Genomic DNA, 72,089 nt, shown 5'->3' on the forward strand with positions numbered 1-72,089 from the left:
GAATATAAGTTTTCCGAATACACATTTTGATAGATTTTTTGAAAGATGACTTCTTGAAATAAACATGTGGAAGTTTTTCAGGAAATTTCTTCAAAATGAGCCATAGGCAAAATCTATGTCGTGTATTTGGGAAAACCTTCGCAACAGCCGCCGTCATAGCTCTGTCTTGATCTGTGATGATTGAAGATGGGGCATGCCCGCCCATGGCTGCAAGCCAAGTCTGAAAAACCCACTCAAAAGATTCTTCTGTCTCATCCAATAGGAGTACACAACCAAACTGGATTGACTGCATGTGGTGGTTTACTCTAGTAAATGGCGCAAATGGCATTTCATATATGTTCTTGCGATATGTGGTGTCAAAGAAAAGAACCTCACCAAAATACTGAAACTGCATACGTGAACGACCATCTACCAAGAAAAAATTAATTGCCTGTGCTTCGCTATCCATATGTATTGCGTAGAAGAAATTAGGATCTTCTATACTCTTCTTCTTAAAAAAAATTTAGCACTGCAGTAGCATCACCTTTGATAGGTTTCTTATACTCTTTCGACAGACCTAAGTGGTTCCAACAATCTCTGTAAAAAAAACCATTTTGTGGTCTGTCAAGTATATCAGCAACTTTATTCACAGGTAACCCTTCATCACGAAACGAGTCAATCAACATCTTAGCTGCAACAGGCAAATTTTTGCAAACAGGCATGAACATCCTTTTCGCTAGACTAACAAGGTTGTCATTGTGCACACCAACATACTTCACCACTTTCCATAATCCACTGACTTGTTTTGTCACTTTCATTGTTCCTAAACACCGGCATTTCACCGTATTCGTGTTTCTGCTCTTGTTTATTACTTCTTTCTCAGACCACTCATATGTTCTTTTTTTCACTCGTTCTATGTAAGTCCCAAAATGCTCGCAAGTTATTTGACAAGTAGTCACTTCGTTTGAATGTGGAATTCATTTTTGGGTACTTTAAGTAACGACATTAAATCCCAATGCTTTTCCGTAGTCTATATAAAATTGTTTCGCATTTTCCAGACTTGTAAAATTCATCCCAAAATACGGAATCTTTTCTCTATCAACTATGTCTATGTCGTCTCGAGTTGGACGAGAAGACGAAGCTAGCGGCCTCATTTTCATTTCCTTCAGATACTCCAGTATGAAAAAAGATGTCGTCAATTGATTCTACAGAAAACACAATAGATAATCAGTTGAAAGCTACATAAGTTTAAAAAAAAAAAAAAAAAAAAACCAATAATCTTTGAGGATTATAATCTAGTTTGAAATCAACATCAAATAATTTTGAAATATAACTTGGCAATATAAGTAGGATGCAAATAACTCTGTCTGTTCAATATAAGTATGAAAAAATCAATGTTTGCTCACCTGAATCATTCAATGTTGCCGTCGATTCCATCTTTCTTTCTGGTTGGTGGGAAACTGGACAGAGTTTAAGGTTTGCTGGAGAAGACAGTTAGTAAGAATTGGTTTGTTGATTTAGTGGAGAGAGTTAATTCTTAGTTTTTAGTTAAGGGTTAAGGGTTTGATGAATACAATAGGGTTTGGGGTTTGGCGCTGGTTTTGAACTTGCAAAGGTGTTCTTTTTGTTTTAATTTAGTTTTGTTTTATTTTTTGTTTTGTTTTTAGATCTTGAGATGATCTCGCGAGGTGATGGGGTCGTCTAAGGAAAATGTATACGACATGGCGGGGTCGCTTGATTGCATACCTAAACGATCTGATATGGTCGTTTAGGTCTAAAAAGCGGTCTGCGTGGGTCGTCAAGGGCAAATATATCTGGAAACGATTTCTTCAGATCATTTTGAACACTTCTATGCGACCTGACTGGGTCGTTTGGAGCAAAAACTTGCAATTTTCAACTTCAACTCAAATGAATATGGATTGATGTATATGAATATGAATTTGAATGTGGTTTGATGTATATGAATATGAAACCATATTCATATACATCAAACCATATTCAAATTCAAATTCACGTTCAAATTTATAACCAAATTCCAAATTCATATGGGGCCCCAATTCATATACATAACTTCAAATTCCAAATTTTTATTAAAATAACTTCAAATTCCATACATTCGAATACATCAAATTTACACCCATACATTCCTATACATCAAAACCAAAACCCTAATCCATATACAAATAGGAGCATTCATTTCTTTTCCCATTCTTCTTTTATTTTTCTCTACTATCTCTAAATCATCTAAACCTACTACATTACTCTAATCGACATAATCCGCTTGTCGTGTCGATCCCCTCTATGGACAGATGCCGAGGTTCCCCTTCCTTTTTTTTTCTCAGGCGGGTCACCTCGACCCGAGCTACTACTCCCGCCAATAAACAATTTCTTCGCACCTGTGTCGATGGTTTTCGCTACAAAAAAAAATCATAAACAAGTATTAGTAACCAAAAGTTTCAATCTAATAATATGAAAACAAGTTTCATTGATAGACAAAGGGAAGAGCTCCAATTCTTTAATTTGTAACATTTGGATGGCGGCTATACTAGGGGGTATGGTGGCGTTGTGGAAAAACAGAAACAAAATTTTTCATGAGAACTCTCAAAGTAGTCTCAGTTTTTGCAAGAGTTTTGTAAGAAGGCAGATTCTCACAAACCGCCTCTTTTCCAATAGCTACAAAGACAAGCCACAAGACAAGGGCGTTCTTCATAATCGGGAATTGATGGTAAAACCAGAAATGCTCCACGATTATGCCATGTAGATGGATTTTGCCTAATGCAAATGTGACTAAGGTCAATACTGAGATGGAGCTGCAAAGAACAATCTCGAGAAGCCGGTGTTGGTGTTTGTTGGTAGAAACTCAAATGGTGAGTTTATCTTTGTCTACAAGAGAAACATTGGCATTGCAACAAACTACATGGGCGAAAGTGTACTTTGCTATACTTGAAGGCATGGAGATTGCAACGAAGAAAGGTCGAAAGCATCCATTTGGGTCGAATCCGATTCAAGGGCAGCGATAACAACATTCAACTCTAGTAAAATTCCATGGCGGTTGAAGCAAAGATGGAGAGAATTGCAAACCAAATTGACCTTTTGTACTATCACTAGTACTTGGCGAGAGGTGAATTTTACTGGCGATAAAGCCGCAAAATTTGGAGTAGAATTAGGTACCGATGCTTGATTACATATGTGATGGTAGACCCCATGGGTCTATAAATGGGAGGTACCGATCGAAATCTACTATAGATTTACTTGAGTGTGCACTGGTGATGTAGGAGTTTAGCACCCCTTACTCTCCAACACTGTATAGTTTTTTCTTTTCTGTTTTTCTCATTAATGAATTTCAATCCTATTTAGCAAAAAAAAAAAAAAAAATAAAAACGAATACGAAAATGAAACATAATCAATTAGAGAGAGTTTCAAATATTAACAGGGACGACGAAACAAAACAAGACGGGTTTCAATGGAACTTTCAAATATTAAGAGAGCATCACCAATGGGATTGTGTAAAGCATTTTTAGTGTAAATCTAAGATCCTACACTTTTAGTTTAAAAATGTGTAAACATTGCCTTGTAAGACGAATCCAACTTTGATTGAATGGCATCAGCCAAAAGTTGAATTCCAAATTTGCATGTCAAAGTTCGTGGCAGTTTGAAAACTATTACAATGAAGAATCATACCTTTCGCCACCAATTCCGACCATTACAATCACCTATCACTAAGTTCAAAGCAAAGCCTTCAAGACCACTAGTATCCCAGTTCCTACTTCTCTATCTCTATGCTCATTAGACTTCATAAATGATGCAGCTCTCCCTTTCCATTGCTCAACAAAAGGACTTGGCTCTCCTCCAATTACATTATCCACCTCATCATTCTTAGATCCATCTTTAATTTCCTTCAATTCAATATTATCAACTGAACCGAAAGGTATCAGCTCTACATTTTCAGCAGTCTTATTCCAATGACAAACCAACTCAAAACTACCGCCATTTGGCAACTTTAAAACTTGATTATCACCTCTTTCCGAATTCAAACTCTTGTCACTCTTCCCAACAACAAATTTAAACTCAACATGCTCACCTCCTCTTGATTCCACTTCACAAACCCACCCATTCCTAGTCCAATTAATCTTAAAACTTTTCTTCCATGATCCCAACTCCTTGAAAGACCCAAACATTGCCACAGTCTCACCAAACTTAACTTGTTGATTCAAATGAACCTTAATCTTAACTTTCCCACTTCCTTGTTTTGACATATTTTCTCTATTAACATATTTTAGTCATTTGTCATTACTTATACACAAAACTATCAAAAGGGGTTAGGCAAAATTGAGGAAAGGAATGAAATATATACTTTGAAGTACCTTTTAGCGAAGGAAACACCAATGCAAGTTGATAAAATGAAATGAAAATTTGGTTTGATAAAATTTGGTTTGAAGAACTTTCCCAAGACTCATTGCTTTCAATCATACTCCTCATAATAAAACCATGCACAGACTTTACAAGTTTATGATCACACAACAAATAACAAGCTTCACTCACACTAAGCAATATTACCGAATCGACTTCAACCCCTTGAAAAACCATCTTTCTAAACAAACCCAACCCATCGTAAACCCGTCCATTACGAACATAACTCGATACACCATTGAGCTCCAAGCTACAACATCCCTTACAGACATTCCATCAAACACATTTTTAACTGCATCTAAACTATGAAACTCACTATACATACAAAGTAATGAAGTCTTAATAACTCTATCAAACTGAAGTCCACTTTTAATTACCCTACCATGAAACTTACAACCACTATTTACATCACTAAGACCTGAACAAGCTTTAAGTACAGATGGATATATAAATTTTTTACAAATATAAGGTTGGGAATAAACCATTTGATGATATAATGAAACAACTTCTTTAAAAGAGCAATTCCAAACATAATTCTTAATGAGTACACCTTTAATTGTAAGAAATGATAACTAGAAAATCACTTTGAATAACCACACACTTCAATACATAATGAAACATGCCACAAGAACAATTGGGATAAACACAAGTGTAGGGGATTTTCTGAGTATCCCATAATCTTCTGCTGATGTCTTCACACTGTGTTCTAGTTCAAAGCGTATCTATCGAAACCAATAGAAGTGTTTGATAATATGGACTGAACCACAAAGTGGCTGCCTACGTATCCTCTTTCAGGAATCAAGTCTGTCGTAAGTCTTTATGGGGCTAAATAGCATACTGAATGGGGAAGAAGAGATGACCAGAAGTCGGCCTTTAGAGAGCCGCCTCTATATCTTGGCCATTAGGGATCAATCCCCTATTCCCATATTGCTGCCTCCTATATATAGTGACTTATGAAATGCCTTAAAATAAGGTTTCCTTGGCTACCAAGAAACCATCCTCTCACTAGCGAACTACCTTGAGCCTTTGTATATATAGTAGCACATTGCACCAATTTGTCGCCGTTGACAAGTCACCATTCGCACAAAATTGCAGGTGATATAGATATACCATCTGGGTGTGGCTGGACTTCAGGCGTCCCCCAAAAGAAACGACTTCTTACTTATGACCTTGATCGCCATGTGATTTCAAAGATTCGTGATCGTCTTTGATACAAACACACGATGTAGCAGAGAAATTTTCAAATCGTAGATCATAGATTATTAAATTCAAGCAAATATAAAGCAACACCATATATAACCATAAGGTAAAACTTCATCCAGTAAGATTAGGAATATCCGATCACAACCATTTTTCTTTTGCGTTGGGATCAGACAAAGAAAATTTAAATCAAGCATACAAATTTCTAACTTCTCACATCAAGAATTTAAATCTCATGCTCAGCTATAACAACTAATAGTAAGAAGATGTGGCTAGACAATTAGTGTCCACCACCAAACTACCGCCTAAAGAAAGCGAATAAGCTTACCTCCAGTACGTGTTTTCTCTGTCAAGTGAAACACCGACAGGTACAGAGCAAGCAAAAGCCTTACTGCGAACAAAGAGCGTGGCCATGGCTGCCTAAAAACTTGCCGCCACACTTAGTGTAAACACAACTATAACCAAAAACTCTTCATTAAGAGTGTTTCGGCGTGGCCTAGCGTCCACAACGCAGAACCCGAAATAGAAATAGTGAAAGCAAAAAATAGTGGCTGTGATGCAAATATCAAATCTTAACAAATCTATTTTCTTAAGCATATGATGCACACCACTACTTAATACTTGAATAACAATATTTTCAGCGAAAACATTCACCAAAAATTGTCGATTAACGCTTCAAACAAGAAAATCACAAATATCTTCTCGTCCCCACAGACGACGCCATAAGATGTAGGGGATTTTCTGAGTATCCCACAATCTTCTGATGATGTCTTCACACCGTGTTCTAGTTCAAAGTGTATCTACCAAAACCAATAGAAGTGTTTGATAATATGGACTGAACCACAAAGTGGCTGCCTACGTATCCTCTTTCAGGAATCAAGTCTGTCGTAGTTCTTTATGGGGCTGAATAGCATACTGAGTGGGGAAGAAGAGATGACCAGAAGTTGGCCTCCAGAGAGCCACCTCTATATCTTGGCCATTAGGGATCCGTCCCCTATTCCTAAACTGCTACCTCCTATATATAGTGACTTATGGAATGCCCTAGAATAAGGTTTCCTTGGCTACCAAGAAACTATCCTCTCGCTAGGGTTTTCTCTTTTCTTGTCAAGATAGGATCAACATCATAATAGAAGTTATTACATAGAAGGAGACAGAGTTGGACTAGGTTTCCATAATAAACCTTTAGACCTAGAAGTCTGCTATAAATGGAACATCTATTCTAAACATGTCAAAGAGTCCTTCTAATACTGAAATACAGCTGTACAAGGTTATCATCCAGTTCGACCAATTCGAACTGACCTGCTCAGTTCCCGAACTACTTCGCAGAACTGACTAGTCAAACCAGAGAAAATGTTTTGAACTAGTAGGAATTGACCAGAACTGACCGAATCAGTTCTAGAGTCATTATCTTATGCTCCATTCTCTTTCTAATAATGATCCTTCGGTGTAATATCACTCTACCACGTGTCTTTAGGACACTGACAGAATATTACCCCTACACCTGCTATCACAATAGTAAGAGTTTTTAAACTGAATCAATCGTTCAAAATGAATGTTTACCTGCTATCGTAGGGGAATTTTTTAGTATCCCCTGATCTTCCTTTATGCCTTGTGATTCGGAACCTTTTTCTTGATAGAGAAGGGATGAGATGATTTAGAGTTCAGGGTTGAACCACCTGGCAGCTGCCTACGTATCTCCTTGTTTATTTAGAAGAATCAAACCCTATTTTGCGTAGTTCCTTAGAGCGAATCCTTATAGTTTATATAGGAAGAGCTTTGAGAGTCCTAGGGTTAGAGTTAACCTCACTGCTTGTAAGTTCCCTTCCATCTTTGGACTCTGCCTTCCTATTAGGAATCCTCTCTTTATGAAAGTCTGAATCTAGACCATATCTTATTAGATGTATGTTTCCTTGTTGATCATAATATCCCATCGTATATGACAAGATTATATCTAAAAGGTAACTCTTAAAGACATATCATTACGATTCCTTCTTTATCATCAAAGATCACCCTCTTCAGTTTCCTTCTGTTCAGGAACTGTCCATATCAGTTCCTAACGACTTGGAGAACTGTTATGCTTAGAAGCGGTTAGTCACGTGTCTGGCACATGCTTACTAAACACTCGTGATAAAACACGAGATTACTTATTCATAGAACTAATCCGATGGCTCTCGTCTCATTTTGGACATCTATAGTCCTGGGTCATTTCCCTCCCACATGTAATTTAGTTAGTGACGGGAAATCTCCCTACACGAATGACGTTTGATTGATTTCTCTAAATCTACGGCTTCTTAATAAAATCCTACTACTATAAAGCCGTTGTTCATCTCCTCTAAATCCATATTAGTTTGTCTATGTTTTTTTGTGCATATGTAATGGCAGGCAAAGTATTGAGCAAATGTAATTCAACAGGCAAATTGAATTAACTTCAAATAAATAATATGAATCAGGTAAGGTTTTCTATTCCACACATTAAACCTTAAATCCTTAAACCTTGGCAGTTGATTATTTGATTAGCTAACATAAATGGAGTTCATGAGGTATAGAAAGTTAAAATTAAATAATTTTTGTCCACCATCCTTTCTCTGTGTCGACTAATAAACCTTAAAAGTTGGGAGTGCTCCTAGGAGGTCTTGCAGTCTGGCACAACGAAACCACCATCAAGGCCTAAGATAAAATATCATTGGTTAGCTAGATCTCAGCAACTGAATGTAGAACACAACGTACTGCAGTTACAAATCATTGATATTTCGAGGTATGTTCGACACTACATGTAGTGGGGGTAAGTTCAACCTTATATGTACGGTGGGCTGAACCGATTTCTCGCATAACTTTTTTTTTTTGGTAACTATCCACTTTAAACTTTAATACCTCATGTAAATGAGAAATTAATTGCAAAAGCAAAGAAAAAAGGGTGAAAGTGAATACCTTTGACATAGTTAGTTCGGTCCAAAACTAGCTTTGAATTCTTGGTATGGACCTTCAACAACCTACATCCATTAATTTCAATGTTGATGGCACTCAAATAATTTATGCTAAATATTAAAATGAGGTTATTTGGCGTAGGATGTTTTCAAATAGCAAGAATAGTTTGTAAAACACACACATACATTAACCTCAGTTCTCTCCAAATCTAACCAAAGTAATGACACCAACTGCCATGCTCTTAGTTTGGATAGATAACAATTTCTGATCATTGCTTTGTGTATTCAACGAAAGAAACAACATTATTTCAAGCAAATTAAACCTTTGATGTTTAAAACAACCATGACAGAAAAATAAAATTCTTAACCTTTGATGTTTAGAACAACCATGACAGAAAAGTAAAATTTCGAATTTTACTGATGTTGCATTGAGCTTTGGAATATAAAGAGAACATCCTCTGAGTGCAAAAGAATGCTCATCTTCTTTCTAATAATCTTTTCTCACTCACCCCAAAATGACTTTTATAGACTGACACAGTGACACGTTGGCAGTAACTCTCCCTCGCTCTTCTACAAATTTCGGTTGCTGAAAAGATCAGTATGTTTCGATATTAAATATCGTGACAGGTTTTGAAATATTTTAACGCGATGTATTCCGATATTTTGTTGCGGAAAAGGTCGGAAAAAGTGGAGAATGTGGTCTGAGTCTGTGTTAGATATTTACACCAATAAATTAGTTTTAGAGCTTATGTAACAGTTCGTACGGCTATGGCACCACAAAAACACCTGCCTCCTTTACAAGTTGCTCAGTTAGAGCTGAGAGCTGGGCGACTTGTCTTTGAGCTTCCACAAAAGACTCATCTCCCCTAAACCAGCTTTGGAAGATGATATTTTCAGCTTTGGAATCAGTGCCTAAACCAGCTTGTTTCCAAAGTTCCCCAATCATGTTGCCAATGGTACGGAGTGCACTAGTTGCAGTTTCAGCTTCCAGTTGCACAGACTCAAGTGCCAAATCTCCTACACTCTTACTTCCGACCTTTTCCTGTGCAAGTGCATATATTTTGTTGAGACCATTAGGGTCGTCCAGTGTCTCTTGCTTCATCTTCACGAGTTGCATCTCCTTTTCATCCAATTTACTAACAACTGTTTTCATTTCCTCATCTCTTACCGTAAGGGCCCTCTGCGCTGCCAGAACTTCCATCTCTTTTAGTCTTAAACTGTCCCTAGTCATCTCCACCTCCGTTCCCAACTGTTTTTTCTGCAACTCAAACGTAGCTGTTGGCTTCTTGTGTTCCTGCTGCAGTAGCTCATGCTCCATCTTGGGCAATTGGATTTCTTCTCTCAAAAAGCTCAAGGCATTATCCTCTTCGTCCTTCAGAGAATCAACCAGCTGGTCTGTGAGCTTTGTGAGCCTTTCCACTACCGTTGCAGCTTCTGAGAACTTCAGCTTTGTATCATCCAGCTCGTGTTGTATCCTATGAACATGTTCGTCTTTCTCCTGTAGCAGTTTAGAGGATTTAGTAAGCTGCTCTTCTCTGCTGCTTAACAGTTCCTCCAGCTGTTCAGTTTCGCCACTTAAGTCTGATAATTTTTTCTGTGCATCAAAGAGATCAGAATCCTTTTCTTCCAATAGAAGCTTAATGGATGCTAGCTCAGAATGCAGATGCTGGATTTGAAGCCTTGCCTCTACTAGTTCCGACTCTTTAACCTGGAGGAGATTTTGAGCTTCCTTAAATTCATAAGTTCTCTGATCTAATTCATTCTGAAACAAGGTTAGTTCTTGAGTTGTCTGTTTTAGAGAAGACTTTTCTTTGTTCAGTTCCTCCTGTAACTGCTCAATCAACTCCTTCTCCAGGGACAAATCTTGTTCAAGTTCAATGTTTTGGGCCTCTGCAACCCGAACCTTAGCATGCTCATTCTTTAGTTCACTCTCTGCATCTCTTAAACGTTCGGTGTAAGCTATCATCACAAGCTTCTGCACTTCAAGTTCCCCCAGTTGCTTTTCAAGTTGGTGCTCATGTTCTTCCATTTTCCTCCAAGAAAAAGCTAGAGATTTCTGAGAAGAAACCAACTCAGACCTCACATCAGTGAGAAGCATTTTCACTCTTTTAAAATCCTCAAGAGCTTCACTACTTGCACCCATGTGTCTGTGTGCTTCTTCTGTCAAACATTTCAGTTCTTCTTGTGCCGATAACCACTCCACAGTCTGATTTTTTAACTTTGCCTCTGCAACTTGAAGTTTGTCCTTTTCAATCTTCCTCAGATTTGCCAATTCTTTTAGCTCTTGTTTCTTCTCGACGACTGCCTTCTTGAGCTCTTGTACCTCAGTTGCCTGTTTCTTGATGACGTCATTGGCCTTGTTTAGGATCTGGTCATTGGATATTATTTGGGATTCCATCCTTGAAGTCTCCTCGGTTTTCTTAATAAATTTGTTCCTCATTTCAATGAGTTCTGCCTCTTTCAAAGATAACGCAGAATGAGCGAAAACTATATCCCGGTCCCTCTCTTCGATCACAAATTTAAGATTTTCTATCATCCTCGCTTGAGAGGCAAAATCATGGTTAGCCTGTTTCAGGTCTTCTTTGATTTTTTCCTGTTTGACATGAGCAGCAGCAATTTCTTTCTCTCTCTGCTCCAACTCCTGCTTTGCACGGCTTATTTCTGCACGCTCCAACAACACCCGACTCTCTGCATCTTTCAAATCTTCCTCTTTTTCCCTCAATGTTGCCAAGGCTGCTTGAAGGCCCGACTCAAAGGTTTCATATTCAAACCCAATTTGCATGCCCTCTGAAGTACTTAGCTCTTCCAGTTTCTGTGTTTGTGCAAAGAACCTATCCAGAAGAATCCTCAATGAATCTGTCGCTACATTTTCACTGTTGTCAACGCTAAAATTCCTGTTACCCAAGACTGACCTGGTCACATTAATAGAATGCCTTTCCCTATTTCTTGATCCTATAACAGTAACATATTTGTGTTCCCTGTTGACCCTCAACCCAGACAACTGCAAAAACAAATGCACCATTTAGACTTACTTTCAGTCACCGACTACCAATCAATCCAGTTCAGCATGACATATAAGATTCAATCAAGTGTTATTGAAAATGGATGGCAAGGAAATAAGAAGCTATATGCTATTAGTTGATATTTTGCTCAATGAGTTTTAAATGGGCATGTAAGATACACTTGGAAGGTTGAGATATGCAACGTCTTGGAGAAGTAAATAGTAAAATGTTGAAAGAAGGTATGATATTTTTTGAAAACTAATTGAGGATGATATCGACACATAAACCAGTATCAGTAACAGCCGAGCAGATGTCAGATATGCCTGACATGTTACATGGCATATTCCTAGAGTATTTCGTGTGCCGGCTACCTTCAACTTTCAAGTGTAAAAGCACTACTCTACCTTAAACTAATAAATAGCATTTCTAATTTCCATTTTCATGACCGATCCGTTGACATGTCAAACACATGCGCATGTATTGGGAAACCCACTTCTAATTGCAATTATATATTCATTGCCCTGCAATATCTATGTGATTTCAACCTGATGCATAGGATACTTATTAAGGATAGTACAATGATATCTCCTACTTTCCCATTTTAGACTTTGCTAGTGAGCATCAACAATTTCTAACAATCCCACCCAAGATAAGACCTTAAACAACCAAAATAATCTCAAATATGGCCAGAAGAAAGAAAAAATTGTCTGATCTGTAGATATAATATTTTAAATACCAAATTGTCAGAGCCTGAACTATTGGCGAGAGATGTAACAATGTGTCGAAAGGATTGTGGGTCTTAACATCTGGAAGCATGTGCTTAGGAACACCCTCGAGGCAGGGTATACGACCAACACCACAATCCCCTCCCTCCAGCAGTACTGGTGGACTGTTGAGTCCAATCTGCCAACACACATGACGTAATGCTTTCCTTCCATGCACCATGTTAATATATGCCTTATTCTAGAAGCCCAACTATGGAGAAAAACACAATAATGAATATAAACAGGCCACTAATCTAGACTAGGCAAGCAAACACCTACTACCACTGCAAAGGGGTATGAACATTCCCAACAACAAAAGACTTGTTGATAAAGAATATGGACTGGCACAATGAACAAACAAAAAGCAGTTTGCTCATATCCTCTTCATTATACTTCACCAGTTTAATACAAAATATAATCTCATTTCTTTTCTATTTGTGAACTCCATTAAGAGAGAGATACTAATGAATAATTCACAAACTATACTCTTGAGCCATTGGCTCAACTGTTGGGTTTGAATTTCCCCTGAATCTCCTGGAATCATGTTATAATTCAAATCCTACGGGACTTGATGATAGACCATTGCTTGGTTTCTCTAGAGCTGGTTATGTCTCCACGTTGATTACCTTCCGGGGTTGGTAAGCTTCGGGCCAGGCATACAGTAAAGTGGGTGCTTAGGTTTCTCTTGTGTGATGTGGAGGCAACGGGACTACTTAGGTGATGACGATGATATGTCATGTTGCATTGTTTAACAAACATTTGCTCGGGTTTTTAGCATCATGCTGACTATACAAAGAGTGTAATTTTTTTATACGTCTTTTAATCTGCAAATCAAAGAAGTTACGACCTAAATGCAAGATTGATATAGACCAACCATGTATATAAGTGACATCATAAATAAAATCCCTACCATAATAAGACTGGACTTTGTGATTCATTCCGACACTTCAGTTCCCACTGCCTACGACTACTACCATTAGTGGCTCATCTCCATAGCTGAAAGAGGCCGATAGCCTCTATGACTTTTTAGACAACGTATACTTAGGCTCAACCTTGGACTACCCCTCCTAGTTAAACCAAGATTTCCTACTCACCCCTCCCAGAATGTGAGAATCCATAGCGTTCCAAACCCTCTAACACTAAACAGATATCATTTAGGCAAGAGCCTCGGTCTCTCTACTAGCAAATGACAGACCCACTACAGAAACTAAATCCTTCATATGCTTCACTGCCATTTGACAGTTAACTCAAACCTCGTCACTTCCAATGGGGTATCCAACCCCACAAGTTCTACTAAGATGGGGCTCTAATGCTCTATGCAGATCTATCACGACAACACTGTTTAACCTCAGTTACTCAGTACCTGTAAAATCAGTTGCATTGTTACCAAATTGCAGGGTTAGTTGATCCTAATTAAGGAACCGTTTGGCACCTCTTGGTGACGACTAGGGACTTGAGTCACTATCGGCAACAAAGCGTTATAATGTGCACAATTTACTAAATTCTTTTACTGATCATTTTCAGAAGGAAAACAAGCAGTTTGACCGTTGGACAGACAACAATGTATAACCAATCGTTGCAAGAGTATCTTCACCTATGTGTAGTTCACTTTCAATTAGCCAAAGTTTCCAAACAATTCCATAAAATCATTGACTTAAGTAGAAACAATCGAAATAAATAAGAAATTTCAAAGGGTCAATCAAGAAAGAGCAAAACAAAAAAATGTTACAGAAGAAAGAGAGGTATTATACCTGTGAGAAGGAGGAGGAAAATGGATGAGAAGAAAAGGAAGACACTGGATTTATAATGCCAAGAGGAGCAGCATCACACCACGCCATTTTCATTGTCATCTCATTTGTTGAGACAAGAAAAATATTTGTTCAATAATGCTTCTCAAGTCTCAAGTCTCAAGTCTCAAGTCACTACTAAATTCTCTTCTTGTTAATATTGTTGTACTTGTATTTTTAGTTTAGTTTGCTTTATTGTTGTGTCATTGTACTAATGGTCTAAGTAGTGGCAAGGACAGAAGCAACGGTTTCTCTCACTGAACCATTCGTTTTAAAATGGAAATGTCAAAAAAAATACGAAATGGATAAGAAGTGGATAAACACGCGTTGAGTGAGTAATTCGCTAGTACGATGATTCTGCTGTTTGCCTTTTCGTTGTTTTGCTCTACTAGATTCTGGGGTGGCTAATAACATGTACAGACCCCATCTCAAGGCAGACCCCCAAACCTAAAATTGTCCTTGGGCACCCCTACCATTTTGCAAATATAAAAAGGAAATGGAGAGCACGGATAAAAACAAGTTGATGCAACTAATGCAGAAAATGTTAGTATGGTTAGAACGTCTTTTAGTTCAATTGAACCGTTCTTAATGTGGGACCGAGACATCTCATCTATGTGTTAAACTGTCCGGTCTAAGCAACTTGGGCAAAAAATAATAGCCTAACCAGAACGTCTTTTTGTTTTAAGTTAGTTAAATTAAACCAATCTTAATGCATGACCAACACGATCTATGTGTAAGACGATCTATTCTGATCAGCTAACTAGCTAAGGCAGAAAATAATAGTCTAATCAGAACGTCTTTTTTTCTAACTTAGTTCAGTTAAACCGATCTTAATGCATGACCAACATAATCTATGTGTAAGATGGTCCATTCCGACCAACTAAGGTAGAAAATGTTAGCATATATGGAACGTCTTTTTATTTTATTTTAGTTCAGTTTAACAGTTTGAAATTTGAAAAGTTCAATTTCAAACTTATATTTAAAATTTTGACAAAATATTTCGGACCAACTTACTTAAGGTCATAATATTAGCTCTATTGGGCCAACATGGACGTCGAATGTTAGCCAATTTCAAAATTGATCTAAATTCGTCTTTTTTGAATTTCAATTTCAAAATTGAAAATCAAATAAATTATGTTATTTCACCAAAAATTAAAATCCAATTTCAAATTTGAAATTTGAATTTGAATTTGAATTTTATCTTTCTCTCCAAAGGATTTATTTGATTCAAATTCAAATTCAAATTCAACTCGGCGAAAATCAAGAAAAAAGAACATAAACTTGTATTAATACAAAATAAACAATTAGTTTTGAATTACCAAAATATTGTTTTTGAAATTTTATTTTTGATTGGAAATTTCAATTTAAATATAAATGCTAACTATAAATTGAAAACCAAAAAAAAAATTAACTTTAAACCCTAAACCGAAATGAGTATTTAAAATAACTTCAACAAGATTTTCTAATTATTATCTTAAAATCAAGATTTTGTCACCCAATGTTAATCAATTTTTTAGTGAATTATTAAAAGTTGACCAATTTTGACCAACTAAACGGTATCTTTTTTTTAATTAGCGAAATTTAATAATAAAATTTGAAATAAAGAAAAAAATGTTATTCTTCAATTTTATTTGCATCTATACAAAGACAAAACCTTAAACTCCGAACTCTACACCTTTGGGCCTATTTTAAGTCAAAACGACCGGCTCAAAAAGAGCTTTTTAATGGTCTAGACCTGGACCCAATCAGAGTAGTATAAGTAGATTAAATGAGTATTGAAGTAAATTCCAATAGTTAGGACCCTTTTGGACTTAAGTATTTAGGTTTTGGGCAAGTGGGCCAAAACACAGCTCCCAAGCACATGCACGAGAAATGCTGATGAAAATTGTAACCTAAACCTATATTATAAGGAGGTTAAGGCAAAGACAGTTGAATAATCTCTCCCCCATTAGTTTAATATAATTTAGATTTTCCTTTGCAGCATCCCTCTCCATTAAAATACTTTCAAGTTATTATTCAATTCAATTTCTTCTTTACACTATGTCTTGTTATTATTTTATTACTTATGATAGTCCAATGAATCAAAGTTAAACTCCCATTAGAGAGAGTTTGAAAGAAGCTTTAAGAGGACTTGATTTGTTAGTATAAAATTGTTGGTTAGAACTTTAAGTTTAGATTTTTCTTGACTTAGAGATAAGGAGAGTTTAATTTAAACTAGAGAATTGTGAGTTTTTCCATGAGAATGGAAAACAAGCTTTCTCTCATGCTAACTAGTTTATGACTAGAGATAGTATTGTATCTCAATTCCTTCTACACTCTTTTCTCTCCTTTTTCCTCTGTTTTAGGTTGGGCTCTCTCTCAAATATGAAACCCCCTCACTTCTATCTCTCACTGTTATCTTTATACCCCATTTCCTTCCATCTTAGTCGTCCACCTGTCCCTCCATCGTTCGCTCTCTCTTCTTCCAATTTCAAAACAGGGTTTTACAAACTGGGCCTTTTAAGATTCAGGGCTCTGGACCGATCTTATACTCAACGAAGTTCACCCCACGTATCTTACATCAGGCCAATCCTACCCCTAATCCTCTATACCCTAGACCCTACCACCATAGATGCCCCTTCTCGATTCCGCAGCCATATATTGGCCTGGGTTCGAGAATTCCCCACACATCTTTGCTTTAGCACCCGACCTTCCTCTTCTGACTCTTCATCAGTATGTGTGTGCTATAGAGAGTACTCATCACGCCCATCTTTTCAGTAACCCTTCGTATTCTAAGCCTCTACGTGTCATCTTTCTATTAGAACATCCAACGACTCTTCGATTTCTTCACCCCAGGGATTTTACTCTTTTGCCCTTCCTTTATTTAAAGTCCTGCTCGTTTCTTCTTCCTTCCTCTTTTCATTTCGCCCTCTCTCATCATTCTCCTTTCTTTCTAACAGCTTCTCCTCCTCTACCACACTCTGATCCACTTATCCCCTTGGCAATTGCTCTGGTACAACTCTTTTTTGATGGAAATCCGATTCAGGTTCGTTATTTTCCTTTCCCTTTTGTCTTAGTGCATTTTTGTTCCTTCCGTTCCTTTTACTTAGCAACTGTTTGAGTCTTCCCCTTTCTTCGAGTCTATTCATCTCCCCTTTTCGATATCGGCATCGGACTCCGATGACTCTTTCCTTCCCCGGCCTTTCTTGAGGGTGGCGTCCCCACCTCCGATGGTCGATGTGGCCAGATCCCACATCCGGCGCTTCATCCCACCATTGCCCCCCCTTTCCCAATATTGTAGACCTAATTTGGATGCAATTAAGGCTGCTTATGGAATTCCAGCTGACATCATTCTAGAACATGTGCCCTCTATCACCCACTACCCTCATTTGGTTCATAGGCGGCCGGGGTCTCTTGTAGTCTCCGTAGGTCAAATTGTTGCCTGGTTGCGGCTTCCCCTTACATTATTAGACGTCGAGGTATGCAATCACTTCAACATCCCTCCTTGTTAAGGCATTGGGATCTTTTGGAAGATAATGTATACTGCGAACTACTAGAATAGATCGGGTGATCCCAAGATATCATACTGCGATATTATCTCTCAATATTTCATAAAGAGGAGTACCAAGGACATCAGCGTGGGGTACTAGTCTTTTTGTGTCTGCCCTAAAAAGAAATCCTTTATCCTTCGCATTACCACCTCTAACAAACTGTGGTATCACTACCCACTATATGTATCTGGGAATTTTTTGCTTGCGGATGATAAGAGCCCAAAACTGTAGTTTTAACCCTTTAACAGTCATACTTTTAGACCAATTATGTGAGTAATAATTAAGAGTTAACACTGATTACGTGTTTTATGCATTTCGGGCTTCAAAGTCCATTATGTGCGAAAATGTGCCACTTTAGCGAGATAAAGGAGCAAAAAGTCGGTTACTAAAGAGTTCCGTGATTAAAGGCCAAGTTTCGAGAAGACAAAGCTTCTCTAAAAGCCCTGTCCAAAAGCTGAAAAGTCGACGCGCGCGTAAAACGACACACAAAGTCGTAGAACTTCCGAAGGACATATCTTTGGACTCGGACCTCGAATGGGGCCTACCTTATGTCAAAACGACCGCTCGGAAAGAGCTTTCCAATGGTCTAAGCCTTGACCCAATCAGAGGAGCAAAAAGTGGACGGAAAGTCTATTAAATCCAACTACACCAAGAGGCCTTTTCTCGGACTAAAAAGAATTTGGTTTTGGGCCTGATTCTCTGGCCCAAAACATGGCTCCAAGCCCATGCACGATTTTTGGATCTGAAAGTATAAAAACAAAAGCTTAATTCTTTGTTAAGGGAGATTTTTAGGTTAGAAAATAAAAGTAGCTTAGAATAGAAAGTAGCCATTAAAATAGCTTCTAAATCTAGTTTTATTTAATTCTTTTGATTAAGTGTAGTTTCAAATCCAATTATTGTATTAGATTAAACCTTGGAATCTTGTTCTTCATTTTGATTAGGTCAATAAAGTAGTATTTCTATCAACTTCGATTTTTGTCATTTCCATTTCTAGATCCAATTTCAATTCCTGTCTTTATTGCATTTTAGTCATTAAATTAGATTTCATTATTGTTTAATTAAGTAAATTTCAATTCTTTATATCATGTTTAGTTTAAATTTAATCGGAAATGATTGCGTAATGATTCTCAGCTAAACCTCCATTAGGGGGGTTGAGAAGCCTTGATGAAAGCTTGATTCGATTAACGTAGATTCGTCGTAATTTCCTTTCCACTCTAGAAATGTTTAGTTCACCATGAGAATGGGTTTAATCGTTCACATGCTAGTTATTAATTGGTAGAAATGCCATGTGTAATTAGGGATTCAATTCGGATTCAATTCGGATTACGATTTGTAGTTAATAGGATTAAGTCGAAGTTAAGGTGGAATCAATTCCCCTCTAACTCCTTATCATCGAATCAAAGTAGCATTCCCTTAGTTATTCCCATCGTCGACTAGTTGCATTTCGTGGGTAGTTGCATCGTAGTCTAGTTGCCTTTTTCGTAAATCTCTCATTAGACTTTAAGTTTAGATTACTTACACGTGAGAACACAGCATGCGGAAGGACTAGGAGTGGAACAAATCACTCTACTCCACTATATCTCATAGACTTGAGAGTAGAATCTTTGATAAACATAGACCCATAAGATCAAGTTTAGTTTTACTTGCGTTTAGAGTTCATCGCTTTATTTCGTAGGTAAGACTATTCAATTTTATCTTTTACCAAATGGCGCCGCTGCCATCTTAGTTTCACTTTTGTATTGTTTTCATAGTGTTAGTACTGTTCTTAAAGTCCCATTTCACCCACCCACCCTTGTTTGATTCATACCGTGGTTTGTCCATTTCGAGTTGAAAAATTATGGGTCGAAATTACACCGATGGCTCCTTTCCATGGCGACCATGCTACTCATCGAACCCACGAGCCACCAGCCCCATGTGGAGCGACCATCCCTTAAACTCTGGAATTCTAAGATACACCGAGCGATCAAGCTTCTGCGAGCGACTTCGCCACCAGCAAATTTTTTTTTTTTTCGGATTTCGGCGGTTTTGATTCAACTTTGATCTTTCATATTTTTCGGTGTTCTAACTTTGTATATACACCGAACAAAGCGTAAACAAGGCGCTATTCATAAAGCGAAGCAAGGACCTTGTCGGGTATTCCTTTCTTCCACACCTCGGATCTCCTCGTTAGAGGTTTATACTAGTATATTAGAATTGTTTGGAGTGTTGGCGTGTTTATCTAAGTTGGTCTTAGCCTTGTATGAGGTTAAGGTCCGGGCGAACAAAAACACCGAATGTAAATACACAAAAACATCAACAATCAAGTCTATCTAGTATACCACCCACTACACCTCTAGCTACTATTTCACACACACCACCGATATAATGGCGGAAGAAAGAGAGACTCCTCCTCTCGACTTCTACAAAGCCTCGGCGATAGCCCCAAATCTTGCATCGTTCTAGCGGACCCGATTGGGGGATTTCGAATCCCTCCAAATATTTTTAATTTGTTACCCGTTTTTCATGGATTAGACCATGAAAAACCTTATCAGCTACATCGCATAGGATTGAACAAGTTCTAACAACATTCCACCATCCTACGGTTGGTGCGGAACAAATTAAATTAAGGGTATTCCCTTTCACCTTAGCCCGATAAAGCGTCTCTTGGTTAAATATGGCGCCTAATTCTCGTGGACTCGTGGGCTAAACTTGTTCAGTTTGTTTTATGGAACATTTTTACCCACCCTTTAAAGGCGGATGAGATGCTTTCCAAGATCCATTTCTTTTCGACAAAATCCTCATGAATCATTTTGAGGGCTTGGAATCGTTCACCGATCTCCTTATAGAGTGTCCACATCATAACTTAGCGAAAGACACGTTAGTTCGTGCCTTTTCAAAGGACTTCTACACCACCATAAAGAAGTCCTTGACATAATGAATGGGGGTAGTTTCTTAAGCAAAGGAGCTTCGGAGGCTTATAAATTTTTAGAGGACCAAACTAAGCGAAATAACAACTGGGGTAGTGACGATTACTCCCACTCCGCTAGTTCTTCTTCAACAGTTAAGGCTACCAGTATGTTTGAGGTTAAATCAGATCCTGAGCTTAAAACTCTAATTGAATCCCTCACAAAAAAGGTAGATGTCATTTCTATACAACAAAAGCCAATCCCCGTCATGAATGTAAATTCAAATCCATGTAGTTTCTGTTGGAGCCCTGAGCATCCCGACTCCACCGTCCTAGCCCTATGAACAGGCTTGTTCCATTAATAGTGAACCTAACACCCCTTGGAGACAAAATCCCAACTTCGGTTGGAGAAATAACCAAAACGCGTCATACCTCAAGGGTACAATAACCAATATGTTAGGCCTACGCATAGGCTTTAACCAAGCCCCACTACGACAAGGGCGAGGTCGGGGAATTTTAATAATTATAACAACCAAGTGCAACCTCGACAAGGTCAAGCACAAGGTCAAAGTAGTTATAATAATTATAATGCTAATAGAGGTATCCTTCCTAAAATAATAACTACCAAAATCCACCCATAAATAATTCACGTGAAATAGTTCCAAATCCACACCACCCGTGACTACTACACCCACACAACCGATCGTCTTGACACCTTCATACAAGTGAGCCAAAAACTTTTCCAAACCATGGCTCAATCTAACCAACAAACTTCTACAATCCATTAATAATTTAACCAAACAAATGGCTCAAGATAAAGCCCAACCCAAAGGCGTGTTTCCGTGTCACGAAATACCTAATCCTAAAACAACAAATACAGCCTTTGAGGTAACCAATAATACTAGTAACGAGTATGAAAATGTAGGTGAGCTAAAGGCCATCACCACTCTCCGTTTTTCCGCAGATTGGTTGATAACAAAGTAACTATGCCTATAGTTACCCCACCACCCGAGCCCCTACACCTGCTATATTACTAGATACCGAAATAGAAACCGAAGAGCCTACCACCGTAGAGGTACCGATTCAACCTGACCTAAGAAATAGGAAGCCATGGTTAAACACCCGGGTAATACCATTGCAAAATATAGACGAAACCACCGTTTCCACAAAAATTAGCCATGTTAACTAGGGATACAAATTACGAGGGAGATTAGGGATGTTTTAAAGAATCTAACTATAAACCTTCCCTTCCTCGAAGCTATAAAAAGCTACCACACCATGCTAAGTTTCTTAAGGAATTGTGTACTACTAGGCGTAAAGAGCAATATACCAAAAGACGCCTTTTTAATGAACAATTCCCAACTCTATCCGAACATAATGGAATTGTTAAGTACAAGGACCCCCGGTCGCCCCATCGATGATGCACCTTAGGAGATTCCTATCTGACGACGAATCGTTATTAGACTTGGGGGCTAGTGTAAACTTACTCCGCTTTTTTTGTATAGACAAATAGGTCTAGACGAGATGCAACCCACTAGAATGATGGCGTTGCAATTAGGCGATCGGTCTATTAAGTATCCTAAGGGTGTCGTCGAAAATGTTCGTAAAAATTCGTGATTTTTACTATCCGCTGATTTTGTCATCCTCGACACGTAAGTCGTTAATGACTCGTCCCGATCATCTTAGGGCGACCTTTTTTCGGCAACCGCCAATGCGGCCATTAATTGCCGCGATGGTTCAATGTCCATGTCTTTTGGCCATCTTGTTTGTTGAAGTCAATGTTTTTAAAATAAAGACACACGCACCCGATTCGTCAATAGATGGAGAGGTTAGCATGATCGAGGCGTTGCTTTCGAGATTATTTCAACAACACTTTCCTTGATAATCATATGCCCAAATTTCTTTCCTTTGGAAGTTCAGACTCCAACATTTCCATCCCTACAATAGTCGATACATATATTACGGATGAGGATGAGATAGATGACTTTCTCAAAGATGTAGAGGACTATCATAGTAATGAGGATATGACCAAGCTAGATGAGCAATTCGATGAGTTTCTTCGAGCAGGTGATGAATCACCCTATCAAGAACTACTTTGCACAACATCCACCTCGATTCCCCTCCTTCTACCTTTTCAAAGGAATCCCGACTTTGCACTCGATCCTGTTGTTTCTTCTGTGCTTCATAATTTTTTAAATCCACCTAGTAAACAAATACTACAGAAGGACAAACCATTTGACACCTTCATTTTCAGAATTGAGACAGTCCCTACACACATGATGAATGAGTTTTGTGCTAAAACCACATCCTTATTGTTTCACGGTGTCTTTTCTACAACTTATCCATATCCACCATATTCTCCACAACCATTCACTTTTCCACACTTATTTACTAGAACACCCACTCATTCAAAAATGAAAAATAAGGTGCATGATAGGTTACATAATAGGGTTATCCGACTTAAACTTTCATTTCACTAGGTTGAGTCATAGGAAATCTTGGTGCTTGATTGTGTTTGGATATGTTTTCTGTGATATTTATTTTATGGAATGATCCACAATTATTTCGGGTTGTTGATATATGATAAACTGCATGTTCATACATACGCCTAAATAAAGTCTCGAAAGTATCCTACTATAAATGACTCAACTTTTGTGTTTGGTGCATTTCCTTTCATTTCCATATATTGGTGAGTGCACCATTAAGGTAACCGGCCCCTCCCTATGGAGTGTGTGGCTATAAGTACCGGATCCTAAGTCCACGTTTAAACATAATTCACGTTTTCCACTCTTGCATGTTTTTCGGATTTTTGAGTCATGTTTCTCTATGGGGTGAATTATGTTTTATTGTTTATTGTTTTTACTTTTAAAATTAAAAAAAATATATATATATATATATATATATATATATATATATATATATATATATATATATATATAAAGAATAAGCATAGTAACCTAGGAAGTCTCGGAAATCTGACTTTAAAAGACCCACAGCTAAAAACAAATTTTCTAAGCTTCGTTGTAAAAATTTGTTTGGGGGTGGGGTGTTCGTGTTTCCGTACTAAATATTTATGTCCCATTAGAGTTGCTTAGGCCGTTTTTATTGTATTACGATTCGGGTTGACATAATCTATGAATTTAGAGTTCAATTGTTCGCATAACGTACGTCATGCACGCACTTCGAGGCATTTTCCACTATCTTATATGTCATCCACCATCGGAATAGAGTGTTTTATGGATCATTGGATTGGAAATTCTCTCCTGATCATTTCCATATCTCATTCGCAAAAAATCGGACCGGGTAACGGCGGCAATTTTGATTTGAAGTTTCAAAAAATCGGAAAAAATCACAAATTTCGATTTTGGGGTTGGGCCCAACCCGCGCCCACCGATAGTGCGACCGCGCCCTTACCTTAACCAACAGTCGCGATCTTCTTCTCCATCCGCCATTAACGCCCAAGCTCCAAAAACCTAAAAAACAAAATCAAAATAAAAAGAAAACAAAAATTAAACCACGCCCAAAATAAAAAACCAACCCAAATCGACTCCAAACACCACCGACCACCATTACCACCAAATTACATAACCAAAAATCCACCAAAATATCAAATTTTGGTGCTGCCGCGCCACCACTCCACCACCACCATGGTTTGCATCAACCGGTCTATTAAAATCCCACCACCACATCACATTTAAACCCCCACTACATTCCAAACTTCCAATGGCTCAACAACGCCGAATTTTACCGGAGCAAGCTTTTACTGCCGACCACTTCGCGCCGTTCTACGATGATGAGATGATCAGTCGAGACTGGAATAGCTTGTGGTACTTCGACCGAAGCCTATTACCACGAGGATTTAGTCCGACGGTTCTCTACGATCGAGGGAGTTGGAAGGGATGAGGATTTTGTTGTTGTGGCAAAGAGGAGGAAGGAGGTGACGATTGTTTTGTTAGTTGAGATTCTAGGCATTCCGCCTAGAATCCATCTGATGTCAACCTGCAGGAGTCCCAACATAATGGGGTAGAGCCATTGATGCAAGAGACAGTTATTGGAGGCGACTACAATCGCGAGATCGCATTGTGTTAAACAGAACTTCCCTTAGGACCAACCACCGGGCTACAACTTAGTGGATTGGTCGGAACATCTAGGGAAGGGGAAGGTCGACATCGGCCTGAACTGCCTCCACATCTTATGGATACTCAAGAGCGAAGTATGAGTTCTGCATCTTAGAGTTTTACTTGAGCATGATTAGGGGAGTAGGGAAGTCCGTTGCCCTCTCCCCGTGTTGATAACAAAGATCATCATCTTTGAAGTTGAGAGCGGCTTCTTCAGCGATTGATCGGACATAGATCATCGCCTCCACCGTAACCCTCGCATCTATAAGGAGTGTGTCCAATGGGTTTGGAGATTGGCTGAGGATAGAGAAGAAGAAGAAGAGGATGGTGGAGCTGAGAATGAAGAGGAGGCCGGGGAAATTAGGATGCCTCGGAGGATGAGGAGGACATGACGTGTTTTGACGAGGATGCCTTGGAGAGGTCTTTGGTCGATCTGAACGCATGGCTGTGATCCATCGTGGCATCGCATTAAACTCAACACTATCTGTGAAGACCTCCGGACTCGGCAGCAACGATGCATCATAACTTCGAGCTCCGCACCCGGAGAGGGCGAGAGGTGGGAACAGATGAGGACCAAGCTAGAAGCTCGGCGCCCGGTTCGGGGCGAGATCGACCACGATTCCCACCTCACGGGGACTCTCCTTCTAAGGATACACCCTCGAGACACGCCGCCGCCGCCGAAAGACGAATGGTGCTTGGTCCATCAAGAGCTCAGAGCGATCTCGAGGCGTGTGCCTTCCGCACCAGTTCGGAGTAGCTAGGGATAGTATAGTTTGATGTTTTATGTTTTATTTGTAGTTTCATTACTTGTCATTTATTTTTATGTAAGTTTCTTTTAAGTAAGTTGAATTTTGTAGTGAAATGTACTCCGCGATGAATTATTTTTAATATAATGGGTTATTTTCATTATCGTGGTTGTTTAATATTGACCCCACCTTCCTAACTTGTTTGGGGGTGGTTTTATCTATTCCAAAGATGATTTTTATATAACCCTCGTGTTAGAATTTATTGCGGAGTCAAGGTGAAAATATGGCTGTTTAGGCATATATATGAATAAGTATCATGGTAGGATGAAATCTAGATTAAATAGGTACATTCTATCATAAAATCAACCTAAAAGATACTGGGTTTGAATTAGAATCAAGGAAATGAGTTGTTTCCGTTTTCGGGTTTGGAAATTTTAGGATTTCCGGAAACTGCCGTAATTAGTTTTGGGCAACTTCCCGATCCATTTTAGCAACTTTAAACCTATATAAACTTGATACAATCTATCCTCACAACTCACACTACACCTAAACTCCATCACTCACCTTTCACTCCCGCGATTCCCTCGTTTCGGCTCATTTTCCGAAGTTTACGCAACTCCGAAGCGCTTTTCAGCTTCCTACTGAGGCCTTTTCGCTCGTATATTTTTTCTGAGTTTTTTGTTAAGGCTTCGCCTAAGCTGAAGCGTGACCAGCTCAAACACTGGAAATTTCAATTTCTTCAGAGCGACCAGCGCCTATCGAAAAGCTCGCCCGACTTCCGTGGACCGGAAATTTCCGGTTTTTAGCGTAGTATCGGGATCATTCGCAGCTATTCCAAAGCGTAATTTTGAGATGACATCTCCAACATTGATACCGGAACAGTCTTTCGAAGATTTGTTCCAAAGCACTACGTATGGTGCTTGGTTTCGCTGTTTATCACATTCGTTGGCCGGGGAGCCGCTTATGGTAAGATCGATGCACTTTATTCTCCGACTCTAGCATCTTATTTTTCACGATAACTGCTTTTTCTTTGAAAGACCGGATGGAGAACAAAGTGTTCTCCATCAACATTGATAATGAACCAATGGAAATTACGTGGTTCTTGCTAGCATTTGTTCTTGGACTTGCTATGCCGCTGAAATACAAGACCCATGGTGCTATTGGGTAGACAATATGTATGTCTACACTTACGAAGTTTTGCATGAGTCGTATGGCGGGCATTTTCCGTATCGAGGACCAAGGGGAATATAACGCCGCTTTGGTAGCCCGGTCCATGAACATAAGAACTGTTATGTTTTGGATCATGCTAAACATTTTAGGGGGATGGCGTTTTCTTACGTGAATGATGCCACTTGCAACGTCTTCCTTGCTCTAGCCACGAGACGTATGTGTCATGACCTTCCCCGAACCTTGATGTCTAGTTTAGCTCGATCCCATAGCATGAGGCATAAGTACCTCCTTATGCCCGTTCTAGTTTCCCGTATTATGCTTTGTTTCTTTCCTATTTTTTGTACACGCTTCACGGATTGGATTACGGTCGACACTGTCCGACCCACCAATAGTATCATTCGATCTTTCCATGCAATGACTTGGCAAGGGTGGCGGATACAACCTCATCAGGTTGCACCCTACATCCCGTCAGACCAAGTGGCTCTTAATAGGTTAGCAATCATAGATGATAAATGGCGGGAAGCCTAGCAAATTATCATGGCATGGCAGGACGCAAAGGAACCTCACTTCTTTATGGAAGAAGAGGATGAGTAAGATGATGAGTAATGCGGGAGATAAGGTAAGTTTTCATTCTAGTTAGTGTCTGCTTATGTCCCAAGCAATTTCATTCTTGTTAACCCCATAATGGGTAGAACTTCATTATAGAGTTAAGCGTCGGTTTTATTTCCTATATTAGTGCGTTCTAACCTTGTTTTACGGATGTTCCTGAATTTCCGCGACTTCAATGGTATTTTTCCTACCCTCTTTATTTAATTGCTTTGAGGACAAAGCATGCTTTTTGTTTGGGGGCATAGAAACACGATAATTAAGGCATCTGTTAGGATATAGATATGTATAATATGCATTTGTTTTTAGTTAAAATTTCAAAATTCAAAAATATAAATAAATAAGTTATGCTATACACTTAGGAATATTGGTATTGTTTCTTTCTCCATGCTCTTAACAATCTAGAAGTCTCAATGTAAATTGCCATGCATCGGAATAATTGTTAGAAACTTAGGTTAATATATAGGTAATAATCTTTGCATCTATCTATAAATATATTACATGAGTATCTATGATTGTTAGCGATAAGTTTAAAATCTAGGCTAGAGTACTTATTCTAAAATCTGTGAGAATATAGCCTAAAGCCTTATATGAATGAAACATTTGAGAAATGACACAAGGGAGAAGTAAAATCCGGATAGAGATATCACACGTCCACTTGCTTGATCACTATGCCATATCCTAAGCGAGAATTTAGGCCCTCTTTTGGATCGATATAGCCGAAATTCAAACCTATGAATTATTTTCCGCTAGTCGCCCCCTTTGAAAGCCTTTTCTTTAGCCTTCCATAAACCACAAATCCTTTACCCCATTACAAAAACAAAACAAAATAAAAAAAATTCAACCCACCCAATTTAGAATAAGTCTAAGAATAGAATGAGGAAGAAAGAAGAAGAGAAAACCCGTGGTAAACAAAAGTTAGTTAATTGCTTCAGAAAATAAAGAAAAGAAGTTTCCATCCAAGGAAAAGAAAAATAAAAATAGAAATAAATAAAAACTCCAAAAATAGAATAAAAGGGAGTCAAAAGCCAAAAAAAAAAAAAAAAAAAAAAAAAAAAAAAGAAAAAAAAAAAAAAATATGGCTAAGGATGGAAACAAAGTGTAGAAGCAAAAGGAAATAACAAGGTTTTCTCTAGTTACATAATATGAAGACTCTATTATCTCAGGCTTGTCCTTTTTGAATATCCATTTCCTTCCTTCTTAAACCATCTCCTAATCCCCGTAACACCTAATAAAGACCTCTAGCTCAATTAGGAATACGTTAGTGTGATAGTAAATGGCAGATGTGTTTGATCGACTCCGGCTTCCTTGTTGTCATTGAGATTGTAAAGGTAAAGTGTGCCCACCAAGCAAGACTAGAGTAAATAAACTTGAGTGGAAAAATCGAGTGTTGATCTTGACTATTATTGTGAGAATCTACTTAAGGGTGCTATTCCAAGTTTCAGAAACGGACCTTCTATTGCATTTCATAGTATTACTCATTGTATATATATTTGTTATAGATGATTGATTATTATGCATATATTAGCTTAGGTTTTTTACTTGGTTATTCTTGTTTATAGCTAGTGAGATGCATAGATAGTTTGGAGCATGAATAAGGAAACAATAGTTTTATTTCTTAGTCGTTGTAGTATAGATGAAGTTTGTGAGTACCTTCATTGGAAAACTCTCACGAGGCTATAACTCGTCCACTAGGGAATTCCTAGTGGTTTAAGGCCTTGTTGCATATGGTCAATGCAATCGCACTCGTAAACGAGAAGTATAGAACTCCATTTTTGGTCACTTATGTTAATTTCTCATCTTTGCTTGAGGACAAGCAAAATGCTGTTTGGGGTGGTTTGATAAGAGCCCAAAACTGTAGTTTTAACCCTTTAACAATCATACTTTTAGACCAATTATGTGAGTAATAATTAAGAGTTAACACTGATTACGTGTTTTTATGCATTTCAGGCTTCAAAGTCCATTATGTGCAGAAATGTGCCACTTTAGCGAGATAAAAGAGCAAAGGTCGGTTACTAAGGAGTTCCGTGATTAAAGGCCAAGTTTCGAGAAGACAAAGCCTTTCCTAAAAGCCCGGTCAAAAGCTGAAAAGTCGACGCGGGCAGAAACAACACACAAAGTCAGCAGAACTTCCGAAGGACATATCTTTGGACTCAGACCTCGGAATGGGGCCTACCTTATGTCAAAACGACCGGCTTGGAAAGAGCTTTCCAATGGGCTAAGCCTTGACCCAATCAGAGGAGCAAAAGTGGACGAAAAGTCTGTTGAAGCCAACTGTAGCTGAAGAGGCCTTTCTGGACTGAAAGAATTGGGTTTCGGGCCTGATTCTCTGGCCCAAAACATGGCTCCAAGCCCATGCACGATTTTTGGATCTGAAAGTATAAAAAAAAAAGCTTAATTCTTTGTTAAGGGAGATTTTTAGGTTAGAAAATAAAAGTAGCTTAGAAAAGAAAGTAGCCATTAAAATAGCTTCTAGATCTAGTTTTATTTAATTGTTTTTGATTAAGTGTAGTTTCAAATCCAATTATTGTATTAGATTAAACCTTGGAATCTTGTTCTTCATTTTGATTAGGTCAATAAAGTAGTATTTCTATCAACTTCGATTTTTGTCATTTCCATTTCTAGATCCAATTTCAATTCCTGTCCTTATTGCATTTTAGTCATTAAATTAGATTTCATTATTGTTTAATTAAGTAAATTTCAATTCTTTACATCATGTTTAGTTTAAATTTAATCGAAATGATTGCATAATGATTCTCGGCTAAACCTCCATTAGGGGGTTGAGAAGCCTTGATGAAAGCTTGATTCGATTAACGTGGATTCGTCGTAATTTCCTTTCCACTCTAGAAACGCGTTTAGTTCACCATGAGAATGGGTTTAATCGCTCATATGCTAGTTATTAATGGGTAGAAATGCCATGTGTAATTAGGGATTAGGAAGAACCAATTGTTCTGCCCGAAGCCCAATTCAATTCGGATTACTTACGATTTGTAATTAATAGGATTAAGTCGAAGTTAAGGTGGAATCAATTCCCCTCTAACTCCTTATCATCGAATCAACGTAGCATTCCCTTAGTTATTCCCATCGATCGACTAGTTGCATTTCGGTGGGTAGTTGCATCATTAGTATAGTTACCTTTTTAGAAAAATCTCTCATTAGACTTTAAATTTAGATTACTTACACGCGGAGAACACGAAGATGCGGAAGGACTAGGAGTGGAACGAATCACTCTACTCCACTATATCTCATAGACTTGAGAGTAGAATCTTTGATAAACATAGACCCATAAGATCAAGTTTAGTTTTACTTGCGTTTAGAGTTCATCACTTTATTTCGTAGGTAAGACTATTCAATTTTATCTTTTATCAGCGGACCTCCACTCCGGGTTGACACTTAACCATCTTGCTTTTCAGTCCAGTGGTGAGTCTTATTGTAACCTCATTCTCTTCTTGTAGGTTACCCATGTTATTAACGGTCTTATGGATGTTTTTCCTTGCAGGTTGGTGGTCTGATTCCAAGTCTCGTATATACTCGGGAACAACCTCTTCCGTCTTTGAAAGACTCTGCAGTCTAGGATCTACTCAAGCTGACTTCCTGATAATCGTAAAAATAGTAGAATCCTAAATATTAATGTTAACAACACTAATACGTAATCCTACCGTTCTTACGTTTAAATCAATTCTTCTTACTCTCAAAACATAATTATGCAATATAATGAGTAAGGATTCGTTCAACTCTTAACTGTCTAGACTTAAATTGAATTCAACTAATCAAACCCAAAAGGAACAATGGTGAGAGTAATGATTTGATGTGAAATTTCTATACTACCATTCCCAACACAAGAACAATAATAAGAACATGTCATTATGGAATAAGTAATTAACTTTATAAATCTAATAGAATAGCAATAACAATAATTTAATACTGAATTTAAGGTAAGAATAAAAACTAATTAATTAATCTAAAACTAGATCTAGAACTAAGGTTTAATGGCTACTTTTCTTATCCTAACCTAATTTATTTTCTAACCTAACTATCTACCTACTAACAAAGAGTCAAACTTTTGTTTTTATACTTTCAGATCCAAAAATCGTGCATGGGCTTGGAGCCATGTTTTGGGCCAGAAAATCGGGCCCAAAACCCAATTTCTTTAGTCCAAAATGGGCTCTTCAACTGCAGTTGGCTTTGATAGATATTTCGTCAACTTTTGCTCCTCTGATTGGGTCAAGGCTTGGACCATTGGAAATCTCTTTCCGAGCCGGTCGTTTTGACATAAGATACTCCCAATTCGAGTCCGAGTCCAAAGATCGCGCTTTTAAGTTCTCACGACTTGTGCACTATTTACGCCCGTGTTGACTTTTCAGCTTTTGACCGGGCTTTACAAAGGCTTTGTCTCCTAGAAATCTTGGCCTTTATTCACAGAACTCCTTAGCAACCGACCTTGCTCCTTTATCTCGCTTAAAGTGGCACATTTCAACATAATGGACTTTGGAGCACGAAAATACATAAAACACGTGTCGATATTAACTCTTAATTATTACTCATATAATTGGTCTAAAAGTATGATGGTTAAGGGGTTAAAACTACAATTTTGGGCTCTTATCAAACCACCCCCAAACATAGCATTTTGCTTGTCCTCAAGCAAAGATGAAAAATTAGAATAAGTGACCAAAAATGGAGTTCTATCTACTCTCGTTTCGCTGAGTGCGATTGCATTGACCATATGCAAAAAGGCCTTTGATAAGAGCCCAAAACTATAGTTTTAACCCTGTAACAGTCATACTTTTAGACTAATTATGTGAGTAATAATTAAGAGTTAATACTGATTACGTGTTTTTATGCGTTTCAAGCTTCAAAGTCAATTATGTGCAGAAATGTGCCACTTTGATGAGATAAAGGAGCAATGGTTGGTTGCTAAGGAGTTTTGTGATTAAAGGCTAAGATTCAAGAAGACAAAGCCTTTGTAAATCCCGTTCAAAAGCTGAAAAGTCGACGCTGGGCGTAAACAAAGACACAAAGTCGACTTTTCGAAGGTCAGATCTTTAGACTCCGGAACTGAATTGGGCCTACCTTATGTCAAAACGACCGGCTCGGAAAGAGATTTCCAATGGTCTAAGTCTTGACCCAATCAGAGGAGTAAAAGTGGACGAAAAGTCTGTTGAAGCCAACTGTAGCTGAAGAGACCTTTTGATCGAAAGACTGGGTTTTGGGCGATTCTCTGGCCCAAAACATGGCTCCAAGCTCATGCACAATTTTTGGATCTGAAAGTATAAAAACAAGAACCTGACTCTTTGTTAATGGTAGATAGTTAGACCTAGATTAGTTAGCCTCCATTAATTAGTTTTAGAACTTAGTTTTAGAATTTCAATTAGTTAATTAATTAGTTTTTCATATCTTGTTTTAGATCTAGTTTCATGTTTAATTAATTACTTTAGAACAAAGTAGATTATTAATTTAGTATTTGAATCATTGTTTTATTATTCATTAGATTAATAAAATAGTGTTCTTGGTAATCTAGTTTCATTTTCCATTTACTTATTTAGTTCAATTCTTAGATTCAATTATTTGTCATTATTAGTTTAATTCAATTATTGCATGAGTAGTTTTGAATTGAGTTTAAACAAGTAAAGTTCAAATCTTTATATCATGTCTTGTTCGAATTTGATTGGGAATGATAGCGTGATGATTCTCGGCTAAACCTCCATTAGAGGGGGTTGAGAAGCCTTGATGAAAGCTTGATTCGTGTTAATGTTAAATAGTCGTAATTTCCTTTCCACTCTAGAAATGATTATTTCACCATGAGAATGGGTGTAATCGTTCACGTGCTAGTTATGAATTGGTAGAAATGCCATGTGTAATTAGGGATTAGGAGTAACAGTTGTTCTCCAAAGCGATTCAATTCGATTATGACGATTAATTCGTTAATGGATTAAGTTGAGCTAAGGTGGAATCAATCCCCCTCTTACTCCTTATCATAGAATCGACGTAGTATTCCCATAGTTGTTTAAATAGTCGACTAGTTGCATCTTGTGGGTAGTTGCATCGCAGTCTAGTTATCATTTCGTAAATCTCTCATTAGACTTTAGTTAAGATTATTTATACGTAGATAACATTACCATGCGAAAGGACTAGGAGTGGAACGAATCATCTACTCCACTATATCTCAATAGGATTGAGAGTAGAAATCTTTGATAAATATAGGCACATAATTAAGTTTTAGTTTACTTACGTTTTGAGTTTTATCGTTCATTTCGTAGGTAAACTTTTATTCATTTTATGTTTTATCAGCCTTAAACCACTAGGAATTCCCTAGTGGACAAGTTATAGCCTCATGAGAGTTTTCCAGTGAAGGTACTCACAAACTTCATCTATACTACAACGACTAATAAATAAAACTATTGTTTCCTTATTTATGTCTCAATTATCTATACATCTCACTAGCAATGAATACAGAATAATCATGTCGAAACCTAAGCTAATATATGCATAATAATCAATCATCTACGAATAAATATATATACAATGAGTAATGCTATGAAATGCAAGAATGTGTCCGTTTAAAACTTTGGAATAAGCGTCCTTAAGTAGGTTCTCACAAAAGTCAAGACAAAAATCACTATGATTTTTCCACTCAAATTTTGCTACTCCGATTAATGCGGTGGGCATACTTTACCTTACAATCTCAATGACACACAAGGAAGCCGAAGTTGATCAAACACATCTGCCACTTACTATCCCACTAACCTATTCCTAATTGAGCTAGAGGTCTTTATTAGGTGTTGCGGGGATTAGGAGATGGTTTAAGAATGAAGGAAACGGATATTCAAAAAGACAAGTCTGAGATAATAGGGTATTCATATTATGTAACTAGAGAAAACCTTGTTCTTTTGCTTCTACACTTTGTTTCCATCCTTAGCCATATATATATATTTTTCTTTTTCTTTGGCTTTTGACTCATTTTATTCTATTTTTTTTGGAGTTTTTATTTTATTTCTATTTCTATTTTTCTTTTCTTTGGATGGAAACTTCTTTTCTTTATTTTCTGAAGCAATTAACTAACTTTTGTTTACACATGTTTTTCTCTTCTTCTTTCTTCCTCATTCTATTCTCAGACTTATTCTAAATTGGGTGGGTTGAATTTTTTTTTTTTTTTGTTTTGTTTTTGTAACAGGGTAAAGGATTTGTGGTTTATGGAAGGCTAAATGAAAGGCTCGGGGGCTTACTAGTGGAAAATAATTCATAGGTTTGAATTTCTAGCTATATCGATCCAAAAAGGGCCTAAATTCTCTCTTAGGATATGGCATAGTGATCAAGCAAGTGGACGTGTGATATCTCTATCCGGATTTTACTTCTCCCTTGTGTCATTTCTCAAATGTTTCACTCATATAAGGCTTTAGGCTATATTCTCACAGGATTTGTAGAATAAGTACTCTAGCCTAGATTTGAAAACTTCTTGCCAAAAATCATAGATACTCATGTAATATATTTATAGATAGATGCAAAGATTATTACCTACATATTAACCTAAGTTTCTAAAAACTATTCTAATGCAAAAGCAACGTGAGACTTCTAGATTATTAAGAGCATAGAGAAAGAAACAATACCAATATTCCTAAGTGTATAGCATAAACTTTTTATTTTAATTTTTTTTTTATTTTTATTTTTATTTTTATTATTTTTTTAAGACAAATAATACATAATATACAACCTAATATGTGCTTAACATTTACATCGTGTTTCTATATACCACCCCAAACAATTTGGGAGAAGGGGTTCATGAAACAATTCAATAGCACAATTAAATTATGTAACTAACTAATTTTTATAATTTTTAACATTTTATAAATAAAAGTCGTAATTTACATCCTAAAAGTGTCTAATTTTTGCAAATGTTTCTATCCCACCCCAAACAATCGAACGCTTTGTCCTCAAAGTGTAAAGAGATAAGGAAAGAATTTACCATAGAAAACGTGGCAAAATTGGCGACTGCACTGTAACAGAAATATTGTAAAGATGATATGATAATATGAAGCACAATTAAACTAGTACGTACTAACTAACACAAACTCTACTGGAGTAAACATGACAGGCTTAGGATGGCAACATGATTTGAAATGAATACCAAAATACGCCACCCCCAAACAAAATTGGAAAACTCTTTTTAAGTTTGAAAATTTTGTTTGGCCTATACTCCAGAAAGTTGGTATTGTACGAAAACTTGGGTCTTTTAAAGTCAGATTCCCTAGACTTACTAATATATGTTTATGTTTTTATTTTATTTAGTTTTTATATGTTTGATTTTTAGAAAAACAAAACAAAATTACGATAAAGAAATAAAAATGAAACTCACTCCATAGAGAAGCACTACTCAATCCACGAGAAAAAGTGCAAGAGATAAATGCGTGAGTCACATGAAACGTAGACTAAGAATCCGACACTTACAACCACTCACTCCAAAAGGAGGGTCCGGTTGCCTTAATGGTGCACTCCCATAACATAAGATTGGAATGGAGTACAATCAAGAATAAAATGAGTCTTTTATAGTCAGATACTCGAGACTTTATCTAATATATATGTATTAAAATGCAGTTTACCATATATCAACAATCAAAAAAGTTGTGGGTCTTTCCACAAATAATTAACATGGAATGTACCATCAAACAGAATTAAGCACCAAGATTTCCTATGACGTAGCTTAGTGGAATGAGAGCAATGCCTTATAGATCTAAAACCTAATCGAGCATACAGTTTCTTCTTTGTCCTCCTAAGAAGGGGATGCCAAGTAAATGAACGTGAGAAAATTGATGGTTGTGGAAGATACGTAGGATGTGGATAATTTTGAGAAGGAAAAAATGAAAAAGTGTCAGGTGGCTTGTTGATAAGAGCCCAAAACTGTAGTTTTAACCCCTTAATAATCATACTGTTAGACCAATTATGTGAATAATAAGTAAGAGTTAATACTGATTACGTGTTTTTATGCATTTCAGGCTTCAAAGTCCATTATGTGCAGAAATGTGCCACTTTAGCGAGATAAAGGAGCAAAAGTCAGCAGAACTTCCTTCCGAATGTCATATCTTTGGACTCAGACCTCGGAATTGAGCCTACCTTATGTCAAAATGACCGCCTCGGAAAGAGCTTTGCAATGGTCCAAGCCTTGACCGAATCAGAGGAGCAAAAGTGGACGAAAAGTCTGTTGAAGCCGAATCTAGCTGAAGAGGCCTTTTTGGACTGAAAGAATTGGGTTTTGGGCCTGATTCTCTGGCCCAAAACATGGCTCCAAGCCCATGCACGATTTTTGGATCTGAATGTATAAAAACAAAAGCTTAGCTCTTTGTTAATGGTAGATTTTTTGGTAGAGAATTAGGGTAGATAGGTTAGAGTAAAAAGTAGCCATTAAAATAGCTTCTAGATCTAGTTTTATTTAATTGTTTTTGATTAAGTGTAGTTTCAAATCAAATTTTTGTCTTAGATTAAACTATTAGAATCATAGTTCTTCATTAGTATTAATAAATAAATAGCTATTAGTTAATTTCGATTTTTGTCATTTCCATTTCTAGATCTAATTTCAATTCTTGTGTTTATTTCATTTTAGTCATTAAATTAGATTTCATTATTGTTTAATTAAGTAAATTTCAATGCTTTATATTATGTTTAGTTTTAATCTAAATGGAAATGATTGCGTAATGACTCAAGGCTAAAACCTCCATTAGAGGGGTGATGAAGCCTTGATGAAAACTAGTTGTTAGTATAGAATTGTTGTAGATTCTATTCCACTCTAGAAGGTCGTGTTTAAGCCATGAGAATGGGTGGGCGACCTCACATGCTAGTTAGTTATTTCGGTAGAAATGCCATGAACACTAGGGATTAGAACTTCGAATTTCTTGCCGTAAGAGCGTGAGAATCGAGATACAAGAATCTATACTAGGATGTTAAGTTGGATTCGAGGTGGATTCAATTCCCTACAATCCTTTATCTAGATTCAAAACAATCATATTTCCATAGCATTAACCTTTGTTTAAATTCAAATAATCAATTTCATATTTGCATTTAAATTAGTATAATTCCCATAACATTTAAGTAAAGCTCTCATTGACTTAAGGTGACTAATTAGATTAGAGAACATCCATGCTAGAGCACTAGGAGTGGAGCGAATTCTTACTCCACTCTATTTCAATAGACTTGAGAGTAGGAAACTTTGATAAACATAGGCTCAAAAGATTAGTTTTAGTTTACTTACGGATTGAATTCATTAAGTTCATTTTTAAGTAGGTAAACTATTCATTTTACATTTATCAAATGGCTGCCATTTTTTTAGTTTACACTTTAGCATTGTTTTCATAATAGAATTAGTCATTTTTAAGTCCCATTTCACCCACCCACCCTTGTTTGATTCATCTTGTGGTTGTCCGTTTCAAAGTTGAAAAATTCGGGTAAAAAATTACAGCGGCTGGCATCCTCCTTAACCACCAGCCCCTATAGCTTTGGACACTCATCTACCCGCCCCCATGTGGGCCCCATAGCGACCAGCTAAAAAACAACGTAATTTGAAAATTACTTTCGGGCCAGCGCCAATCTGGCGCGGTGTTAAATTTTTTGGATTTAAAACGGTTTGATTCGAACTTTGATCTTTCATATTTTTTCATGTTCTAACCTGCTATATACGAACAAAGCGTAAACAAGGCGCTTATTCATAAAGCGAAGCAAGGGCCTTGTCGGTATTCCTTTCTTCCACCTCGCGTCTCGGTTAGAGGTTTTACTTTAGTATATCGAAATTGTTTGGAGTGTTGCATGTTTAGTTAAGTTCGACTTAGTCTTCCATGAGATTAAGGTCGGCCGAACAAAACACCCGAGCGTAAATACACAACAACATCAACAATCAAATCTATCTAGTATACCACCCACTACACCTCTAACTACTATTTCACACACACCACCACTTGATAATGGGGAAGAAAGAGAGAGACTCCTCTCTCGGACTTCTACAAAGCCTTGGCGATAGCCCCAAATCTTGCATCGTTCTAGCAGACCAGTGGGGATTTCAGAATCCCTCCAAATATTTTTAATTTGTTACCCGTTTTTCATGGTTTAGACCATGAAAAACCTTATCGGCTATCGTAGGATTGAACAAGTCCTAACAACATTCCACCATCCTATGGTTGATGCGGAACAAATTAAATTAAGGGTATTCCCTTTCACCTTAGCCGATAAAGGCGTCTTGGTTAAGCGCCCAAAGCTAATTACGTGGACTCGTGGGCTAAACTTGTTGTTTGTTTATGGAACATTTTTACCCACCCCTAAAGCGGATGAGATGCTTTCCAAGATTCATTTCTTTTCGACAAAATCCTCATGAATCATTTTTGAGGCTTGGAATCGTTTCACCGATCTCCTTATAGAGTGTCCACATCATAACTTAGCGAAAGACCGTTAGTTAGTGCCTTTTCAAAGGACTTCTACACCACCATAAAAAGTCCTTGACATAATGAATGGGGGTAGTTTCTTAAGCAAAGGAGCCTCGGGAGGCTTATAAATTTTTAGAGGACCAAACTAAAGCGTAATAATAATTGGGGAGGTAGTGGCGATTACTCCCGCTCCACTAGTTCTTCTTCTGATTAAAATTTTACGGTATGTTTGAGGTTAAATCAGATTCGAGCTTAAAACTCTAATCGAATCCTTTCACAAAAGGTAGAGGCCATTTACGTACAACAAAAGCCAATCCCGTCATGAATATAAATTCAAATACATGTAGTTTTTACATTTGGAGTCACGAGCATCCGACTCCCATCCCTATAGCCTATGAACGGGCTTGTTCCATTAATAGTGAACCCTAAGCCCGCGGAGACAAAATCCCAACTCGGTTGGAGAAATAACCAACAAGTCACACCTCGAGGTCTGATAATCAATATGTTAGGCCAGCGCCGCGGCTTTAACCAAGCTCCACCACGACAAGGGCGAGTCGGGGTAATTTTAATAATTATAACAACCAAGTGCAACCTCGATAAGGTCAAGCACAAGGTCAAGGTAATTATAATAATTATAATGCTAATAGAGGTATCGTTCGGTCAATAATAATTATCAAAATCCACCCATAAATAATTCCGTGAAATAGTTCGATCCACACCACTGTGACTACTACACCCACACAACCGATCGCCTTGACACCTTCATACAAGTGAGCCAAAACTTTTCCAAACCATGGCTCAATCTAACCAAGCCGGCTTCTAATCCGTTAATAATTTAACCCAACGGTTGGCTCAAGATAAAGCCCAAACCAAAGGTGTGTTGCCGGTCCACGCAATACCTAATCCTAAAACAACAAACCACGACCTTTGAGGTAACCGATAATACTAGTAATGAATATGAAAATGTAGGTGAGATAAATGTCATCACCACTCTCGTTAAAGCCAGTGGTTTGATAACAAAAGGTAACTATGCCTATAGTTACCCCACCGATAACCCACACCTACTATTTTACTAGATACGAAATAGAAACGAAGAGCCTACCACTTTGTAGAGGTACGGTTCACAACCTGAACCTAAAAACGAGAAAGCCGCGGTTAAACATCCGGGTAATACCATTGCTAAATATAGAAATGAAACCACCGTTTCCAAAAATTAGCCATGTTAACTAGGGATACAAATTACGAGGAGATTAGGGGCGTTTTCAAGAATCTAACTATAAACCTTCCCTTCCTCGAAGCTATTAAAAGCTACCACATTATGCTAAGTTTCTTAAGGAATTGTGTACTACTAGGCGTGGAGACAAATATACCAAAAGGCGCCTTTTAATAGAACAATTCCCAACCTTATCGAACATAATGGAATTGTTAAGTACAAGGACCACAGTAGATCCACTTCTTGTCTGATGCACCTTAGGAGATTCTATCTGACGACCCGGCGTTATTAGACACGGGGGCTAGTGTTAACTTACTCCCATTTTATTTGTATAGACAAATAGGTCTAGACAAGATGCAACCACTAAAATGGCGTTGCAATTAGGCGTCGGTCTATTAAGTATCCTAAGGGTGTAGTCGAAAATGTCTTTGGTAAAAGTTCGGGATTTCTACTATCCTGATTTTTTGTAGTCCTCGATCTGAGGAAATTAAGCTAACGACTCTGTCGATCATTTTAGAGGCGTTCTTTCACGGCAGCTTTGCCAATGCGCTCATTAATTGCGTGATGGTTCAATGTCCATGTCTTTTGGCCATCTTGCTTTGTTGAAGTCAATGTTTTTAAAACAAGGACCGCAGTTACCCGATTAGTCTATGGATGGAGAGGTTAGCATGATCGAGAAGCATTGCTTTCGAGATTATTTCAACAACACGTTCCTTATAATCATATGCCCAAAATTCTTTCCTTTGGAAAGTCGGACTCAATATCTTCATTCCTACACTAGTCGATACACATATTATTGATGAGGGCCGGGATAGATGACTTTCTCAAAGATGTAGAGGACTACCATAGTAATGTGGATATGACCAATCTAGATGAGGAATTCGATGAGTTTCTTGAGTAGGTGACAATTCACCCTATCAAGAACTAACTTGCACAACATCCACCTCGACTCCCCTCCTTCCACCCTTTCAAAGGAATCTCGAGTTTTCACTTTCGATCCTTTTGTTTCTCCTATGCTTCATAATTTTTTAAATCCTCCTAGCAAACGGATGATACTTGAAAGGACAAACTATTTGACACCTTCATTTTTCAAATTGAGGCAGTCCTACCACACACAATGAATGAGTTCGTGCTAAAACCACATCCTCATTTATTATGCGGGCTGTCTTTCTACAACTTATCCATATCCACCATATTCTCCACAACCATTCACTTTTCCACACTTATTTAATAGAACACCCACTCATTCAAAATGAAAAAGAAGGTGCATGATAGGTTAAGTAATAGGGTTATCCGACTTAGTTTTCATTCCACTAGGCTGCGTCGTAGGAAATCTTGGTGCTTGATTGTGTTTGGATATGTTTTACGTGATATTTATTTATGGAATGATCCACAACTATTTAGGTTGTTGATATATGATCAATGGATGTTCATACATATGTTTTAGATAAAGTCTCCGAGTATCGACTATAAGCGACTCAATTTCGTGTTTGGTGCACTTCCTTTCACTTTAATATATTGGTGAGTGCACCATTAAGGTAACCGGGTCCCTCCCTATGGAGTGTGTGGCTGTAAGTACGGATCCTAAGTCCACAGTTCACATAGTTCCGTTTTCCACTCTTGCATGTTTTTCTCCGGATTTTTGAGTCATGTTTCTCTATGGTGTGAATTATGTCTTTATTGCTTATTGTTTTCCTTCTAAAAAAAAAATTAAAAAAAATTAAAAAAAAAAATAAAATACACATAGTAATCTAGGAAGTCTCTAGGAATCGACTTTAAAAGACCATTGCTAAAAACAAATTTTCTAAGCCGTTGTAAAAATTTGTTTGGGGGTGGGGTGTTAAATGTTTCGTACTAAAATGTTTTATGTCCCATTAGAGTTGCTTAGGCCGTTTTATTGTATTACGATTCGGATTGACATAATCTATTAATTTAGAGTTCATTAGTTAGCATAACTTCGTCATGCCACCGCTTCGAGCGTTTTCCACTATCTCGTATGTCATCTGAAGTCGGAATAGAGTGTTTTATGGATCATTGGATAGGAAATTCTCTCCTGATCATTTCCATATCTCATTAAAAAAAAATCGGACCCGATAGCGGCGGCAATTTTGATTTGAAGTTAAGCGAAAAATCGAAAAAAAAAAAAAAAAAATTTCGATTTTGGGCTTGGGCCCAACCAGCCCCGCGACGCAGCAGCGCCGCGCCGCCTTACCTCCACGAACGGTTGTGTTTCTTCTTCCTCCATTCCGCCATTAACGCCAAAGCTTAAACCAAAACCTAAAACAAAATAAAAATTAAAAAGAAAATACAATAAACCCAGCGAAATCAAATCCCAACCCAAATCGACTCTCAAACTCCACCCACCACAAACACCACCAATTCAAACCACCAAAACCACCGAAAAATTCGAAATTTCAAAACTGCGGCGCCACCACTCCACCACCACCATCATGTTTTATCAACGGCCTATTAAAATCCACCACCACATCACATTTCAACCCCAAACTCATTCCAAACACTAGATGGCTGGCAAACAACGCCCGAATTTTACTAGAAGCAAGTTTTCACTTTGCCGACCACTTCGGCGCCGTTTTCACGGTGTGAAATGGCTAGTAGAGGCTGGAGTAGTTTATGGTACTTTCGACCCGAAGCCTTCTACCCGCGAAGACTTGGTCCGGCGGTTCTACAACACCGGGGAGTTGGAGGGGAGTAGGATTTTTGTGTTGGTAAGGAAGAAGAGGAAGGAGTTGACTCTTTGAATTTGTTGGTGAGATTCTAGGCATTCGCCTAGAATCCATCTGAATGCCACTTCTACAGGGAGCCCGGTTTGGCGGGGTAGAGCCTTTGATGGGCGTGGATGTCATCAATGGGAGCTACAATACAAACTCCCATTGTGTTAGCCGGACATCCCTCCGGGACCAACCGGTGGCTCACATTTCGATGGATTAATTCGAATGTCCTAGGGAAGGACAAGGTCGGTGACATCGGTCGACCTGCCTCCACATCTTATGGGTACTCGAGGGCGCGAAATGCGATTTCTGTATCTTGGAGTTTTTTTTTGAAACATGATTAGGGGGTCGGAAAGTCTTTGGCACCTCTTCTGTGTTAATTACCAAGATCATCTTTGAAGATGAAAGCGACTCCGTCTAATAGGATTTACATTACCACGCACGTAACCAGCGTATCTATAGGGAGTGTGTCCAACAACGCTAGAAATTGCCGGGATAGGGATAGGATGAGCGGGATGAGGATAGAGGATGATTCGGAGGAGGATGAGGAGGGCGTGACTTGCTTTGATCGGGATGCCTTCGAGGTGTTGATGCGATCACGAGCAGCATGGCATGCTTCATAGGGGCATCGTTCACTAAACACTATCTGTCGCGACCTCTCCGGACTCGACAGGCGACTATTCATCACAACCGAGCTCCGCACCCGAGAGAGGATGAGAGATGAACGCGGTGAGGGCTGAGATGGAAGCCCGGCCCCGGTTTAGAGTGGATATGCTTGCCGCTTCCCACCTCATCTGACTTCGATTCGAGGACACGACTTTTACGAGGCATGGCGTCGTCGGCGAAGGGCGACTGCTTCTTTGACCTTCCGGGAGCCCGGGAGCCACCACTAGAGAGTGTGCCCTCCGCCACCGATGGGCGAGGTGTTTAGAAGTGTGAGGATTGATAGTGGTTGTTGTTTTATTTATTTTTGTTGTTTTATTGTAATGTAACTTTTATTTTAAAATTTGAATTTTGTAGTGAAAGGTACTCGAATGAAAATTTTAATATAAGGGGTTATTTTGAGTATGTGTGGTTGTTTCATATTGATCCCACCTTCCCAACTTGTTTGGGGGTGGTTTTATCAATTCAAGCTTTATTTTTATATAACCCTAGTGTTAGAATTTATTCTTGGAGTAAAGAGAAAAATATGGCCGTTTAGGCATATCTATGATTGAGAATCATTGTAGGATGAAATCTAGATTAAATAGGTACATTCAATCATAAAATCAACCTAAAAGATACTGGGTTTGAATTAGAATCAAGAAAATGAGTTGTTTCCGTTTTTGGGTTTGGAAATTTTAGGATTTCCGGAAACTGCCGTAAATACTTTTTGGCAACTTCCCGATCCGTTTTAGCAACTTAAAACCTATATAAACTTCATACATTCTACACTCACAACTCACACTACATCTAACTTCCATCACGCACCCCTTCACACCCCGATTCCCGCGTTTACGTCTCCATTTTAGCCAAATCTGCAACTTCGGGCCGCCATTACGGAGCGCCTCCGCTTCATCTACTTCGACAAAAATTTTGCTTTCGAGCGCCAGCGCAAGTCAAAAGCGACTTCGGCTCAAACACTGGAATTCCAAAATACAAAGAGCTGACTTCAGCGCCCTAGTTGGCCTTTCAGCGCCGACTTCCGTGGACGAGAAAAATTCCAGTTTTCAGCGAGTTGTGCCGGTTGTTTTGCAGTTGTTCGGGCGTAGTTTTGAGATGACATCTCCTATAATAATACGGAACAGTCTTTCGAAGATTTGTTCCAAAGCACTACTTACGGTGCTTGGTTTTATGAGGTGATCACATCGTTGGTAGGAACCTCTTATGGTAAGACCGGTGAACTTTATTCTCCGGCACTTGCATCTTATTTTTATAATAACTGCATTTTCTTTGAGAGACCGGATGGAGAACAAGTGTTCTCCATCAACATTAACGATGAACCAATGGAAATTACGGGTTCTTGCTAGCATTTGTTCTTGGACTTGCTATGCCCGCTGAGATACAAGACCCATGGTGCTATTAGATTCGATAATATGCATGTCTACACTTATGAGTTTTTGCCGCGAGGCTTATGGGGCAGGCATTTTTCATTATTGAGGACCAAGGGGACTATAACGTTGCCACTTGGTAGCTTTGTCCATGAACATAGGAACTGTTATGTTTTGGATTATGCTAAACATTTTAGGGAATGGCGTTTTTCTTACGTGAATGATGCCACTTGCGGCGTTTTCCTTGCTTTATACGGGGCCCGGTCTATGACCTTCCCGGAACTTTGATGTCTAGTTTAGCACGAGCCCATTACCATGAGGCATAAGTACCTTCTTATGCCTGTTCTAATTCCGTATTATGCTATGTTTCTTTCCTGTTTTTGTACCGTTTCCGCGGATTGGATTAGGGTAGACGGTCGCGACCCACCAATATTATTATTCGATCTTTCCGTGCAATGACTTGGCAAGGGTGGCGGATACAACCTCACCAAAGGTTGCACCCTACCCCCATCGGACCAAGTGGCACTTAATAGGTTAGCAACCATAGATGATAAATGGCGTGAAGCCCGGCAAATTATCATAGCATGGCGGGGCCGAAGGAGCCTCACTTCTTTATAGAAGTAGAGGATGGCGAAGATAATGAAATAACAGCGGGGTGGAGGTAAGTTTTAGTTTACTGTTAGTGTATGTTATGTCCCAAAACAATTTAATTACATTAACCCCATAATGGGTGGAACTCTTATAGAGTTCGTCGGTTTTATTTCCTATATTAGTACGTTCTAACCTTGTTTTGCGGATGTTTCTGAATTTCACACGCTTTCAATGGTATTTTTTCCTACCCTCTTTATTTAAATGCTTTGAGGACAAAACATGCTTCTTGTTTTTGGGGGCATAGAAACACGTGTAATTAAGACATCTGCTAGGATATAAATATGTATAATATGCATTTGTTTTCTAGTTAAAATTTCAAAAATTCAAAAATATAAATAAATAAGTTATGCTATACACTTAGGAATATTGGTATTGTTTCTTTCTCCATGCTCTTAACAATCTAGAAGTCTCACATAGTTTTTTTGCATCGAGAATAATTGTTAGAAACTTAGGTTAATATATAGGTAATAATCTTTACATCTATCTATAAATATATTACATGAGTATCTATGATTGTTAGCGATAAGTTTCTGAAATCTAGGCTAGAGTACTTATTCTACAAATCCTGTGAGAATATAGCCTAAAGCCTTATATGAAATGAAACATTTGAGAAATGACCAAAGGAGAAGTAAAATCCGGATAGAGATATCACACGTCCACTTGCTTGATCACTAAACCATATCCTAAGTGAGAATTTAGGCCCTTTTTGGATCGATATAGCTAGAAATTCTGACCTAAGTATATTTTTTAGCTAGTTAATTTAGCCTTTCATTAGCCCTTTCATAAACCACAAATTCTTTACCCTGTTACAAAAACAAAACAAAATAAAAAAAATCAACCTACCCCAATTTAGAATAAGTCCGAGAATAGAATGATGAAGAAAAGAAGAAGAGAAAAACACATGTAAAACAAAAATTAGTTAGTTGCTTGAGGAAAATAAAGAAAAGAAGTTTCCATCCAAAGAAAAAGAAAAATAAAAATAGAAATAAAATAAAAACTCCAAAAATAGAATAAAAGGGAGTCAAAAGCCAAAGAAAAGAAAAAGAAAAAAAAATGGCTAAGGGATGGAAACAAAGTGTAGAAGCAAAAGTAAATAACAAGGTTTTCTCTCTAGTTCACGTAATATGAAGACTCTATTATCTCAGACTTGTCCTTTTGAATATCCATTTCCTTCCTTCTTAAACCATCTCCTAATCCCCGTAACACCTAATAAAGACCTCTAGCTCAATTAGGAATAGGTTAGTGTGATAGTAAGTGGCGGATGTGTTTGATCGACTCGGCTTCCTTGTTGTCATTGAGATTGTAAGGTAAAGTGTGCCCACTTGTACTGAATGGAGAGTAGCGAAACTTGAGTGGAAAAATCAGTGTTGTTTCTTGACTATTATTGTGAGAACCTTGGGGCTGGCTATTCGAAGTTCTCGAAACAAACAAACTTAAAAACATTTTATAGTACTACTCATTGTGTATATGTTTATTGTAGATGATAGATTATTATGCATATATTAACTTAGGTTTCTGACTTGGTTATTCTTATTCAATTGCTAGAGATGTATAGATAGTTGAGCATGAATAAAGGAAACAATAGTTTTATTTTCTTAGTCGTTGTAGTATAGATGAAGTTTGTGAGTACCTTCCCCGAACACTCTCACGAGGCTATAACTTCGTCCACTAGGGAATTCCTAGTGGTTTAAAGGCCTGTTGCATATATGGTCAATGCAATCGCACTCAGTGAACGAAAGTAGTTAGAACTCCATTTTTGGTCACTTATTCTAATTTCTCATCTTTGCTTGAGGACAAGCAAAATCTTTGTTTAGGGTGGTTTGATAAGAGCCCAAAACTGTAGTTTTAACCCCTTAATAATCAAACCTTGTTAGACCAATTATGTGAATAATAAAGTAAGAGTTAATCTTGATTACGTGTTTTATGCATTTCAGGCTTCAAAGTCCATTATGTGCAGAAATGTGCTACTTTAAGCGAGATAAAGGAGCAAAAGTCAGTGAACTTCGAATGCCATACCTTATGTCAAAAGCGACCGACTCGGAAAAGAGCTTTTGCAATGGTCCAAGCCTTGACCCAATCAGGAGGAGCAAAAGTGGATGAAAAGTCTGTTGAAGCCGAATCTAGGCTGAAGAGGCCTTTTTGGACTGAAAGAATTGGGTTTTGGGCCTGATTCTCTGGCCCAAAACATGGCTCCAAGCCCATGCACGATTTTTGGATCTGAATGTATAAAAACAAAAGCTTAGCTCTTTGTTAATGGTAGATTTTTTGGTAGAGAATTAGGGTAGATAGGTTAGAGTAAAAAGTAGCCATTAAAATAGCTTCTAGATCTAGTTTTATTTAATTGTTTTTGATTAAGTGTAGTTTCAAATCAAATTTTTGTCTTAGATTAAACTATTAGAATCATAGTTCTTCATTAGTATTAATAAATAAATAGCTATTAGTTAATTTCGATTTTTGTCATTTCCATTTCTAGATCTAATTTCAATTCTTGTGTTTATTTCATTTTAGTCATTAAATTAGATTTCATTATTGTTTAATTAAGTAAATTTCAATGCTTTATATTATGTTTAGTTTTAATCTAAATGGAAATGATTGCGTAATGACTCAAGGCTAAAACCTCCATTAGAGGGGTTGATGAAGCCTTGATGAAAACTTAGTTGTTAGTATAGAATTGTTGTAGATTCTATTCCACTCTAGAAGGTCGTGTTTCGCCATGAGAATGGGTAGACGACCTCACATGCTAGTTAGTACTCGGTAGAAATGCCATGAACACTAGGGATTAGAACTCGAATTTCTTGCCGTAAGAACGTGAGAATCGAGATACAAGAATCTATACTAGGATATTAAGTTGGATTCGAGGTGGATTCAATTCCCCTCTAATCCTTTATCTAGATTCAAAAACAATCATATTTCCATAGCATTAACATGTTTAAATTCAAATAATCAATTTCATATTGCATCGTAGTATAATTCCCTTCAGAAAAGCTCTCATTGACTTAAGACTGACTAATTAGATTAGAGAACATCCATGCTAGAGCACTAGGAGTGGAACGAATTCGTTACTCCACTCTATTTCGATAGACTTGAGAGTAGGAAACTTTGATAAACATAGGCTCAAAAGATTAGTTTTAGTTTACTTACGGATTGAACTGTTCGTTCATTTCGTAGGTAGACTACTCATTTTACATTTATCACTTGTCCTTGGGTGTTACTTCTTCACCAGTTGGTTTTAGATAGTTATGAAGCATAGGATAAACGCCAAGGTCAAGTACAAACTCAATGGTTCTTTAAAAAGGTAGAGGGCGAGGAACAATCGTGATGGAAAGTGAATAAGTGACATAAGGATGTGAGGTGGGTGAATGGTGTTCAACTAGTGTTCTTAGGCCTATATCATCAGAGGCCTTGAGATATGCAAGACATTCCACAATAGGTGGGTAAGAAGAATCACTGGGATAGAGGCTTAAAAATCTTCTTCGCCGTCAAGAGATGAATGGATGTCAATAGGAGAGAACTTCATGAGGGCGAAAAGAAGGGGTTGCAAAAGAGTCGAAGGAAATCCTCCTTGATGTTATCTATGTCTAGGGAGTAGAAATTGTGATCCTTGTCTTCTTCCATAAGAGGGGTATCTACTAGTGTGGGGATTAAAGTGTCAGCCGCACTAATGTGAGGTACAAAACTCTCAATGGACTTCACTTCCCTTCTATGAGGCAAACCTAGTTGTCCCCTGTTTTTGTCTAAACATGTTAACTTCTAGAAAGATTTCCAAAAGAAAGAGTCATTGAGCCATCCCGACAATTGATTTGGGCATTGGCGGTTGCCAAGAAAGGGCATACTAAGATGATGGGAATGGAATCATGAGCAACCGTGTCAAGAATAACAAAGTCGGCTGGATAGTAAAAATCCTGAACTTTAACGAGAATATTTTCAACTACACCCTTGGGATACTTAATAGAACGATCGGCTAACCGCAAAGTCATTTTGGTTGGTTGAAGTTTTGTTAGACCTAGTTGTTTATATAAATAAAAAGGGGTAAGTTAACACTTGCCCCCGTGTCTAATAAAGCAGTTGTTATGAAGGTATCACCTAAGGTGCATTGTACGATAGGGCTAACCGGGGGTCCTTGTACTTAACAATTCCGTTATGTTCCGGATAAAGGGATATTGTTCGATTAAGAATGCTTCATGGGGTATGTTGGTTTTCCTCTTCTTGGTGCACAACTCTTTTTAGAAACTTAGCGTGTCTAGGTAGACTTTTATAGCTTCTAGAAAAGGTAGGTTTATAGTCAAATTTTTAAACACTTCCTAATCTCATCAAAATTCTCGGCCCTTTTTAAACACAACTAGTCTTTGGGGATATGGTGTTTTATCGCTATTTTTAGCGTAAGGGATAAAAGTATTAGTAGTCTTTGCTTTATCTCTAGCCGTTTTCCATCTAGGTGTCCATATTGGAACCTCTACGGGTGTAGGGTCTTCACTTTCTATTATTTGGTCTTGTAATGTTTTCCCTTTTGGTTGTGGTTTAACGGGTACTTCTACAGTGTAGGTCTTGAGTTTCTATTATAGTATTTGGTATGATATCATTTTAGTTTGGGGTAATCTTTAGGCATAGTCACTTTGTTATCAACTACTCATACTGAGCGAAGGGTAGTGACTGCCTATAGGTCCCCTTGGTTTATATTACCATTACAAGAATACTTGTTTATTTCAAAAGGCGGTTTGTTTGTTGACTTAGGATTAGGCAATTTGCTTGACTTGGAAACATGCCGGTTTGGTTATTATTTTGGTTAAGACATGTCAATAACCTTTTGGCACAAAGACTGCATCATTTGCATCGTTTGTTTCTTCATATTAAAGTTTTGATCATCTTTGATCTTTCATCAAGTTGGAGTTTTGTTGCATAATTTGATTTTGTTTCTCCAACAAGGTCACTACTACTTTGTCCGTAGATGGTTGTATTGGAATTAAAAGCTTGTTGAGCGTTCATGTCTTAATGTTGATAGTTAAGGGTTATAGGTACTAAACCTCTATTCCGTCACCTAAGTTCCCTTGTCCTTGATGTTGAGTTAACCTGGTTGAAGTGTGATGGTTGTGGTGGTGTTTGTGCATAGACAAGAGGGACAATAGAAGTCGAAATGCTCAAGACCTACAAATGAGACATTACAACGAGTAGAGTTAATGTTCATGACTGGAGTGAGTTGTTGTTGAACGAGATGGCATCTACCTTTTAGTGAGGGGCATCGATAAGAGTTTTAAGCTCGAGATCATATTTAACCTCAAGAGAAGGAGAGAGAGGAGCGGGAGGAATCGTTACCTCCCCAATTGTTGTTCTTCTTAGATTGATCTTCTAAGAATTTATAAGCCTCCAAGGCTCCTTTACTAAGAAAACTACCCCCATCATGATATCTAGAACCTCTTATGATAATGTGAAAGACCGCTTGAAGAAAGCACGAACAAAGCGTGTCTTTCAAAGATTATGATCTTGGGCATTCAATGAGAAGATCGATGAAACGATTCCGTGCCTCTGAAAAGGATTCATGAGGATTACCGGTGAAGAAATGAATCTTGTGAAGCATTTCATCCGCCTTCGATGGTGGGTAAAAAGCTGTTCCATGAACAATTGAACAAGTTGAGCCCATGAGTCCACAGAGTTTGGCGTTTGGGTAGTTAACCAAGACGCCTTTATCGGCTAAGGTGAAAGGGAATACCCTCCGAACTTAATTTGTTCCGCACACCAACCGTGGGATGGTGGAATGTTGTTAGGACTTGTTTAATCCTATGCATGTGCTGATAAGGTTTTTCATGGTCTAAACCATGAAAAACGGGTAACAAATTAAAAATATGTGGGGGGATTCGGAAATCCCCCACTGGGTTTGCTAGAACGATACAAGATTTGGGGCTATCGCTCAAAGCTTTGTAGAAGTCAGAGAGAGGAGTCTCTTTTTTCAGCCATTATAGCATGTGGTGTGTGTGAAATTCTTAGATTGGCGTGTGGTATTTATGTCTACGAAAAACAAGCCTGATTATACTAGAATTAAAACTCCTCTGACAAAAGAAACGAGGAGTGGAAGAAGGGAATACTTGGTTGCGTCCTTGCTTCGCTTATAAATAGCGTCTTGTTCACGCGTGTTCAGTGTATATAACAAGTTAGAACACTGAAAAACTTGAAAATTTGAAAAACTTTGAATCAAAAATCGGAAAATTAAAATCAAATATGCTCACTTTTTGAAGCGAAGTGCGCTCGGTCAAAAGTTCGAGTTCCAGTGTTTTGAGCGCGGGTCGCGCTCGGTATGGGCGCAGGTCGCGCTCAACTTCCAGTGTTTTGAGCGCAGGTGCGCTTGCTTAGGGCGCGGGTCGCGCTTCAGGGTTTTCGAATGTCCAGTGTTTTGAGGGCTAGGTGCGCTCCTTTTGGGCGCGGGATCGCGTTTTAGGGTTTTCGAATTTTAGGCCTTTTATCTTACTCCAAAAACTTTGAACTTTTTACAGTAATTTACTAAGACGTCTATCAAGTAGCCTGTAAAATTTCAGATCAATCGGAGCTATGAAAGTCCCTCTATTGCCCTGCAAAGTTTACAAAACAGTTTTCGGACACAATACAAACAACCGAATGGTTAACCCATCAAAACAAAGCCAAAATTTCCAAATTTTTACTGGAGACTCCTGACAGATCCTACTTGTTCATGTAAAAACTTTAGAGCAGTTAGAGTTCTAGAACCTCTCCTTATCGGCTGGTGTTCCAGATATTAAGTGTTTGCAACACTGCAGAAACCCACTGGAAACACTCTACTATTTAGGAGGTCAAAACAAATAAAAAACTCATCAAATTTTTACTACAAACTCCTGACTTAGGATACATACTCCTGTAAAAATTATAGAATTTTAGAACACCCTATGTAACCTTACTCGTCTGTTTTTGAAGAACATACGGTGTGAAAAATGAAATGCAGCACTGTAAAGATCGTATTTTTTTCACAAAGTAAACCAACTTTGAAAAATCTGAAAATATTTCAGTAAATCAACAACACATTAAATATTATGTCTGGAAATTTTCAGAATTTTCAAAAATTTCGAAATACCTTCACCGCAATGTTTTCTCTGTGAATCCGCATCCCCTATGCCTAAAACAGTGAACAGTTCCGAAAATTCAAGAAATAAGAATGAAAAATTAAAAGGGTGGGTGGGTAGAGAACGGGGGATTGCCCCTTGGATTCAATCAATTGAATTCTTGTCTTGAACGAGATTAAGATGGTAGCGGCGCCATTTGATAACCGTAAAAATAGTAGAATCCTAAATATTAATGTTAACAACACTAATACGTAATCCTACCGTTCTTACGTTTAAATCAATTCTTCTTACTCTCAAAACATAATCATGCAATATAATGAGTAAGGATTCGTTCCACTCTTAACTGTCTAGACTTAAATTGAATTCAACTAATCAAACCCAAAAGGAACAATGGTGAGAGTAATGATTTGATGTGAAATTTCTATACTACCATTCCCAACACAAGAACAATAATAAGAACATGTCATTATGGAATAAGAACAATAAGAACAAGATATGATTGAATGAATAACAACTACTTATTAATCTAATTAACAATAAAAACAATGATTCAATACTCAAGAAATAAACTAATTAATTAATGTAAAACTAGATCTGGATCTAAAAACTAATCTCTAATGGCTACTTTTCTTATTCTAACCTAATTTATTTTCTAACCTAACTATCTACCATTAACAAAGAGCTAAGCTTTTGTTTTTATATGTTTCAGATCCAAAAATCGTGCATGGGCTTGGAGCCATGTTTTGGGCCAGAGAATCAGGCCCAAAATCCAATTCTTTCAGTCCAAAAAGGCCTCTTCAGCTGCAGTTGGCTTCGACAGACTTTTCGTCTACTTCTGCTCCTCTGATTGGGTCAAGGCTTAGACCATTGGAAAGCTCTTTCCGAGCTAGTCGTTTTGACATAAGATACTCCCAATTCCGAGGTCTGAGTCCAAAGATACGGCCTTTGAAAATTCTGGTGACTTGTGCACTATTTCTGCCCAAGTTGACTTTTCAGCTTTTGACTGGGCTTTACAAAGGCTTTGTCTCCTTAAATCTTGGCTTTTATTCACAGAACTCCTTAGCAATCGACCTTTTCTCCTTTATCTCGCTAAAGTGGCACATTTCAGCACATAATGGACTTTGAAGCCTGAAATGCATAAAAAACATGTCAGTATTAACTCTTAATTATTACTCACATAATTGGTCTAAAAGTATGATGGTTAAAAGGTTAAAACTACAGTTTTGGGCTTTTATCATGAAGCATAGGAGAAACGCCAAGGTCAAGTACAAACTCAATGGTTCTTTGAAAAGGTAGAGGGCGAGGAACATTCGTGATGGAAGGTGAATGAGTGACATGAGGATGTGAGGTGGGTGAATGGTGTTCAACTAGTGTTCTTAGGTCTATATCATCAGAGGCCTTGAGATATATAAGACATTCCTCAATAGCTGGGTAAGAAGAATCACTGGGATAGAGGGCGAAAAATTCTTCTTCTGTTATGGCGTCAAGAGATGAATGGATGTCAATAGGAGAGAACTTCATGGCGCAAAAGAAGGGTTGCAAAAGAGTCGAAGGAAATCCTCCTTGATGTTATCTATGTCAGGGAGTAGAAATTGTGATCCTTGTCTTCTTCCATAAGAGGGTATCTACTAGTGTGGGGACTAAAGTGTCAAACGTACACTAATGTGAGGTACAAAACTCTCAATGGACTTCATTTCCCTTCTACGGGCAAACCTAGTTGTCCCTTTTTTGTCTAAACATGTTAACTTCTACAGAAAGATTTCCAAAAGAAAGAGTTATTGAGCCATCCCGACAATTGATTTGGGCATTGGCGGTTGCCAAGAAAGGACGCCCTAAGATGATGGGAATGGAATCATAAGCAACTTCTGTGTCAAGAATAACAAAGTCGGCTGGATAGTAAAAATCCTAAACTTTAACGAGAATATTTTCAACTACACCCTTGGGATACTTAATAGAACGATCGGCTAACTACAAAGTCATTTTGGTTGGTTGAAGTTTTGTTAGACCTAGTTGTTTATATAAATAAAAAGGGAGTAAGTTAACACTCGCCCCCATGTCTAATAAAAGCGGTTGTTATGAAGGTATCACCTAAGGTGCATTGTGCGATGGGGCGACCGGGGGGTCCTTGTACTTAACAATTCCGTTATGTTCGGATAAAGAGGGATATTGTTCAGATTAAGAATCTTTCATGGGGTATGTTGGTTTTCCTCTTCTTGGTGCCTGACTCTTTTAAAAACTTAAGCGTGTCGGGTAGACTTTTTATAGCTTCTAGAAAAGGTAGGTTTATAGTCAAATTTTTAAACACTTCCCTAATCTCATCAAAATTCTCGTCCCTTTTAAACACAACTAGTCTTTGGGGATATGGTGTTTTATCGCTATTTTTAGCAGAAGGGATAAAAGTATTAGTAGTCTTTGCTTTATCTCTAGCCGTTTTCCATCTAGGTGTCCATCTTGGAACCTCTACAGGTGTAGGGTCTTCACTTTCTATTATTGGGTCTTGTAATGTTTTCCCTTTTGGTTGTGGTTTAACTGGTACTTTTCTGAGTTGTAGGGCCCATTCTATTATAGTATTTGGTATGGTATCATTTTTAGTTTGTGGGTAATCTTTAGGCATAGTCACTTGGTTTATCAACTAAATACGAGCGAAGGGTAGTGACTACTGTAGTCCCCTTGGTTTATATTACCATTACAATAAATCTTGTTTTATTTCAAAGGCGGTGTTTGTTGACTTAGGATTAGGCAATTGCTTGACTTGGAAACACGCCGGTTTGGTTATTATTTTGGTTAGAAGACATGTCAATAACCTTTTGGCACAAAGATTTGCATCATTTGCATCGTTTGTTTCATCATATTAAAGTTTTGATCATCTTTGATCTTTCATCAAGTTGGAGTTTTGTTGCATAATTTGATTTTGTTTCTCCAACAAGGTCACTACTACTTTGTCCGTAGATGGTTGTATTGGAATTAAAGCTTGTTGAGAGTTCATGTCTTGATGTTGATAGTTAAGGTTATGGGTACTAAACCTCTATTCGGGTCACCTAAGTTCCCTTGTCCTTGTTGTTGGAGTTAACTAGTTGAAGTGTGATGGTTGTGGTGGTGTTTGTGCATAGACAAAGAGGACAATAGAAGTTGGAATGCTCAAAGACTACAAATGATTATTACAACGAGTAGAGTTAATGTTTATGTCCGGAGGGTTGTTGTTGAACAACGGATGGCATCTACCTTTTTAGTGAGGGCATCGATAAGAGTTTTAAGCTTGGGATCATATTTAACCTCAAGAGAAGAAGGAGGAGGCCGGGAGGAATCGTTACCTCCCCAATTGTTGTTCTTCTTAGATTGATCTTCTAAAATTTATAAGCCTCCAAGGCTCCTTTACTAAGAAAACTACCCCGGTCATGATATCTAGAACCTCCTTATGATAATGTGAAAGCCCCTTGAAGAAAGCACGAACAAAACACCGCAAAGATTATGATCGCGGGCATTCAATGAGAAGATCAATGAAACGATTCGAGGCCTCAAAAAGGATTCATGAGGATTACGGTCAAGAAATGAATCTTGTGAAGCATTTCATCCTTTGGTGGGTAAAACTATTCCATGAACAATTGAACAAGTTAAGCCCATGAGTCCACGAGTTTGGCGTTTGAGGCGTTAACAAGACGCCCTTATCGGCTAAAGGTGAAAGGGAATACCCTCGGTTTAATATGTTCCGCACCAACCGTAGGATGGTTATAACACCCGTGTTTTTTTATCGTATTTTTCTATTTAATTAATTAATTTAATTGTTTATTTTAAAATTAGGCCGGATTGGACTTCGGGATACGTGGGCTGGTTTTGGGCCCGAAGTTCATGTTAGCTTGGGTTTGGGACCCAAGTATATAAACACACTTTTTTAGAAAATAGGGTTGAAGATAATATAATATATTAAAAATGGAGGCAGAGAGAGCTAGTTTCTTTGAGCATTGGAGATACGAATCGAATAGGAGGATTTCCATCTGGTGTAGTAGTTAGTTTTTCTACTTCACCGTATACCGAAATCGTTTTATTTGTTATTTCTTTTTAAATTCGGTGTCTCGGGATTATTAAACTTCGATAAATGTCGAAATCGGAATTTGTATTTGGAACTCATTGAATCTGTTGGCCTTAAACTTAAAAGCTCAAAGCTCTGTAAAAGCTTGCACGGTTCGTTAATGGCGGCAGCACCACGATCGCTTTTGTATTGATGATTGTTGTGTTGTTTGTTTTGTTAAATTGTGATTTGGGTTAGGTATGTGGTTTCTCTAAACGCATTAATGGCGGCGACCGAAAAATCGCCCAGTTTATATTAAAATTGATTGTTTGGGTTTTGGTTGGGGATTTGGATGTTGGGTTATTAGTAATGGGGTTAGGAGGATTGATGGAGGAGATGAGGGATGCGAGTGTGGTGCTGTCGAGTGGAGCTTGAGGCACCATTAATGGCAGCCAAGAAATCGCCAGTAATAGTTTAGGTGACTATGATGGTTGTTTTTTCGTTTTTGATTGGGTTGATGTTTGGTTGTGAGGGGGGTGTGTTTGAGGTTGGAATGAGGGCTGTTGAATGGTGGTGGAAGCCATTAATGGCGGCGGCAAGAAATTTCCTAGATCTAGTTTGGTGATGTCGGATTTAAATGATTTGGGATTTTTGTGTTTGTTAAATTTATAGGGTTTGTGATTTGGAGCAAAACCGATGGGTTGAATTGGGTGGCCGATTGGAGGTTGTGGTGGCCGGTTTTGGTGGGCTGGTGGAGGAGAATTGGGGAAGATGAACAGTAGATGTCGGTTTGGGCCTTGGGCCGAAATGTTTTAATTTTTGTTTGGGCTTTAGTCTATTTTGTTAGTTGGGCCGAAATTTCAAGGTTTGGTTTGGGCCAAATTTCTTTTAGTGGCTAGGCCGAAATTTCGATGGTAGTTGGGCGAAATTTCAGGTTAAACTTTCGGACCACATTAGTTATGTTGGGCGGTTCCTTTGTTTTATTTTTGGACCAAACCACTTAACTTTTTTGGGCCCGTTCTAATATTGCTTGGGCGATCCATATAATTTAATATAGATCCAATTGGGTCGGTTAGAATAAATAAGTGGACTTTTAGACTTAGGGTTCTAAGGTTTGGGCTTGGCTTTTGTTGGTCCGAACCATTACCTTTATTGAGCCATGCACCTTTGACGTTGGCTATGACCCCTGAACTGGCGAACACCTTAAACAGCGGTTTGGCTTTGACCAAGACATGTTGGACTTTGACCAGGATAGTTTGACTTTGACCATTGACGGTTGACTTTGACCTTAGCCATGCACCATGGCTATGACTCTGAACCTGTCAAACACGGAAACGCCAGTTTGACTTTGACCATGGACGGTTGACTTTCACCTTTGACTTTGACCATCGACCGTTGACTTTGACCATTGACGGTTGACTTTCACCTTTAACTTTGACTTGGACAGTTTGACTTTGTCAGTTTGACTTTGACCAGGACAGTTTGACTTTGACCATTGATGGTTGACTTTCACCTTTGACTTTGACTTGGACAGTTTGACTTTGTCAGTTTGACTTTGACTAGGACAGTTTGACTTTGACCATGACATGTTGAGTTTGACCTTGACCATGAGGTGTTGACCTTTGACCGATTGACTTTGGTATTTTGATTGACTTTGACCGTTGGCTTTGAATGTTGACTTTTCGATTTTCATATGTTTGCTTATATGGATATATATATATAGTAATAAAATCTTGGCGGATATTGTATAACTTGGTTGGTAAATTATCTAATTTAGATTTGATGTTAAACAAGAGAAAGTTAAATCTCGTCGGCTTTCTTTGCAACACAAAAAGCTTCGATGCGTTTGGATACCCAAAAGAGTTGTTCCATTCGAAGATATCCCGTCGAAATCCCATTTGCTTTGAAATTAGGATTTTGACCGTTTTCAACCTAAATTTTTCTTTTAGATGGGCTAAGGTTGGGACTTTGAGTTCTACATGAAAAGTATATCTAAATACCTTAGTTTCTAAATAATTAAGTTACATGTCATTTGGATGAATGTAGGAAAAACCTTAGCATTGATTATGTGGCTGATAAGAACTACGAAGGTTTGATTCCAATCTTGAAAGATTTGGATCGTGAAGCTGACTTTGAGCAAAAGTCACGACCACTACACTATATCTATAATATATATATATTAGTTTGATGATAACTATGTGATTATGTTAGAAATTCATTTGTTTTGAGACTACATAAATATATATGTGGGAGATAGAAGTTGTATATGAATATAGACTTTAGTATATGTGGATATGTTTTAGACATTAGTGTGTGTGGACTTGAATTTGGGCTAATGAACTATTTGTTTACGATATTGTATATATGAGTATGGTTATATAAATTGTATTTGTTTGATTATAAGTCCGCTTTTACATTTAATGATATTTAAGTGCTTGATTTGCCTTGACGCGAAAGTGACTCTTTGCATGTGTGGTCTATTTTGACATGAGTAATGCTAGTATAATTATAAGTGATAATAATGTTTTAATTATGTATGCCCACATCTTTAGAACTCTCCGCCTCGATTTGGTAATGAAAAGAAATGTTTATGACTTGTGATGTCATGTGATAGATGGGTATTCATTGAATGTGCCATGAATGACGGTATTCATTGAATGTGCCATGAATGACCCAATCGTTTGGGTTCCCCATAGAGGAACTAAGGTATTAAGCGCCATTCCTTGAATGTACGGGAATGTAGGTTTGGGTATTCCTGAATGGCGGAATGACTCGGGCATTTATTGAATGTGCCATGAATGGCCCGTTAGTGTTATGATGGGTATTCCTTGAATGTGGGGGAATGACCCAAGGTATTCATTGAATGTGCCATGAATGACCTGATATTTTGTTATGCCCAAAAGAGGCTTTGTGATTATGTGTATGGAAAGCCCGAGAGATGGGCGTGACTCACAAGTTTCAAGTTTACAAGATGAAAGTATGTTTCACTGGGAGGCGATATCCCGCTTTTGACGTATGTCTTGTAGTGGTACTTCGGTGTGAGTGAAACGACGGATATGTGTGATTTGGCAAATGTGTGTAGTGCAAATGGTGGAGTAGGAACTAAAGGTTGGGGAAAAAAAAATATTGATTTTCACGTGTGATGGAGTTATTGCATATGATGTATATGATTTCTTATGATAAATGTTTACATGGTTTGTATGAGTTGATACTCACAAGGGATGAATGTACTCCTTGGTTGTGACTTTTCCTCGTTCTCATAAGTAGACGAGTGATACTAAAGTAAAAGTATATGAATTGTGTGATGTTATGGATATGAAGTGTGACGGTGAATAATATTAGTAAATGATTGTAATTTCTATGTGACCACTATAACTTGATATGTTATTACGAAAATATTAATGACTTGTGATAGTCCGAGATCTATGGTTATGCCTTGAAACTTTATGATCTAATGCTGTCATATGAATGACTATCATTGATATAGGTATTATGATAAGTGGTATTCCTCAAAGATACGGGACGAACCAGGTTATATCAATTAGACTTCAATGTCTTAAATGAGGTTGGGTCATGAATAGAATTTTGACTGGCTGAGATAAATCAATTTATTGTGATGTCTAACTCTGTTTTGCAGGAGGGTAGGAGCTATTAATCTTTTCTGCAGGGACGTAAATATCCTACCCTAAGACGACGTGTTGGCTTAAAGGTAAGGTATACCAAACTCATATTTAATTAGGTTATCATATGTGCGAATAAATGAAATGTAAGTGGTATTGTATTGTGAGTTATCTTGGAAAGTGGGAATGACGAGTAATATTATATGAGATTCTTGGAATTTGTATGTTGGGGGTGGAATCTTACTTGGGAAGAAACTACACGCCATTTTTGGAAAACGGAACTATATTGTCTTCCAAGTTGAAATTGTTTGAAATGTTACATTTATTCATTTGAAATATTATTATATATATTTTTGTTGTTAGTCTACTCATACCAAAGAAATTCAATTTGTCACCCATCTTCTTTGTTTTGCAAAGTGTTCTTGGAAACATAGATGGTGGAAGAAAGACACGGAATTGGATTTGCTCTTGAGTCTTACGGTTTAAGTTTTTAAAGTGTCACGGTTTTGAATTGAAACAAATGTAATAGAGTTGGTTAGTAAAAATTTTATTTGTAAATGAAGCGTTGTTCTTCGGTTTTAATCGATCTCGAGTTTAATATAAAATGGTTGATAATATGTTAGTGGGTTTTGTTTCACCCCGGGTTTCCAGGTGAGTGAATATCAGTTTTAATTATTCTGGAAATTTGGGGTGTGACAATGGTGTAATGTTGTTAGGACTTGTTCAATCCTACGCATGTGCTGGTAAGGTTTTTCATGGTCTAAACTATGAAAAACGGGTAACAAATTAAAAATATTTGGGGGGATTCGGAAATCCCCCACTGGGTCTGCTAGAACGATGCAAGATTTGGGGCTATCACTCGAGGCTTTGTAGAAGTCGAGAGAGGAGTCTCTCTTTCTTCACCATTATATCGTGGTGTGTGTGTGAATTCTTAGATAGGCGCGTGGTATTTATGTCTACTGAAAAACAAGCCCGATTATACTAGAATTAAAACTTCTCCGACAAAAAGAAATGAGGAATGGAAGAAGGGAATACCTGATTAAGTCCTTGCTTTTACAAATAGCGTCTTGTTCACGCGGCTTGATTCGCTGTATATAACAAGTTAGAACACTGAAAAACTTGAAAATTGAAAATTTGAATCAAACCTCAAAATCGGCAAAATCAGTTTGGGCGAGGGCACTTGGGCGCTTCACTTCGGTAAAAAATTTCAGTGTTTTTTCGATAACTTTTATAGCGCCGGTCTTCGCCTTCCAAGAACTTTAGTGCAGGTGCGCTCCGTGCAATTTTTTTTTTCCGAGGAAGTTTAATGCTGAAAAAGACAACCACAGTATGAATCAAACAAGGGTGGGTAGCAAATGGGGGATTACCCTTTGGATTCAAGCAATTGAATTCTTGTCTTGAATGAGATTAAGATGGCAGCGGCGCCATTTGATAACCGTAAAAATAGTAGAATCCTAAATATTAATGTTAACAACACTAATACGGAATCCTACCGTTCTTACGTTTAAATCAATTCTTCTTACTCTCAAAACATAATCATACAATATAATGAGTAAGGATTCGTTCCACTCTTAACTGTCTAAACTTAAATTGAATTCAACTAATCAAACCCAAAAGGAACAATGGTGAGAGTAATGATTTGATGTGAAATTTCTATACTACCATTCTCAACACAAGAACAATAATAAGAACATGTTATTATAGAATAAGTAATTAACTTTATAAATCTAATAGAATAGCAATAACAATAATTTAATATTGAATTTAAGGCAAGAATAAAAACTAATTAATTAATCTAAAACTAGATCTAGAACTAAGGTTTAATGGCTACTTTTCTTATCCTAACCTAATTTATTTTCTAACCTAACTATCTACCTACTAACAAAGAGTCAAACTTTTGCTTTTATACTTTCAGATCCAAAAATCGTGCATGGGCTTGGAGCCATGTTTTGGGCCGGAAAATCGGGCCCAAAACCCAATTTCTTTAGTCCAAAATGGGCTCTTCAGCTGCAGTTGGCTTCAACAGATATTTCGTCCACTTTTGCTCCTCTGATTGGGTTAAGACTTGGACCATTGGAAAGCTCTTTTCGAGCCGGTCGTTTTGACATAAGATACTCCCAATTCCAAGGTCTGAGTCCAAAGATACGGCCTTCGAAAGTTCTGCTGACTTGTGCACTATTTCTGCCCGTGTTGACTTTTCAGCTTTTGACCGGGCTTTACAAAAGCTTTTTCTCCTGGAATCTTGGCCTTTATTCATAGAACTCCTTAGCAACCGACCTTTGCTCCTTTATCTCGCTAAAGTGGCACATTTCTGCACATAATGGACTTTGAAGCCTAAAATGCATAAAAACACGTAATCAGTATTAACTCTTAATTATTACTCACATAATTGGTCTAAAAGTATGATGGTTAAGGGGTTAAAACTACAGTTTTGGATTCTTATCACTTCCTGAACCTCCATCCAAGCACTGACACTCCGCTGTTAGAAGTGCCAGCACTCCACACCATCGCGGGCTACTTCGCTCCCTTTTACCGTCCTCCACTTCCTAAAGAAAGGAAACCCCAAGCCTCACCTCCTCCCAAGAAACGATCTAATCTCCAGACTTCCCGTTGCAGCCATATCTGAAACTTATCCCACTCTCCTACTGCTCTTGTACTTAGCGAGCCTTATTCTTCATCAGCTCCAGAAACCCTTCCCTCTTATATGTCAATTTCCACCTGGGAAGACCAATACGCCTCTCCACTATCTCCCTCCGTAGATATGGACGTCACTAAAATGAAGCTGTTTGAAAGTGATACTGATGATGATGATGAGGTGATGGAAGTCCTGCCTACTGAGGTGGTTGCTTCTGCTGACGGGCCACCAAGAAAAGGCAGAGGACCTCTGTGTCCGAGGAACCAGTGCCCACCACCTTGGTAACTAACTCCACGACCCCTTCGGTGCCTGCCCGTCAGCCAGGGAAAGAACAGACCCTCCCCTCCAGCAAGGACACCACCCCGAGGATTTATCCCCCACATTTAAGGTTCACAACCATAAGGTGAACGTTGCGGACTCCGCTCTTGAGAATCCTGCCGTGGCCTCCTCCCTCTTCTATGGTTCTCACCTTCCAAAAGATATGGCCTACGCGGAAGGTGGTTCCTTCGAACAACACTGGACTTCTCTTTACACCAACTGGAAGAAGGTACTGGCTTTTATTTCTGCCCTTATTCTTTCACATTTCACTCCTGACTTATTATCCTTCTTGTTCTCAGGTGAGCCTTGACATCTCCTACATAATCCGCGGTCTCTTTAGCGCCCATGCGAAAGAATCCAACAGTCCTAATGGACCAAGGGCCACTTGCGCCTGACTTCAGCGAGAACTGGAAGCTGTGGACTTAGCCAAAACTAAGGCTCAAGACGAGATAAAGACCGCGGAGGCCAATCACCAACAATATATGGATGGAGTCAACAACCGCTTAAGTCATCAATTGGCAACCCTCCTCTTGTAGCACTAAGCCAGTCTAGACGCTCTTACTCTACAACACCAAGAAAATACCGCGACCCTTCTAGAGCAACACAAGGCATGCATGGACACTCTCCAAAGTTGTTTCAAGGCCTTGGCGGGCAAAGAGGGTGGTCAAGAAAATACAAGAAAAACATGCTCAACTCCTCAGGGAAGGGACGCCTTATTCCCGAGAAGCCCTCCACCCCTGCTGATGAGTTCGCAGAAGAGACTACTGAAGCTGCGATAGGAGCTGAAGCGCTGGGGTCAACCATGGATGATACTACTGAAGAGGCAGTAACCACTACTGCAGAGGTCTCTGCCGTGGACACCACCTCCACTGAACCTTCTCCCGAGATAATTTGAAACTCCGATTGTTGGTTCCCCGCTTTGGCTCTTTTGTTACTATACATTGTTATATTGTATTGTGTGCCCACTTGTGAGAACTCAGGATTCCTTTTGTTCTAGATTTGACATTATGGATATTTTGTTTCATAAACTATTGTTACACCTTTTAACGCTTTTATTTCTCAGCAATAAGGTTTTAAACCCCACCTGGAATCTGTTTGCCATTAAACTCATAGATTGCTTTACTCTAATGGTCTTTGAGCCTGTGGTTTACCCTTCCACATCCACTCTGGCTTCTTGTGTTTAGATAACTTTCCATGGTGGTTAGCGCACCCTACTTGATAATTTGGGATATACTCCCTCGTACTCTATCATTCCTTTTGGTTGTCTTTCTTACTATTATTTTACACAACTCTACGCTCCGAGAACCTCTCTCTCCAAGAGCCTGCTGGGGGCAACTCTCTTTGCCCCAAAGTTTGATTCGGACCTTGTGTCCACAAAGGGCCCCCCCTTGTTGTCTCTATTTGGCTGTTAAGGTTGCTAAAGGGCAACTCACCTTGCCCCCAAGTTTGATTCGGGCCTCTTCCCCCCCCCCCCCCCTCCTTGTTGTCTCTTACTGGCCGATAAGCCTGCTGGGGGGCAACTCACTTTGCCCCCAAGTTTGATTCGGACCTCGTGTCCGCGAGGGGCTCTTCCCCCCTGCTGTCTCATGCTAGCCATTAAGCCTGTTGGGGGCAGCTTTCTTTCCCCCGAGTTTGATTCAAACTTCGTGTCCACGAGGGGCTCTTCCCCCCGCTATCTCTAGTCGGCCTTCAAGCCTTTAATAAGTCACCATATCAATTTCTCAAAAGTGTTGTTGTATTATATATTTGCAAACATCTCAAGTCCCTTGCACTGGACCTGTATTATATTTAAGTGTAAAACTTTTTCAATATTCTCACATTCCAAGGCCTCTTTATGAATTTCCCTTCCACTGTTTGTAACTTGTAGGTTCCAGCCCCTCCTACATCCACCACTATATAGGGTCCCTCCCAATTTGGGCCCAACTTTCCATCATTCACCCTCTTGGTACTTGGAGTCACTCTGCGAAGCACGGAAATCTCCCACTTGGAATTTTCGCGGTTTTAATCTCTTGTTATACTGCCTTTGCAAGCGTCTGTGATACTCCTCCAGTCTAATATCTGCAGAGTCTCTTCTCTCCTCTGCCAAATTCAAATCCCGGGACAGTATGCCCCAGTTCAAACCCTTCTCAACAGCCTTAGTTCGGGTTATGGATGCCACCATTTCCGACCAGATCACTGCCTCTATGTCATAAGCTAGCGAGAAAGGAGTCTCTCTGGTGGAAGTCCGCGGTGTAGTTCGGTAAGCCCAAAGAACATGACTCAATTCGTCGGCCCACACCCCTTCCTATCCTCCAGCTTTCTCTTGAAGTTGTTCATCATGGTCTTGTTAGATGATCCAGCCTGTCCATTGCCCTCTGGATTGTATGGGGCAGAGAATCCCTATTTCACATTGTACACCTGCAAGAAATCTTTCACCTTTGATCCCGTGAACTGTGTTCCATTGTCCGCTATGATAGAATGTGGCAGCCTAAATCTACATATGATATTTTCTCATAAAAATTTAATCACCTGCTCCTCCTTCACTTGCTGCAATGCCACGGCCTCTATCCACTTGGTGAAATAATCTGTAGCTACTAATATGAATCTCCTCTTGCCGCTAGCCATAAGCAGCAACCCTACTATATCCATGGCCCACATGGCGAATGGCCACGGACTAGATACGTTGTGCAGTGGCTCGGTGGGTGTGAATATCAATTGAGAAAACCTCTGACATTTTCCACACTTTTTAGCAAACTCCACCACGTCCTTTTTCATATGGGGCCAAAAGTAACCCTGAGTCAAAAGCCTGTGCACTATGGTTCTCCCCACTGAATGGCTCCTACAATCTCCCCTATGTAGTTCTGCCAGTACCTCTCGTGCCAGCCTCGGTCCAAGACATTTCAGCAATGGTCTATCGAAATTCTTTCGATATAGCTATCCACCTAGCAATGTGTATCTCTGAAAAGTCTTCCCAACCTTCTCCTCTCTTTCTTATCAATCACCTCTCCCTTGACAGAAAGTGCTTAATAGGGTCCATCCATCCTCCTTCCACTTCTGCGGTTTGGCATACCTCTTCCGCCTCCTCAATGCTCGGTTTCTCTAACCTCCCTACTTTTATTGTTCTTTCTTCAAATCCTGGTATTGCCGCCGCTACATAATCCAAGGCGTCTGCATGTCTGTTCTCACGCCGCGACCCAAATGTATGAACTTGATATTTTTAAACTTCACGGCCTTTATGTGTAAAACTTCCAAATATCTCGACATTCGTGCACATCTAGCGACAAACCCTCCGTTTGCCTGGCATACCACTAAGTTCAAGTCCAAATACACCGTCAGCTCATTTACCCCCAAATCATCTACCATTCCCAAACCCACTATCATAGCCTCATATTCTGATTCATTATTAGTTGCCACAAACCCCAGCTTCATAGTTAGTTCTATTATATTATTGTTATCTGGTGTAACCAATACGACACCTATTTCGTTACATGCATCTGTGGCGGACCCATCCGTGAACACTCTCCATCCGCTCCTCTTATTCCATGGATCTAGTAGGTCCTGTTCCACCTCATGTTCAAGCTCCATGATCATCTCTTCCCCCTATGTAGGATCCTCCGCCAAAAACTCCGCCACTGCCTGTGCTTTCTCAGCGTCCTGGTCTGATATTAGATTTCATAAGAACTTAGTATTATTACCCATTTTAACATTCTTCCAGACTTCTTTGCCTTCAGCGCTTGCTTGAGGGTCAGGTTTGTTGCCACCACTACTAAATGTGCTTCAAAGTAAGACTTCAACTTTAATGCCGAGAATATCAACGCCAAAGCATACTTCTTAACTCTACTATATCGGGTCTTTGCATCCAACAAGGTTTTGCTCTGGAAATACACCGGTTTTTCTATCTCGTCGACCACTCGGACGAAGACTGAGCTCACCACGTACTCCGTGACCCCCTGATATAGGTACAACTTTTCTCCCTATTCTGGCCACGACAACAAGGGAGCCTTGCCCAAGTAATTCTTCAGTTCCTGAAATGCCTTCTCACATTTTGACGTCCATAAGAAATCTGATGTACTCCTTAGCAATCGATACAGTGGCCTACATTTGTCTGACGACTTCGAAATGAATCTATTCAATGTCGTGACCCTTCCCGCTAGTCGCTGTACTTCTTTAACATTCTGAGGAGAGGGCATCTCTACCAAAAATCTTATTTGTTCGGGATTAGCCTCTATTCCCTGATGAGTAACAATGTAACCCATAAACTTTTATGTGGTCACTCCAAATGTGCAATTATCTGGATTGAGCTTCAAATTATGTGTCTGCAGTATGCTAAATGTCTCCCTTAAGCCCTCCAAATGCTCTTATTCCGACATACTTTTTTCCAACCATGTTATTTATGTATATTTCAATTCCTTTTCGGATCTTGCTCTCGAACATTTTTTCTCCCAACCGCTGGAAGGTGGCACTGGCGTTCTTCAAACTGAACGGCATCCTCGTATAACAATATGTACCACCTTCCACCATGAAGGACGTCTTGTCCTGATCCGGTCCATACATCGCAACCTAATTATACCCCATCGATGTATCCATGAACGAAAATATTTTGAATCCTGCCATTCTGTCCACTAACTCATCCACCCGCGGTATAGGGTAACTATCTTTAGGACACTCTAGGTTGACGTCTGTAAAGTCGACACACATACGAACCTCCATTTTTCTTTGGTACCACGACAACGTTAGATAGCCAATCTGTGAACTCCACCTATCGTATTATTCCCACCCCTTTTAACCTTGTAACCTTTTCTCGAATCCCCTCATCATACTTTGGCCTCATACTCTTCATCTTTTTTCTCACAGGTTTTGCATCTTCATTCAAGTGCAAGCGGTGGCATGCGAAACCTGGATCTAATCCTGTGATATCCTCAATTACCCATGCAAAGACATCATTATTTTCTGACAAGAATTGTACCGGCTTCCTCTTCCACTCCTCTGGTAAACTAGACCCTACTGATGACGTAAATTTCTCTTCCTCTCCCATCTCCAAATTCACTATTTGGATCTCGTCGAGGGTCTTCGAACCTATGGACAACTCCGCCTCCTCCACCATGGCAGCATATTGTAATTATTATGCCTGCCTCTTCCTGGGGTGCGATGCCTCTCCTTCTGTTCTGCAAACCATACCCTACCTGATGGCTATTCTTAGCTGCCACTTGATCACCATGGACTTCATACAGCCCTGTTGCGGTGGGGAACCAAATTACCTGATAGTATGTTGACGGTACCACCTTTATCTCGTGGATCCAACGCCTCCCCAGAATTGCATTATATTGAGAGTTGGAATCCACCACCATAAACTGAGTGAATACAGTCACCGGACCCATTGTCACGGGTAACAAGAGTTCTCCCATAGGCTCTGTCATACTCCCATTGAATCCGTACAAATTGGTCTGCGGATCTAAGCTGCTTTGGATCAATCCTCATTTCCTCTAAGGCCCCTATGAATAACAAGTCCACAGCACTACCACAATCAATTAACACCCTCTTGACCATGTAATTGCCCATCGCTACTGTAATGACTAACGCGTCTTCATGGGGGGAATTGACAGCTTTGAGATCAACGCTTGTGAATACAATTCGATCCCCTCCTTTCGCCGACCATGACTTAGGTCGCGGAGCTCCTGTTACTTCATTGATCTGCTGGATACTCGCAATTCTCCTTATTTTCTCTCTATGGGTGTTATGACTCAGAACTTCCCTGCTAAAAATCACGTTGATTGTTCCCAGTATCCTACCCTGAGCCGGTACCTGCTCCTCATTCTGCACTCGTTACAAACTCTCTCATCATTCCCTTTTCTACTAGCCTCTGAATCAACCATTTTAACGCATAACATTCATTAGTCTCATGATTTCATACCTGGTGATATGCACAATACGGCTTGTTCGGCATCTCTATCGGTTTGCTTTGAGGTCTTTCATAGCCCTAAAGATTTTTTATCAAAGACAAGATCTCACTTAATGGCCTATTTAGTGGCGTCTGTTCTAGTTCGCAGATATCTTTCTCTCCCTTTCTCTCCTAACTCCCTCTCTGCTCCTTTCGAGCCGCGATGAGTATCCCTGATAACCATCATTCCCTCTATCGGACGCCTCTATTTTCCGGTGATCCCCCTCTTTTTCGAAAGATAATACCGCCTTCCCTGACCTTCTGGACTCTTTCTGCATTGTGTCCTCATACCTTATGTATTTTTCCACCCGAGGATATAACTTGTGCAGGGTCGCGATCTCATTCTTAGCCATGGACTGATGCACTCCTGTTCCAAGTCATAGACCTCTTTCAAATGCTATTACCGCGGTCCTTTCATCCATGTTTTCCACTTTCAACGTCTCCGCCTTGAATCGGCACAGATAATCCCTCACTGATTTCGTGGATCTTTGCCTAACGTTGAACAACGTCGCGATATCAACCACTCGCCTTTTCTAATGTATAAAATGATCTATGAACACCTGTTCCAACTCTTGAAAACTATGTATGCTCCTTGATGGCAACCTGTAGTACCAGTCCAAAGCCCCTCCCTTAAGGCTAGCCGGGAACATCATACACCGCAGCCCATCATACCAAGCCTCTTGTCAAAGAGACATCTGCTGTCGAAAATGATGAATGTGATCCGTAGGGTCCCCTTTGCCGTTATATCTTTTGAACCGAGGCTGATTGAAGCACTTCGGAACCTCTGAAGCCCATATGTTGTCTGTTAACAGGTTACCATTCAGACCCGCCACCACTTGGCTAGCCGCTCCTCCTTGAACTTTCGCCTGCTGAAGGTTTGCCTTACGGTCCTTATTTATCATCTCTTGAACTTGCTCCATCATAAGGCCGGTTATCGGGTTTTCAACGAGGTCTGGCATGACTTCTTCATTCTCAGATTCCTCGCTTGCTTCCTCTCCCACTCCCTCCTCCGCCATTTCTCTTTCTCTTCTGAATATGACATTCTCTTCTCTCAACCTCATGATCTCTTCTTGCATAAGCTGTGTCTCTTCAAATGTTGAACCTGCGGCCGTCTCCTCCGCTCGATCTCCTCCTCCATCCACTTACCACCTCCACTTTTGGCTCTTGCACCAACACCTTTTTTGGTCTTCCAACCCCTTCTTCACTACTGTTGTCATCTTTATGTTGCTTTGATCTCTCTCTTCCCACAAACAGCGCCAAATGTTGTATCTCAATTCCTTCTACACTCTTTTCTTCCCTTTTTTGCTCTAGGTCTCGCCCCCTCTCTCTTATGAAAAAAAAACCCCCCACTTCTATCTCTCATTGTTCTCTTTATACCCCCTTTCCTTCCATTTTAGTCGTCCACCTATCCCTCCATCTCTCGCTCTCTCTTCTTCCACGTGTAGGGTTTCTGCCGCGCACCTACCGATTCGGGGACTGATCTTATACTCACGAGTTCACCGCGTATCTTGCATCGGGCCAATCCTACTGCTGATCCTCTACACCTCGGCTTCCACTACCACAGCTTGCATCGGGCCCAATCCCCCTGATCCTCTATACCCCATACCCTGCCACCACAGATAGTATAAAGTAATTAGGGATCATTACATGTCTAGGATTTATATTTGAACCTTGTGTGTGAATATAAAGACTAGGGTTTCTCAACAATCTATTATAGCATGTTAAGGAATTGAAAAGTGGATTTCAATCTCTCTCTAACTTTCTCTATTTGATTTATATATTTCTATTGTTAAGTTAAGTTAGTATAAGTTAAATTCATAAGTTTAATCATTATAGTTAAATTCACATCATATCATTATTACTCTCACCATTGTTTCCTTCAGTTCCATTAGTTGAGTTCATACGCGTATAGATAATTAAGAGTGGAACGAATCCTTACTCGTATATTGCATGTCTATGTTTAGAGAGTAAGAGAATCTTGATATAAACATAAGAACGGTAAGATTATGTATTAGTGTGTTTCTAGCATTAATAGTAGTAAACAACTGTTTTTCTACTTATCATATATCATGACCAAAAAAACTATTTTTGAAAAGTTCATGCACTCTTCGCAACAAAAAGAGAGAGAAAGGATGGTGACTTAGTTTTCATATTTCCAATGAAATGAGTAGATTGTTTTGGTTTTTAGTTCATTAACTAAAGAGCCATTGATGCTTGAATTTTAGTTTTGTTATGAGAGAAATGTGGAGTGAGAATGGGATGATAAGTGGTGTCTTTACTGATCATTAGGGATTTTATAAAACTAAGGTTTGTTGTCTGTCGGATGAAAATATATTTTGATGTGTGTTTGACTTGGTCAATACAAAAACATGAAAGACAAGATATAATTGTTTTTTTTGGGGTAATACAAAAATATGAATTTGATTTTGTTAAATGTGGTTTTCATTTAGGGTTGCAACCGAAAAGAGCTTCTCATCTTGGTTGAGTGATAGAAGTGAGCTTGAAAAGTATATATTTGGAAATGACGATACACCACATTGGGTTTTTTTTTAGTAAAACTTTATTAATGAAAAGGAGAAATATTACAAATAAAGTTCACTCATAACTGGTTTGGTGATGGAGGTTATTTTTGTTATTAATGATATGCAAACAGAAGCTGATAGTTTTTTTTTTTTTTTTTTTTTTTGGCTAAGGGTAATTGTATTAAGAAAATAAAAGATTACATAGTACAAAGAATGGGTAGTATGGATAGTATATCACTATCGCAAAGGTACTGAGCTTAGTTTACAAATCTATAGTACGTGATGTTCATGTCCTCAATTCTATGCAAGAATGCCGGCCTACCATCCCACCACTTCTTCTCTCCCTTTTCTAGGTTAGCTTCTTGTTTAGAACAAATGTCCGCGCCAAAATTAGCCTCACGCTAAGTGTTAGTCATCACAATGATCCATTCCGCTAGCTCTTTAACTTTGTCCCAAGCTGCACGTATTTGCCAATGTACTTGATCATTCTGAAAATATTTAACTACCACAGTAGAATCGGATTCCACCCAAATTAGTTTCCATCCTAGTTCCACTGCTTTTGAGATGCCCTCCACTATAGCAAAGCTCTCGGCTATAAAGTTTGTTGCAATACCCAGACCTCCTATATATGCACCAATAACATTGTCGTTACTGTCTCTTAGGAGCGTGCCCCAACCTAAGTTTCCAGGATTTCCTCTTGAACAACCATCAACATTCACTTTAATCATGTTAATTGGTGGTGCCACCCAATAACATTCAAAAATGTGTGGAGCGCGGTAGCTTCCAAGCTTTCAAAACTTCCAAGTCTCGGGCAGTGTTATTCATGTGTTTCTTCGAACGATCATTAGCTCTTTTAACTGCTCCTTAG

The 72,089-nt window shown here is 38.7% G+C and overlaps 1 protein-coding gene, 1 long non-coding RNA gene and 1 pseudogene across 2 annotated transcripts; all 3 read right to left on the reverse strand.

Annotated features, from left to right (window-relative positions):
* Nucleotides 1-7,990: 7,990 nt before the first annotated feature.
* On the reverse strand, nt 7,991-9,005 carry LOC147475742 (uncharacterized). Its single transcript, XR_015207710.1, has 3 exons — nt 8,882-9,005; nt 8,518-8,579; nt 7,991-8,256 (listed from the first exon to the last, which is right to left on the reverse strand). It is a non-coding gene; the product is annotated as an uncharacterized LOC147475742 (long non-coding RNA).
* Nucleotides 9,006-9,225: 220 nt separating this feature from the next.
* LOC147475743 (Myosin heavy chain-related protein) lies at nt 9,226-14,353 on the reverse strand. Its single transcript, XM_086582655.1, has 2 exons — nt 14,031-14,353; nt 9,226-11,514 (listed from the first exon to the last, which is right to left on the reverse strand). The coding sequence occupies exons 1-2, from the start codon at nt 14,127-14,129 to the stop codon at nt 9,280-9,282; spliced, it is 2,334 nt and encodes a 777-aa protein (XP_086438781.1). The 5' UTR covers nt 14,130-14,353; the 3' UTR covers nt 9,226-9,279.
* A 24,085-nt stretch (nt 14,354-38,438) lies between these two features.
* Nucleotides 38,439-38,532, reverse strand: LOC147475744 (small nucleolar RNA R71; annotated as a pseudogene).
* Nucleotides 38,533-72,089: the final 33,557 nt, after the last annotated feature.

The sequence above is a fragment of the Coptis chinensis genome, chromosome 9 (assembly GCF_015680905.1).
Source record: "Coptis chinensis isolate HL-2020 chromosome 9, ASM1568090v1, whole genome shotgun sequence".
NCBI classification, from domain to species: Eukaryota; Viridiplantae; Streptophyta; class Magnoliopsida; order Ranunculales; family Ranunculaceae; genus Coptis; species Coptis chinensis.

Excerpts from the sequence above, each read along its gene's own strand:
- LOC147475743 (XM_086582655.1), bottom strand. The coding sequence starts at position 14,129 with ATGACAATGAAAATGGCGTGGTGTGATGCTGCTCCTCTTGGCATTATA. Across the intron at positions 11,515-14,030 it reads TTTCCTCCTCCTTCTCACAG|TTGTCTGGGTTGAGGGTCAA; the intron begins GTATAATACCTC and ends TTGTTTTTGCAG.